Below are 56,318 nucleotides of genomic sequence, written 5' to 3'. Positions count from 1 at the left end.
TAAGTCATACGTACATAAAAATTAACGAAAAACATGCAACCTTAAGTAACATTCAGATACACTTTAAAAGTACCTATCTCTATCTAGCACTTCGGCTTACATGAAAGCAAGGTGGACACTCAGTTTAAAGATCTAAATGTGTTTGGGTAAGGTACTTGTAAGATTGAAGAGTTTATAAATTTGTCTTTCCTGAGAGGGATACAGTTCATTATATAAACATGCTTTCTTTACTCTGAGTTAGAGAATGTCTTTAAAAGGAACCAACACAGCAGGATGTTCTACAGCCCTGCGCTGCCCAGGGCAAGGTGTGTGTGCTGTTAGGGCACAGGCACTGACCAGCCTGAGTGCCAGAGGGGTGCAGTTTGTCATGCTGCAGCTGTGCAGGGAGAAATTCAAACTGCAAGTCACATGCTTGGTGTTCTGCAGAATAATCTTAAAATGAATTCTTCCCCTCTAAACAAATCTATTGCCTGCAGCACCATCCCCATAGGAGTTAGCAAAATAGAAATCTAAGTTGTAGCAATGCATATACTGCTTATTAAGTCTTCTGTGTAGTGTACTCTTGTGAAGTGCTTGTTAAGTTCTAAGTAATTAATTGCCAGCTGTTGTACATGTGATTTTTAAGGTTTATATAAAGTTCCATATAGAGACCACAGTTAAGCAATGTGTAGCCTTTGTTCTAGAAACTTTCTGTGGGAGCAAAGGCTGGCAAGTAACAGACATTTGAGAGTTACACACAGAGCAATCCCTTTGATAACTGCCAGTGCTGTAACAATGGTAGCAGCAAGGCCAAGAGATTTTGTTTTTCTATGTAAAAATTATGTGGTTCTTTGTTAAAAACAAACCCTACAGATGAATGGAGTCTTTTATTTAATCTAGGAACCCTGAAATAGATTTGTTTTTCATCTGGAGATAGAAAAACAACAAGCAACATTTTATTACCCATTCTTACAAACCTTATGAGATCTGTCTCCTTGAAAAGGTCACAAAAAGCCAGTGATTTTTTAGCACTTTCTAATCATGGCAGTTGATCTCATCATCACTTGAAGGGCTGAAGAGCTTTATGACCTGTGTGGCAAGCAAGGCTTTTTTTATTTGGGACATGGCTGTTAATGCTGGCTAGAAGCAACAACCACAAAGAGGTCGGTTCAACCGACTGAAGGAAAGCTGCAATGTACTGAGCTAAACCAAGAACCGTGTTCTTGTACACTGTCTGCCACAACAGTAACTGAAAAAGAAACATATTTGAAAATTAAATTCTTGCCTTTTGCAGCAAAACTTAACTTCTGCCACTTTCTGCAACATTCCTGAACTTGAGTCACAAAGATAAAAGACAAAAGTAATAAAGATCAGGAGAAAGTGAACAGCGAGTCTATTCCCTGAAAGGAGAGAAGCAGCTACTGGGGTCTAAATTAAAGGCAGGACTTACTCCAGGAGCAGCAGTAATTGAGCAGCCTCTGACCACCCCAAGTGAAGGAAGTAGCACAAGTGCTGCATTGGGAGAAGCTGTGCAAGGGAAAAGGCCCAGAGGAGAGGGTGCATGGAAGAGAAAAGTGAGTGGAACGAGAGTCATCAGTGCCGTCACTGGAGGTTTTCAAGATACGATTGGACAGGGTGCTAGATAATCTCACCTAGGCTCCCTGTCCCACAAAAGGTTGGACCAGATGATCTTTCGAGGTCCCTCCCAACCTGGGCTGCTCTGTAATTCTATGACACTGAAGAGAAACACGAGCAGGAGCACAGCCTGGCTCCCCGCCTCTCCATGTCCCTTCCAGGGCTTCAGAGGAAATGGCATTCTGCTTTGATGGGAAAGCAAAAACACACACACACTATTTGTGATGTTACTGCTCAGTGTATAGAGTAACTCCTACCTCCAATTCAGGAGTTCTGTCATTTCTGAAAGAAGCATGGATTTTAAAAAGAAAATGTTTTTTCAAAATCAATTACTTTTATAGCAAAGCCAGCATCACTTGCAACCACAGCAATATTATAAGACTCTTTAGAAGTGCTGTAATGCCATTTAAAATCCTGCATGTTCCCTGTAATATTGAAAATAATTTTAGAAAGGAATAAATGAAGTGCAGCCTAAACTAAAGTGTATTATATCTTGTGTTGTGGTGCTACAGGCAAAACCGAGCCATAGATTGTATGGCTTTCTCCAGCCCTGGTTTTCCGTGTCATCAGATCTCACCAGCTGGATGATCCCAATTGTTTTAGTGCTGTTAGTGACAGTTAGTTTTCTCCTGAAAAACCTCTGAAACAGTTTCAGGTATTCAGTGGCTGCAGGTACCCTCTCTTCAGATGAAGATCCAGTTTCTGAGTACTTGGGTCTCAAGAGCAGGGATGCTAAACAGTCTTCTACATATTTCAGCATATTCTGTCTTATAAAATAAATATATAACATAACTGTATCTTTAAATTGTTACCATATTTCATATTACTTCTCTAGGAGCTTGCCTGAAGACTCTTGGAATAGAAGCTACTAATTAAACAATCATGTTTTGACTACTCTGCCTTCTTTGGTGAGGATTAAATACAGATCAGACCTCTACTTCTCTTATGGTGATTGCCTGTATTTGGGTCAAAAGCGAGTAATCAGTTACAGGAACTTGTTTAAAAGCCAGCTGCTTAGAGATGCCTTACGGATACATTTTCATTTTTAATACACTCACAGTTCTATTAAATTAAGAAATAAAAAATAACTCAAGTTCCTTTTGAATTTTAAAATATTCAGGTGTATTTTTCATAAATATTCGTATTAAAATGGTCATCTGTCAAAACATACAAATATAAGTCCAAAATAGGTGCCCACTCAAGCAAAGATTTAGCTTTTACTAACAGTATATATACAGATGTAACGGCTGTTTGACTTGGTAGTTATATATACACATGCATGCATACCAAGCTGAAGGAAATTACTGAAGTCTGCCAACTGGAGGACAGTGGAGCATCCATTTGGCAGATGTTTATTTCCTGTGCTGCTCACCAAACCATAGTTGGCATGTACTGAATCTCCACTGAACTCTAGGGAATGTAATTTCAAACAATAGAATAAGAAATGTGGGCAGCATTCAACAGGAGGCTATTTATACGAGGGTATCCTTCTGTGGGAGCCAGCAATACTTCAGAGAAATGGATGCATTTTTGTGGGTGAAATGCAGTACTTGATTCCAGAATACTTGCAGCTAATAGAACTCCATTTTGATAGCAATTTATATAAAAGCTTAAAAAAACCAAACAAACAAAATGGAACACAAAAAAACACCCAAAAAATAACCCTTAGGAAAAAAAAAAAGCACATAGTACCCAAGTCCCAACAGACTTCCTGTTTGAAGAGAGACAGGTCTAACTGTTAGGTTTGGAACTAGCTTCTGTACTTTCTCCACTCATCTACAGTCTTCTTTTAAACCTCTAATAGCAGATCCAGCTCTTCCATAGGTACCCGCACTCTCAGTTCTTTTTCAGTCATTAGATCAAGTGTCTCTTGCAGATCATCAGGGAAGTACTCTACTGCATCCATATAGAGTACCTAGAAAGACAAGAAAACATTTTCCGTGCCACCTTTCTATCACAGCAAGAAACATAGTATAAAGTAGTACGTAGATACACAAACAACTCTGTAGCAAGAACATAAGATATCATGTACTTCTTCAAAATAATACAAGCAGAATTAGTACTTCTACAGTGACAGCAATGTAGATGTTTAATCAAGTCTTTTCCAACTCTTACTAAATAATTTTATTCAAAAAGATAAAATATAGGTCAAGATGGCACTGGAGCATTTGCAGTATATACAGATGTTACCTGAGGAGTTGCAGGTAATCCTGAATAATTTATTATACTATTAACTAAACACGTTTTTATTTGCCTATGTATTTCTGCTACTAGCAGGCTCATGACAGAACACAGTCTGAAGGGCATTATCACTTTTAGATCACACAGAGAGGAATTTATTATCTCCTTGCCTCATGCAATGCAACACCTTTCTGTTCTGAAACACAAACAGCACTGACCACTACGTTTGTTTCTACTTCAGATGCATCTCTTATCTGTAGAAAATCTTACAGTGCTTCTCCTTCAGAAATCTCTCCTTTTATTTGCATATAACTCATTACAACTACTAAAGTCTAACTTTTTTTTTTTTTTTCAAATACAGAACTTCAAAAATTAGAGTATGATGACAGGTTTGTATTTTTTCTGTGCTTACCTTTGCCCAAGGACAGTTTTGAAGGGCTTTATAAAACAATCCTTTACTTCTTTCTTTTTTTCCTAGTGAAGCCTGTGTGAGAAATAAATGTTCATAGTTAATTCAGTAATAGCTGAAATAATAAACCAATTATCTCTGAGACAAAGAAATTACTGCTGAAAAGCTCAGTGTTATTCTGCTGAGGAATCCTTATTGCTATATATTGTGGTAGCTGTGCAACTGGACAGGTTACACTGGTGACACTCTTCAACGTAATCGAAGAGATGTCTTTAAGGAGTTTCAGGGTTTTATTTGTAAGTAATAGAACAAAGACTAGCAGAAATAGCCTCCGCTGAGTATTTCAGTTAAACTCAGTGCCTTTGCTATATTTGACAATAATACTGCAATGGGCAAGAGTGCAAATCATGAACCAAAACTTACGCCTGATATGCAATACATGTACTACACAAGAGCATCTTTGGTACAGTGAAGGTGATAATACATTATTTTTGTGCACTGAAGACATCCCATGCATACATTTTCTTACTCAGCAGAAACTTGTTAAGGCTGAATCCCTTTACATACAAAAACGGCTATGTCAAAGTAGCATCTATCTGGAAGGAGTTAAAAATTCTTCCTCAAAGTACTCGTTCAACTATGTGATACAAGTACAGACCACACAACTATCATGAAGTTTAAAAAGAGAAGGGTAGCAGAGGTCAGAGTGCTGAACAGTCTCCTTAGCTTCAGTCATCCCAGTTACAGGTAGAAGTAAATACGATTTCTTGTGAAGAAATCTCTTTAATTGGGGTACTTTAAAAAACACTTAACAAACAGGGGATATTATGGCAAATCCAAAAAAAGCAGTAATTCCAAAATACTGAAAATACCTTAAATGTTTTAAGATGTCTGGAGAAGAAGAGAACTTCATTCATGAGTTTACATTTTCTCTTGTTCTGACTACACCGGTACTGCTGCTAAAAACCAGCAGGTTCCCTTGTCAATTCTTAAAATCTAGAAATTCTTTTTCATGTTATTGATACATTGGTTGTAGAAACCTGTGCTCTTCTGGTGTCATGATCTCCCTTTAGTGAACAGCAATGCATCTCACTTACTGGAAACCCTGCTGTCAGAGCTATGTACTAAGATGCAGACCCATCTTTTGCAGCTCTGCAAAGAGCATTCAGTAGCATTCTGCCTCTAAGTTTTTCACAGAATCACAGAGGTTGGGAGGGACCGCTGGATACCATCTGTTCCAACCCCTCTGCTCAAAGCAGGGTAAGCAAAAGCAGGCTGCTCAGAACCATGTCCAGTTGGGTTTTGACTATCTCCACAGATGGAGACTCCATAACAACTGGACAACCTGTTCTGGTGTTTCATCACCCTCACAGTAAAAAAAAAAAAGCTTTTTCTTATGTTTAAATGGAATTTTCTATATTTCACTTTGTGGCCATTGCCTCTTGTCCTGTCATTAGGCAGCACTGAGAAGAGTCTGGCTCTGTCTTCACACTCTCACATGAGGTATTTATATACATTGACAGTTTCTTCCAGGAGCCTTCACTTCTCCAGGCTGAACAATCAATCGCAAGTCTCCCAGCCTCTCCCTGTACAACACATGCTCCAATCCCTTATTCATCTTCATGGTTCTTGGCTATTCAAAGGGACCTGGACAGGCCAACAGCAGAATATGGTGCATCAGCCACTCCTCTTGATTTTGATTCATCTGCAAACTTGCTGACAGTACACTCTCTCATCATCCAGGTCATTAATGAAGACGCTGGTCCCAGTATCAATCCCTGGGGTACAGCACCAGTGGCTGGCCTACAGCAGGAGTTCACAATGATGATTACAACCCTTTGAGCCTGACAGTTCAGGCAGATTTCAGTCCACCTCACTGTCCACTGTCCATATTTCACCAGCTTGCCTATGAGGATGTTATGGGAGGCAGTGGAAAAAAAGAGGCTTGCTTAAGTTGAGATAAACAACATCCACTGCTGTCCCTTTATCCACTGAGCTAGTCATCTCATCATAGAAGGTTACCAGATTGGTCAAGCATGACTTCGTAAAAAGTAAATAGGAATTTAAGATAAATAGTCTGTTTTAAAATCTATATAAAAGTTTTGTTTTTAAACAGTGAGAAGCTTTTTCCCAAAATACCGAAGACTCAACATCTAGACAAGAGAAAACAGAGAGATTTACGGAACTTCGGGTAACACTGGACAATCACAACAACTTCTTCTTCTATGACTGTATCTGAAAATTTTAATGTTTCTAATTGATTTTGCTTCTCTGAACAATGTTATTCAAAGCTCTTACTGTAAAAGTATTATTCTCCTCCATCATATTAGCATCTAATAAATATTCCTTCTTGTTCTTGTGCAAAAGATATCTTACATGAATTAATCATTAGTGCTAAAATATATACTGGGTGATTTTACTTTAGCATTTGTGCATACTGGAGTCTCGTTAGTAGTTTGCAAAGAACAACGGTAATTCAATTGTACATTCCTATATACAAAGTTCTATAAAATATTTACAAGCATGTATTTGTGTAGAAATGGTCACAGTAATAGTCCCACACAAGAGATCTCATCAAACACAAGAGTCTCTCCTTCCCCTGCCTCCCCCGTATTTCACAGCCTGCTAACTGCTGTTCCCCTGACAACTTATTACATCAGAGGATGTGAACAGAGGAGTAATACCGTGGAATGAAACTGCCCTTACATGAGTTCCAAGCATTTCTTTTCTGTTTTCATCTTCCATATTGTACTTTGGAGAAGCATGAAAAGAACCAAAATGTCAAAACTGCCTATGAGAAGTTGATTTTATTTATGTACTTCCGTGGTGAACTACGGAAGAAACTAAGATTATTGCTTTCCGGTGTTATTCTGCAATGCCAGTTAGCATAACCTTTATAGGCAGCTTTTAAGATTTCAAAGAGACTGTGAAAATTCAAGGCAAGTTATAAAAGCTATAGCTATGTTTTCCGTACCATGCATTTATTTTGCATGTGGACTGCACCTTGCTGGCAGATGTCATTGCAAGGTCACTCTTGGCAATCTTTGATCACAGCAAGTGGGAGACGTGCCCAAAGACTGAAGAAAGTCAAATGTAACTCCTATCTTCGAGAAGGGCAAGGAGGAGGACCCAGGGAACTACAGGCCTGTCAGCCTCACTGTGATGCCTGGGAAGGCGATGAAGCAGCTAATCCTGGAAACCATTTCCAGGCACAAAAACAAAAAGAAAATCATCAGAATTAGCCAGCATGAATTCACTAAAAGTCATGCTTGACCAACTTGATGAACTGCTATGATGAAATGACTGGCCTGGTGGATGAGGGGAGAGCAGTGGACACTGTCTATCTGGACTTCAGTAAGGCCTTTGACACTGTCTCCCATAAGATCCTCCTAGACAAGCAGTTGATGGAAGAACTGGATGAGCAGACAGTGAGGTGGATTGAAAACCGGCTCAATGTCTGGGCCCAGACGGTGGTGATCAGTGGAACAAAGCCTAGTTGGAGGCCAGTAACTAGCAGTGTACCTCTGGGGTCAATATTGGGTCCAATCCCATTTAACATTTTTGTTAATGATCTGGCTGATGGGGCAGAGTATACCTTCAGCAAGCTTGCAGATGACACAAAACTGAGAGGAGTGGCTGATATACCTGACGGTCGTGCTGCCATCCAGAGGGACCACAACAGGCTGGAGAAATGAGCTGACAGGAACCTCAGCAACAAGGGGAAGTGCAAAGTCCTGCACCTGTGGAGGAACAACCCTATGCACCAATATATGCTGGAGGCCACCCAGCTGAAAAGCAGCTTGGCAGAAAAGGACCTGGGGGTTCCTGGTAGACACAGAGTTGAACAGGAGCCAGCAATGTGCTCTTGCAGCAAAGAAGCGCTAATGGTATTCTGGGCTGCCGTTAGGCAAAGCATTGCCAGCAGGTTGAGGGAAGTGATCCTTCCCCGCTACTCAGCACTGGTGAGGCCATACCTGGTGTCCTGTGCCCAGCTGTTGGCTTCCCAGTAAAAGACAGATGTGCACATACTGGAGAGAGTTCAATGAAGGGCCACTGAGATAACTAAGGGACTAGGGCATCTCTCCTATGAGGAGAGGCTGAGAGAGCAGGGACTGTTTAGCCTAGAGAAGAGAAGGCTTGGGGCAAATCTTATCAATGTGTATAAACACCTGAAGCAAGGATGTAAAGAAGAGGGAGCCAGGCTCTTTTTAGTGGTGCCCAGTGACAGGACCAGAAGCAACGCACACAAACTGAAACACAGGAGGCTCTGTTAGAACATCAGGAAACACTTTTTTTCACTGTGAGGGTTACTGAGCACTGGCATGGGTTGCCTGGAGAGTTCTAGAGTCTCCATCCTTGGATATATTCAAAAGGTATCTAGACATTGTCATGGACAACTGGCTCTAGGTGGCCCTGCTTAACACTGGAGTTGGACAAGATGACCTCCAGAGGTCCCTTCCAACCTCAACCATTTTGTGATTTTGTGAAGTTATACAAAATCAGGATCTAGATTTGACTGAAATTTCAAAGTCCTTATAACTTCCTCACAGAACCCTAAAGTAGGTCTAAAACATAAATACAAGTCATCTTTGCTGATTTTACTTACATAAAAATAATAAAATCCTAAGCTCCTACAATTTGCTTCCTCTTAAATTTTGCTCCCCTGCCCACATACCTTTATGTTGTGAGTAAGACTGGATGGAATCCATCTATTGACATCTTATGACATATTTTTTATCTATATAAGATGGCAGCCACAATAACTTGCCTGTATCTGTATTAACACTACACTGTCAGAAGCTATTACTCCTTCTAATCCATGTGAATTACATTTTCCTTAATATTCCCAGCAATAAGGAGCATTACAATTCAAATATATCACCTTGCAAATCATAGAGGTATAGCAGTATTTAGTATTCCTTTTTTTATACAGTCTTGTAGCTGTGTTCATGAGAAATTCCAAATATGGTAAAAAACCAAAACAAAGCAAAACAAAACAAAACAAAAACCACCAAGAAACCAGAACCGATACTCCTCTTCTTACCAGAAAGTTCAAATACATTCTCCACAGCAGTGGACAATGGGTACCATTTTCACTCTGAACTGCATGTTCGAATAGAGCTACAATCCGATTTGTTAACCCAGTTTCAGGAATAGTAGAATGTATTTCACCAACATCTGCCCTGAAACACAGAAGAAAAAAGAAACCACAGTCCCTTAAACCCAAGCTAAAGGACCATATCCAGGTAAGAGAGGGTAAAGATCAATGTACTGTCTCTGTTCACATAACACTGTATATAACCAGGTTTTTGCATTTCATGCTACAAACTCTGAATGTTATAAACCAGATTTTTAGCACTTGCTAATATAATTAACACATTTCTAAATAGGAAAATCAGTTCAAAAAAGACAAATGAGATATTTTTGTGAAAAATTATTTTAGCATGTTGAAAAATTAACCCTGCCCAACTGGAGGAGGTAATTTCTCTTTGAGTACAATACTCCACTATCATATGATCTTAAAACACTTATCTTAGTCTTCATTCAAGATCGTTTATCATTCCAAGCTTGGCACAGCAGCTCAAACCAAATTCAAGTCTAGGTCAGCAAGCCTTCTTCTGATGCCCAGGCAAGCCTGTTCAAATTTACCGATTGCCTTTGTAAGACCATACATTGGTCTTGGATCAAGGCCTAGATTACAGCTCTGGATCTCAACCATGATTACAATAATAATTTTCTTTTTCACCCAGAGATTCAAATCCCCTAAGTTCCAGGCATAACACAAAAGCAGGTACATATTTTTCACCAAAGCATTGATTTCTACCTACAGCTGATACAAACTGGCTTATTTTTGATGCTTGAGCTTGAAGAAACAGCTTGGAGCACTCATGGCAACATCACTTCTGTCTGCATGCACCCTCTTAGCCTGCCAACCTGTTCCACTCACCCTTAACACTTGCTCCTAACTTGCCTCTTTTTTCAAGGGTCTTTGAGGTCATGTTTCCTCTCATCTCAACCTTTGCCATGAGGGAAAATGATGTAATCTACTCTGCATGGAGTCAGACATTTGGAGCATTGTACCTCACACTGACTTACATATGCTACTGTTTTACCCTTCATGTTCATTTCTTTAAATGAATTCCATGCACTTAAACAAGCAGAAATACAAAACAGAATAGGAAATAGTCACACATAGTACAGACATTTTCTTAGTTTGTCACAACATCATAAAACATTAGTTTTTATGCATGACTGACAGGTCATTTATCTCTCTGTTGCAGTAGTTCAGCTCTGCTCTTGCAACATCCAACTTGTCCCTATACAAATATAAACTACGGGAAAGGCTATGCTAGCTGAGAACAATCCGGAAGGGAACTAAATGTCACAGAGAAAATCATCATTCTGGAATTTTAACATCAGTTTCCAGTAACTACAATGACAACCTATCATAGTGCCAGTCTGTAATTAACAGTAAATCAATTTACAATCCTCCTTTACATTTTGGGGCTGTAGAATTCTTCCTACAATTTAGGATGACATACACTGACAGCTCAGGAATGTCGCTATCATGTATGCATGCCTGTTGCCAGACTGTGGCAATCAAAGCAGTGGACACACCATCATTTTAAAGCATACTGATAATTCTTTAATTTCATCAAGTGTGAATATTGTAAGCTTACAGCTATGTAAAGCTTCCAGATAACGTTTCCCTGGAAATTTCTGTTGCTATGTGCAGACACAAAGAACCTAGCTGCCAATGTTATTAGAGATACGTAGGTAGCAGTGGATAGGTAGCTCCAAGCCATGGGTAGACAACAGTTAGAGACTAAGCTTTAAGAATGAACACATACCTCTATTCCCCAGATCTCCTACCCCTTCCTCCTTTCCCAGTAGCAAAAAGTATGAGTCCAGACCACACTGCAAATTCAGGAAGTTTCCAGCGTCTTCTACCTAGCAACAACCCCATATGAAAACTAAACTCTCAAGTACTCACTATGGAAACAGATCTGCCACAACTGTATTCTGTGATCCAGGAGTAAAGTAGGGCAGTGAGCTCAGTCAGAAACTGCAGTGTAGCTCCATATTACACTCCTTATTGCTGTAGTATTAAAATGCAGCAGTTTCTAAGCTCACAGGGTCTACCTTGGCCATCTAAGCAGGCTCATAGTTATTTAAAAATTACTTAAAGAAATGCATACCATTTTGATGTCAGTAGCAAGTAATCAAACACAAAGCAACACACAATCTGATCCAGCAGAAAGGACAGGAGACTATCACCTAGGTCTTCAATGCTATTCAAGATTCTGCCACTGACTCACTCTTCAGTCTTGAACAACCAACCTTCCCTAGCTACAGCTTCTTTATCTGCAAAATGAGAACTATGATAGCATTTTCTCTCCTCTGCTAAGTGATGAGACAGATCAAAAAAAGCATAATCATAAGGAGCTGCAAGGTATTACCTCTGGACATTCTCAGTGAGTTTTTTTCTCAGCTGCTCTGCTTGGATTGCAAACAGCCATGGCTCTAGTGAGTTAGCAGACCTTGTGACACCATCAAAAAACCTTCGTGCTTTGCTAGCACTGTGAGACTTCCTTTGGATGTGGATGTATGACCTCCAAAGAGACTGGTTGCTAGGATACCGTTTCAGAGCCTCCGTTAGTGCCTCTCGCAGAGGATTCAAAGGATAAACACTAATTTTCATGTGGAATCTGAGTAAATTCGTATGCAGCAGTGTGATAGCTTCAAGAGCAGTGGGAAAATTTTGAATGCCAAAATTCTCTCCAGTATTTTCACATTTCTGTGGACCAGGAGCTTCAAGTTTTTCTGAAGTCTGTGCATATATTAATACTGCAGCATCAATCCCAACAGTCAAATACTGGAACAGTGCATAACAACCAACCAAGTTAACCAGCTGATTAGCATCACTGACCTGATCCTGATCAGAAACTGGTGTTTTACTTAAATAATCTTGCAGTACATGCTCATATGTTTTACGAGCTTTCAAGACATTCACAGATAACACTTGTCCACTATAGGGCACATATGGTCCACTTTCAGCCAGTTTGGTCAATATATGAACAGCACGTGATATAACGGCTCCTTCTGTACTTTCCAGTAGTTCCGCTTCCAGCTGAGCATAAAGCAGACTGAGGCTGCAGAGCTGGGGACTCTTGCACCCTCCTGTCCCTGCCATGCAAAGAGCTGTGTCGAATACCTTCCTGGCATCATCAATGTTGCCAAGCAGCCATTCTAGGTAGGCATACAGTTTCCAGAGAGATAGGTGGTTTCGGTTGTCAGGTTCTTTAAGGAGATTCTTGGCCAACTTTTTACTCTTCCTCCCTTGTGCTTTCAGCTTCTTCTTATTTTTTGCTTGGAGACACTGAACTACCTGCAGGGGAGAATAAACAGAACAAATTTTGAGGGGTGGGAGAAGAAAGGAAAAAAACCACAACTCACAGCATTTTTTAATTTCATTACTGTGTTTGTTTTCATATTGTTGCATATTTCACCACCAGCCAGATCTGTTGCTACTGAGTACTGTAATTTGTCACAACTGCCTGTTGTCAGCTCCCTCCAACATAGCCAAATTACACAGGCTTATCATTCTTACTCCTGCCACTGCCATTAAGTAATATCAAATTTCACTCTTTTAAAAGGCCAACTGCTCAAATAAAGAGCTGCTAACCTGTAATAGTTGAGAAAAGGAAAATAAATGATCCTGTCTGGCCAGATACAGCTTATGACTAGCACAATTAAACCTCCAAGTAGCTTTTCACAGTGGGGAATGTGCTGACAGACAGATCTGGAGACTGGATAGGAAGATTACAGATCTTCTGGTCAGGTAGTATTTGGGTAAGAGACAGTGAACTTCTCCATAAGGAAACACAATACTAAACTTTCTGAAGCATTAGGAAGACAACCTGGACTCTCAACCTTCTGTGGGCATCTATTAGAGCATTTTTACTTAAATAAATCCATAGTCAAGTGAAAAGGTGTTATTTCCTTCAATAACACTACAAATGTAACTTGTATAGGAAGTAGTAAGTTTCTTGATAAGGTGCTCTTATCATGGTATTGGGGATTACCCACTTAGAATAGTTTGGTAAAAGCACTTGGCTGACTCACTTTGCCTTGTAAAAAAATTACTTGCATCCATTCCTAGCATACAATGTATCATATAATAACATTTATCCAAAATTGCAAAAAAGATTTTGTCACATGTATGCCACTGTGTAACATGTACTGAAGAAAAGGAATATTTATTTTAATTCCATATAAATATTAATCCACAAGAAAGCCACTCATCACAAATGTGATTATATGCAGATTCCTCATTACCTTAGATATTTCATACTGTAACCAACAAATGGACAGGTTAGATTTTTCCTTTCCTGAAAATAGCAGGAATAGAACATGAAAAACATTCTGTATGAACTCCTCTCCTTCTTTATAGTGGCCTATGTGATGTCTCCCTCGTAGCATCGTGTCCATATGACCAATACAGTTGAATCCAGAAAGTGGAAAACTAACAGAAGTCAGTGGCTTTTCATCAGAAAGCACACTCTCAAAGATGTTATTTTCATCCATGGCAATATAGAGGTTGGAAGGAAAGAGTTTACTTGTACATGGAACTCCCAGGAATTGCAAAAATGAGTACAGTAGTTGACGTTGAAGATCTGGATTAGAAAGCTGGATTAAAGATGGTCCAAGATCATCAAATAATACCTAAAAAAAATCCAAATTAAAACAAAATCCATTAATTTATGCAATCAAATAAAAATAGCAAACCTGTAATTCAAGTCAATAAAGATTTATAATTACTATTAAATGGTAACAGAATGTCATTCAAATTAAAAACAGACAAGTTAAACAAGCAATGTGTTCTTCCAGTCAGACTGTAAATCTGCTATCAAGAGATTTCTTTGCCCTTAAGTATCAAAGACCTCCACAGAAAACTTACACACTAAAGGTCTGAAAGATATTATTGCTTAGGCCATTTAACAGATTTTTATTTGAAAATCAATGTCTGGCTTGAACTATCTCCCAAAAAGGAAAAAAAAAAAGTTAAATAAATCCAACTATCTGACTTGAAGGCAACAAAACCTTTGTTTATTTAATGCATATATCTTCTTAAACACAGATTTCTGTGACATTTCCACATACGGATGAGAGAAATCACAGAACAGCAGACAGACTATTTGCCTACAGCACTTTCCAAAGTTTACCATGAGCTTCCCATGGATTTCAGAAGTCTCCACATGAAACCTCAGGGAAATTTTGAATTCCAAACGAAGAAAAGAATTTTTTCCAAACGAAGAAAAGAACTTTTTCCAAACGAAGAAAAGAACTTTTTCCAAACGAAGAAAAGAACTACTTCTCTAAAATATCCATTGGTAATAAATTCAAATGAAAGGATAATTCGCCTTATCATCTCCCCTTGTTTTATTATATCACAGTGACCTGTCTTTCTGGATCCTCACAATCTTCTTCAGTTTCCTTTTTGGTTTTGTCTGGCCTCCAAGGTAACCAATGCCTTGCTTCACGAGAATATTCAATATCCAACCAAATATGCCACTTGGGGAGACTTTTATCCTTTATTTCTTGATCCTCATCTATCTCTTCATCATCATCATCATCTAAAACCAAATCAAGACATACACACACACAAAATTATAAAAGAAAAACTAATCCACCAAATCTAAAGGCCAGACTTGATATATAATTTAACTACTTTAAAAATGTAAACAAACAGTGTTAATAAGACAAACACAAGACAGCTGAAAATTTCCACATCACAGTTCTGGGTTTTGACACCAACTCTGTAGGAGTAGGAGGTTTCCAAACTTTTTGAACCAGTGAATCGGTATCAGCACTCAAACTTCCTCACAGAGGAGAAAAGAAAACACTGACAGGCTGTGGACCACTTTTATCAACAGCAGTTTGCAAGCAACAGCCAAGAGTCAGTCATCTTTTTGTGCAACTTAGGTTCTTCACTTCATACCCAGACATACAATCTCATATGTGCTCTATGTATTACTCATGTGCATAAAACACTTTGAGAAAACCACTGTGAGTAAAATAATGTTAAACATCACAAACCAAGCTTGGCAATGTTGCTTTAAAATACCTGATATTTTCAACATTTTAATTAATGTGCAATTGAAACAACCAACATAGTTAAACACACACAAAAGGAAGCACTTAACCACATCCCACTTTTATGATGATCTTTCTGGACTATTAGATACAATTAGTGTATTTTTCCTGTGTCAGAAATATATTAATTCTGTGCTGAAACTATGAGCACCTGTAGACTAAGGGAAAGCTGGTATAGATTTTTCAAATACTTTTTTGTTTCTTGTTGAGGAAAAAAGTCCTCAAAATTTAAGGTTACCTGCACTATTTTTTTTATTAGTACAAAAATCAGGCCATTTCTATGCCACCTCCAAATTCTTGATCCTGACATTTGCCATTAACTAGGTGAAACACTCCCACTCCCAATTTTTAAATTTCAGGTAAAACAAACAGGCAGTGGCAAGATTTTTACTCTCTCTATATTTTTTGTGACCTGTAGCCTCTCCTTTAGTCAGCAACTCACAAAAAATGACAACATTTCCACGATCTAACCAAAGTTTGAAAAAAATTGACCATTTTAGAGATTACACTGAATCATAGATTGCACTTTCGGGCTTGACGCACATGGGGAAAAGCACTGATATATGCTGGACCTGCCCAAGACTGGCAGTGGTCCTCTCTCTATACTGAGTCTTCTCAATTTGTGGGCAAAATGTCTATAGCCATCAGCAGTGGAACTGCTGACATCAGTTAAGGGGCAAGGAAATTCCATCTTAATCCAGGGACAAGGGAAGTGCAGGATCATTTTTCTGTCTTTACTAAAAGCAGAACCAAACTTGCTTCATTAGAGTTGCTACAGCAGCAGGAACAGCAAAAGCAGAGACAGCTCATCTTTGGTCAGATACATTCCAACCCCCTGCTTCCCTTCAAGATATATCTGTTTGAGAAACAGTCCTTGATATTAACAGAAGCACTGTAGACCAGAAGCCAAGTGGACTAAGCAGCAGGGAGGCATTCTCTACATCCCTGCTCACCCAGAAGCACTCCAGCCAAGTGAAGATGCAATTCCTTCAATTTTCTACATCATGAAGAGAAAGGAAAGGTTTTCCTCCTATTTCTACTATATATTTGCTGTAAGAGAGTGAAGTTTGATTCTAGAAATACAATCATTAAGCGAGGAATCCTTGAGGCAACTGTCATCTAATACTATAATACCACCTGGTCTACCAATGTGATGAAAGGGTCTTAAGGGAAGTAGCTTCCTTCCACTTTAGATAGGCATGGGTCTCAACCAAGTACTCACACCTTTAGCCTTTTCAGCACAGGGTGGAGGATATGCCATCCTCTCCCTTAATTCTCATCCCTAGGAAGGACAACAAGATTCCATAAACAATATTGTACACTGAACACTCAACACATGCTTCTCCTGTGAAGTGTGAAATACTTTATCTTAATCTTGGTAAATATTTTCTAAAACTTGCATGCAAAAACATGAAGAGAAACAGTTTGTATCATTCTAATCAAAATGTTTAGAAGAACACATGGGCATACAACTACACACATTGACATAGGCGTACCAGGCTTAAGAGCAATCCAGCCACCCTTTTCTTGTTGATGCATCCATGCCTTCCAGCCTCTTGCTCCTTTTTCTCCAATTCGTGGTTCTCCGCTATCCCAAAAGGGTTCAAAGAATTCCACCTGTTGTTTTGGGCAGGGACAACCAAAACAAAACATAGAAAAATCATTTTTGCTGTTGTACAGACACTACCTGGCTCAACTTAGGTCTTCCAGACCCTACAATCACTTATCTGGGTGCAACTTCTGTATCTGAAGACTGACAGATGCTGCTTAAGGATCAGCAGGAACAACTGAGTACTTCAATTATGCCTGTGGCACAGCAGGACTGTCATCAGCTCTTCTCATGAATATAAAGACTGTTTTTAAAAGGCTTTAAAGAAAGCCCAAAACTTTTGTGCCTAATGTCCTATACAGATCCTTCAAGGATAAGGATCCAAAGTGCCCAAGACATGGCTTTCAGAAACCAAATCTCCCCTTCTCCCTGTCTTCCATGGGATGATGAAGAATTTGGCTAATGGAATGTAATTCCGACGATCACATACCTATGGTCAAATCAAAATGTTACAGTTGGACGTAAATACGACTGGACTGAGGACAAGAGGAAAAGATCAGTAAGGCCTTTCATCTCTCAGGTTTCAGGGTGGCCAACAACTTCAGGGCACTTTCCAGTGAATCAGAAGTCCAGGGTTCTAGTCCTGACTTTGTCACTGCTTGTATGCAATCTGTCATCTTTAGATTCATCAATTTCTCCCCTGCTTTGCGTATACTTAGCTCTAAGACCGTGTCTCTCCTATTATATGCTTCTGCTGCGTACCAAACCTTGGCTTGGGCATTGAGATGTGACTGTTAATACTAATATTAACAATAAAATTTACTCTAAGAAAAATCAAGCATCAACATATCAGAACATGCAGGGCTTACAGTAACTGCAAAATCTAATTCTGCTCCTCATGGATTTATTCTTTGCTCCAAGTGAGAAAGTGAACTGTGAGAACAGTACGGAAACAAGTAATTCAAGACTGAGTCATAACGCTTCTGTAAGAGGGCAGAATGTGTGATCAGCTGTAAATCTAGCATTTTCCTATTTTCAAGAACTGCACTTTCCAATCTAAACACTGTCCTTTTAAACTGAGGTTCCTCTCTATCCTGCTTTCTTAAGAGTTTTTAAACGCTACAGATAATCTTGCAGTTTTTCAAATGACTGGAAGTATAACTCGAGCTTTATCTGTCTAACTATACCAAATCTCCCATCCTGCATGATAATTATGATTGAACTCTAAACTTTTGGCTCTTTAAGAAGACAGCACTATTATTTAAACTACAAGATTGCTCCATTGGTGGGCAACAGCATTAATCTAGAGAGCAAAACTTGGAGTCTCAGTAGTGGTTGCTGGGGAAGGAGGTGAAGTAATAGAAGGAAATTCAATTTCTGTCCTCTATGGTACCAGCTGCCTAACTGGTGGCCCTCCCTACCACTCATTAAAAAGGAAGCAGCTCCTGACAATTCAGTGGGATGATGCTACAGCAGCAACAGCCCCCTCTAAATATTAACTTACTGATTATTATTGAGGTGCACACCCAACATTCTCCTGAGCAAATCAAGAGAAAAAGTGACTTAGTACTTTAACAGAATAAGCTGAATGGAATCTCACAGGTCAAAGAAAAGATACTTTAAAGCATGAAGGTGCTCCTAATGTAGCCATCAAAGAATTAGTGAAAACAACAGGTAACAGAGAACCAAAGAAACGTTTGCAAGAACTGTCTAGAACAGAAGTAGATTACAGGTCCTAGCAGCTTTCTCCATCAACAGTAACAAAACAACAGCAGTTTTGGGGAAAAGAACCAGGGGAAGTGCTAACTAAGCACAGACATTGGTCAGCCAGCTCATTTTTTTCCATCTTTAATTAGTAAAAAAGAAAACATGAAATGACCTATTATCATACTTCTATCATATACAGTAGAAGCAGCCATTTGGCATGCAGTTCCAGAGGACCCACAAGCATTTTTCCAAAGCAAGCATCACCTTGAAGAACTGCAAAGTAAGTTGCCATTCAAAATATTTCCCTATGTCCTTAAAAAATCATCAACATTTTTCTGTTACAGCATTCTCTGTAATACACAAGGACATGCACCCATTTAAATGGAAATTGCTACCTGTCCCCTTGTTGGCAGATCTTTTACACTGTCAGGTTTAAAGAAGGTGAAGTCAATCAGAGCCTGAAACAAAGACACTGCTTTCTCAGAATGGCCAGCCTGTCTCAGAAAGTGGCACTGCTGAATAAATATAGCTGTAAAGTAAAGAAGATAAAATTTTAATATTTCAAATAAATTTTGTTGCAAAGTATTTTATTAGAGCCCACAAATATACAGAAGACATACATGAAGTGCTGTAGAGCATAATTGTTTTGTAACAGTATCAAAGTCCAAAACACAGGAAGTAACTAGCATAAATGCATGTCAAAATTGTTGTAGTTTAATTAATTTTAAGACCTCCCACTTTAAACGTGCCAAAGAAATGACTTTTTATTCATGCCATACATGCACCATCCTTGTTGATGAATAAAAGTTCCAACTTCAGTTTATCCAACATTTGTCAGAGTGGGTCATAGTCCTCTTTGAAGATGCTGGGCATTATTACAATTCACACAGTAAGCATTTACAACAAAAATCCTTTTTGTCTCATTTTTGCATTACATAGTTACACTGGTAATATGTCGGGAATACACCATTTTCATTCCAACTGTCATTCCCATTTTATTTTCCTTTACATAAGAACTCAGCTAAGAGAAGTCCGGTCTTTTGGTCAAAGTATTACTACTTGAAAGTAGAGAAGAGTCCTGTCCCTTGCTCTTCAACAAATTATTTCTGTCATCACTGCCATATCCCTACCAAACACTGAGCCTCAAGTCTCAGCTTAAAAAGGGAAGCAAAGTCCCAGTTTTTCTATTCATATATTTGCAACAAAAATCTTAAATGAAAGAGCTGGAGAAATAACAGGTATTATAAACACATCTATTACTAGGCAGTTCAAGTACATTTCAGAGATATTCCATCACTCCAAATTACACTCAAGTCTTAACAAAACAGTGGCTGTTCAAAAACCAAGTTGCTTTAAATTATCATCTTAATTGGCTTGCAAAAAAACCCCAAACCCATAAATCAAGGCCTAAGTAGTTCATTGGTAGTTTTGAAAACAGTTCTTCAAAAACTATTGTTTCTTCACTAAATGCATTGGCTTTGGAGGGTTTTAAACAATCAAAATATTTAAGTGTCTAGATACACACACGTTACAACATAGGTTACCATCAATCTCTTCTAATGATCATCTTATTTTTTAATACTAAGAAGTGGCAAATTATTTACTCCTTATACCTGTATTCAGATTTACATTGGATGTGTGCACATAAAAATTTGAATTCAGCTAGAATATACAAACTAGGCATTTCATCTGATTTTCCTGCAAATCAATGATTGTTTCTGATAACAAAGACTCTGAGATTTCTGAAGACATTTAAACAACAAAAAGTATGTTTAAGTATATAATAGAATCTTCTGAAGTATTTTCACCAATTTAGGCACTGTGTCCAACTGACACTGAAAAAATGGTCCTTTCCTAGTTTCTCGGCTTCAGACAGATGAACTTTCATTAAAATAGTCTGAATGTAGAGAATATCTCATCAGGACTTGCTGCCAAACTGGAGCCAAAAATAAATTACAGCATAAGATTTTCTGCATGATAAAAAAGATATTTGAAGAAATGCAAAGATCAGCATTTTCTCTGTGCTAAAAGCTGAAAACAGCATCAATTCAGTCCATGATGCTAAGATACTTCTGCAGCTGAACTGACCTAAAGGATAAGGATGTTTCTCCCCAATCAGTAGGTACAATTTGAAAAATAGGACTCCCTTTCCACAGCAAAATTTGAGAATACTTACCTTTATCTGCTTTATATTAACAGTTCCTAGTAAATTTAAAATGTTACAAATTGTTATCTCAAAATTTAAGTAAAAACTTATCTATAATTTTAAATTCATTTTACCTGCTTTCTTAAATGTCATGTTTTAAAAAAACTCCCACCTATTTCCAAGCAGATAGTACAGCATACTGAATTGAACACTAGATGGCACAGTCCACCACTATTTAAAATTAGCTCTTACACTTTGTCATTAGCAAAGGTCAAAGGTTGAAGATACAAGCCTACCATACATCCACACTGCTACCCACCTCATAATTAATTTGTGAAACTCTTTGTATATTTATCTTAACGAACAATTTGGTAATCTTCCTAATAAGTACACTAACAGTTCAAATCCAGCCCAAGAATTAGGTAGTTGAATCACTAAAAAAAAAAAAAATCTCAGATCAAGAAATTTCTCCACTCCTATCACTTCAATTCCAAAGGGTGAAAAAACAAAACAAAAAACCCCAAACCAAACCCCAAAACCTTCAGCAGTGTTCATAAACAAATCACTATAGTCTTAATACAGAACAAGACATTAAGAGTGGAACAGAAACACAAAGTTGAGTTCATTTTCATTTTAACCTATCTACAGACATTGCCAGCAAACAAGTATTTTGAAAAACGTCAATCAATCTAATACAGTTAACTAGTTAAAGGAAGTCCATTAAAAAAACAAATTTCTCATAACAGTTGACAAACAGTATTTAATGAGTCAAATATGTTCTATGCAGGGAATCAAAATGAAAGAAAAACCTCCCTGCTTGAAAAAATAGATGCTGCATAAAACATTTGTCCTAAGAACCATTCATTGTGGTTACTGTACAAAGTGACTGAAGTGTTGGAAATCAGAGATGGCAGAAACAATTAGAAGCTATCAGGCAGTACAATATCCACCTGCCAGCACAGGATTTTTCCTTTACAGCACTTTTTCCAGTGCTTGATCCAAGGTGAATCAACCAAAGACCATAAGAGATCTGAACACCTGAAACTAATTTGTAATCCAGCATCTCAATCTGTAAGTCCAGACTGGATATTGCATAACAGATAGCACCACTGCTCAAACAGCAGTTAGAGGAAAAACAGAGGTTCCTTGGACTATGCCACACATGAAGAAATGCGGACTGCTTCATAATAGTCTCCTCTAAGATTTAAAACAAATTTTAAAAGAAAAAAAAAAACCCAAACACATTCATGGTGACACTAGTATTTCCCCCTCCTCAGTGTAATAATCACAATGACCCCCCCACCCCAAGGTAGAGAAGCAAAATTGAAATGGGATAGGTTAAGTCATTTAGCTCCAAATAAATTTAAAGCCCATGCCAGAACTGAGCATGAACTCGTTTCTTCCCTGGAGCCAGACCAGCATCCTAACCATCTCACTAATTTTCCTTCCAGGGATAACTATATAATAAATCATAAGTGGTAGATATATGCACACAATAAATACAAAGGGCATAACCACATGGTATTACAGTTTAGAATTCTCCATCTATGAACTGGGATTCTCAAGAAAATTTCACATCAGACTTCCCATGTCCCTTCTCTTTTCTGGATGAAAGTAATTAACTATAAAATTTTGGAACAAGAGATAATTGTTTCTTTCACAAGCCAATCTTTTTCCTTTTTTTAAATAAACATTTTTAAAGGTAAAAGCATCTCTCTCAGCTATTGGCTGCAATTCTCCAACCTTAACACTTGTACTGTAAACTGATAAGCACATTAGACTTTACTGGATGTTATATCACAAACTATCCTGGGGAAGGAAAGCATCTGCTATATCTGTATTTGGTTGGAATATCTACTTTAATTATCAGCTAAGAAATCAGGATGCCAGGCATTTCGAAGAGAATAAAAACTTCCTGTAATACAGAGGAAAGTCTATTCTTATAGAGAATGTAGTCAACTCCTATGAAGACCATTCTGACCATAACATGAAATAGAAAGAACCTTACCTAGCATAGCTTCTTCTGTGCCAGGCAGTAGAGGATGTGAAACCATGCTGCCATCCTGTACAGCTGCCAATGTAGTCAAACATTTTCCATAGAGACTATTGATTTTTGAAACAGAAAAGGTAGTGAACTGACTTTGACAGAACAGGAGATATTTCTTCCACAGCTCTGGATTATTGGGATGTAAGAAAATTAGCTTCTGCCATTCTTTGATTAAAGCTGGTGGTTCCCAGAATTCTGTGCAAAGCTTCAGCCTGGCAAGTTTCAGATCAACATTACTTGGATTGCTTTCAATTGCCCTCTCTAAAATAGCCAGTTTCTTTTCTAAGATTAACTTCAGTGATTTTCTTCTTACTTCCTGCTCTCCTTTACTGGCATAAGGGCTAGGTCCTCTCATTAATTCATCCTTAAAACAAAAAGAAAAATCATTACAACATTAGGAAGAATCATCACTAGAATCATGAGAATGCTGACATTTGTGAAGATAAATTAACAGCTCATTCTTCACCAATAGAAGATATACACTCCTAAACAAATTAAACTACAATATAACATTCATGTATTTATTATTTACAATAAGCAACTAGGTCTGTCAGACTACATACCTGAAAAGAAACAAATTCCATCCAAGCATTAATATCTCTTGGGTTTTCTCTGACTTTCTTGTTATGTTCTTCCACTTTTGACATTAGAATGGAGTTAATGTTTATCCCAGGCTCTTGAATTGTTTGCTGCATATTGACAGGCTCATGGTCTGTACTCTTGCACCCTTTTCCTTGTAGCCACACTGTAGTTGATGGATCATAAATCCCAAGAGGATTCACGTCTGTTGTGTCAGAAGGATCATCAGTTTCCATTTGGAAAACTGGTATAAAAGCAGTTGGGTCAGATGGAGAACTTTTATTGCAAACAGGAATCCCATCTGTGTTCAGCATCTTCACATTGTTCTTTGTGAAATAGCGCTCAGGTCGCCTCTGTAATTGCTTCCTTTTTGATGCAGAACTGTCCCAAGTTATACACTGTTTCTTTGCATCTATGCCAAGACAGGACTCTCCTCTCCTCTTATATCTTAGAAGGAAAATTACAATTAAACATGTTCTAAAATACATGTTAGAAAAGATACCTCCCTTTTGAAAGAAAGCATGGAAGAAGTACTTTAATTCAAATTGACCCAAATAATGTATGCACAGACCTTCAAAAGCATAAGAACTTGGTAACTTTCTCATTATTTAAGACTTCAATTTATGTATTTTTTCAGTGCCATCACAACTTTTATTAGCATACTAAGCTTCCTCTGAGTTCAACAGTATCTGTCATACTCAGCAGAAGAAAATTTTGTTTTCCTCCTATCATTTTAACCCCCGTAGACAAATCTGGAGAAAGAACAACAGACAGCATCATTTAAGGCTATTTAGATTAGGTTCTTTTAAACTGAAAAATCAGACACCAGTAGTTCAGTCTGGTAATATCTTTCTGTATCCCTAAGCCTCTATGCGTTTTGCATGCCAAGAAGTGGGGCGGAGGGGGAGTGGAGAGGAAAGAGAGACCAGGTTCATAAAGGCCACAATAATCCTGTGGATTAAGAAAGGAAAATACCATCTTAAAATATTACCAAGAATGTCATTTCAGTGACAGACATAGTGACATGCAATGCTAAAATAACACTTTACATCTCAAACGATAGCTGACAATCCAAAGATGGCAGAAAATTGGAATGGATTGTAACCAGGCAATTTTACTGCAAAGGTATCTACACCACAAAAATAAAACCCATAAATCCTCCCTCCTACACAAATAATTACTTTTTATATATAGTAAACAATTTTCCTGGAGAATATCAAGAGGTAAGTGTACATACATAATGCACAAGCCCAGTGTAGGCTCCTTTAGATGGGCTTCTCCGTTAATGCAGGGAAATGTTCTGAAGGGTCATCACAGTACCAGTAACCCACTAAGGATGTTGAATATACAATTTCCTCTAGACTCATTTGAAATGTAGTAATGCATGAGATAGATACCCTTTAGTATAATGTCTGGGTGATCTAACACAGAATCTGTTTGCTAAGAAAGTACCTGTATGGTTTGGTTTGGGTTTTTTTTGCAAGGATATCAAACTACTCAAGTAAGCAAACCTCTTGACAAATCTAGTATGAAATAACCAGTACCTTCATTTCCCTTTCAGGCACAGAAACAGAACAACAGAGATCAAAAGGGGCACTTACCCAACGACGATCTGTAACAGAACCTGGGATTTCTGACCTCAAAATTATGCTTTTGAATCTACCCCATGCTGCCACCTCCACATGACAGTTCTACAAGTTCAGATGCCTGCAGTCTACTACTACACAGAGAATGTTTTTAGCAAAAATGAAAATCATGCACTTTATTCCCATTATTTCATGGCATCTTTTGCCTTTTAAGATATTTATGCCCAATGCAAAGTCAAATTTTTAAATAAACTATTCAGTTACCTTATTTTCTCATCTTCTACATAAAAATTTCACAGCCAGACTCAAGTTAAAGAATCTTGAGATGGTGATTCTGTGATAGTTTGAATACCAATAGAAACCAACATACTGTACCTTGCTATGTCCCCTCGATACAGGGATTTGTAGGCCCAGTTTGCAGGGTCTGGTTTCTTGTCTATTCTGAAGGATTCTGCCGTGAAAGCCTGGATATCATCAAGCCAAACACAGCGATTGCTGGTAAGATTTGATGTTTTCTTATCTAGACTGCAGAAAAGGAGATGTAGTATATTCTAAGCATTTGTGCACATATTCTAAGCGTTTACAAAACCCAGGGGACATTGCGTTTTTATAGTTCATAATAATTTAATTTACTCAAAGTCATGGTACATGATCCATTATTGCAGTCAGTCACACGCTCAAAAAAACCAACTACAAATACACTAATAGGACCATCAAAACAAAACACAAACACTCCTTGCAGTTCCAAAAATTGGATTCGCAATTATGAAAGGTAATGACCAGATTTAACCAATCAATTGCTTGGCAAACTATAATCTAAAAGCCATATATTACTACTTCCAAAATTTACTTTTGTCTTAGTAAGATGCTACAATTAAGAAAAAGAGGTTAATCTACAAGAGAATTGTGTTGATTAGCTGTAATTATACCCATGCATTTGATAAAACAGTGTGCATCGAAGTGGTTTATGGATTACAGTTATGCAAATGAACTTCAGTGGAAGTTGCCACCTGCCTCTGAACTGTAGACAACTCTGAACTTCCAACCTGAATTCATGTTACAAATATGTAATTTAGTAAATGAGTTTTATAGTCTTGAGAAGCTTTCTAAAATTTGACAAGACCTATTGTATTTAGAGCAATTTTGTGGTTCAGGTTTCAAAAGCAGTCCCCTGAAAACTCAATATTCTCTCAGGATCAACAATTTATGGAAAGAAGTAAAAATAGATACCCTGGAAGAACTTCAACCCTTTCATTTGGGCAATGCACTGGCTGGTTGGCCCAGTGTAGCAAACAGCTGATGAACCAGGTTCAGCACATAAGTCCATTCCATCCAGCCCAGACACCGTTCCACCAAGGACAAGAGTGACTGGGCAGAGCAGAATGGTCTTAGCATCCCAATGATTTTTACTGTGCTTCCTCACAGCCAAGTAAGCCTTAGCCACCACAAGCCAACAACACAGTCTTCATAAGGGAGGAGGTGAGTATGGCTAGAGGCATTGGACAACACCTCCAGTACCACTGCCATTCTTCCACAGGGAAACAATGTTAAGATTCCCTTGGCATAGGCACATGCCCACAAGCCTGTGCTCTCAGCTCCTGGTTAGTCTGCCTTGGGAAAAGTTGTAAACTGGGGGAAGGTCAACGACTGTCTGGACTACACCCAGCTGTAACAACAATTCCTCAGTGTCACCAAATCCTCACTCTGTCCCCAGGAGCAGCTGCAATGCTGTGAATTAGAGCCAGAGCTGCTGATGCTGAAGAAAAAACAGGAACAAGCGAATCAGAGAGAGGCAAAATGGCTGCTCAAACATTATGAGAAACAGGGAAAGGCAACTTATACAGCCAGTTAGATTGGGCCACTTTGAATGAAATGATCAAAAGCCAACAGACTGAGAAAAGCACAGCTAGGTATGCCAAACTGGAATACACAGTGCATTCACAGAACCTCTTTTACTGCTCAAACATCACACTAGTCACTACATACCTATTTTTTCTTGTTCCATAAAAAAATGACACCTCCACTAATTAGACAGCACTTTAGAGCTCCTGGAGTTAACAAAAAAGATCTAGCAAAACAATTTCAATTTCAATTCTTCAAATACCCATCTAGGTGTACCATTAGCAAGAAGTATGAAGCACACAGCATAGAGCAATAAATGGGTGGACATAAAAGAAATGTTAAATCCTACAACAAACTTTGTCTTAATATGAAAAAAAGGAAATGTTAACTCTGTGAGGAGGAAGTTATATTACAAGGCAAACAGAACTGTACATTTAGTCTTTTGCACTAATGGAGAATAATGTTTAATGCAATCCCTCTCCAAACTCTCCCAAAAGAAGAACCATGAAAGGAAACAAGATGCTTACAAAAACTCAACATAAGCCTCTACATGTCTTTAAAAATATATTTCATTACCGCCATACCATGCTTTATTCTGCAGAACAGTACTTCAGAGAATATTTTAGTCACAGTTTTTCAGATATGATTAAACAAGTGGTTCTAATTCTATTTTCATTGCTTTGAATGCACGTTTAGTCATATACAGCTCAGAAAACAAGAACCCACCAGTGGTAAGAATTTAACTCATAAAGTTGAAGAGACAAGTACAAGAACACAATGAATTTATATCTTGCATAGCATTAATAAATACATACTTTGCTGCTCCTTCCTTTTCATGATTTCTGCCACTTCCTTCAGCTTTGTCCTTGATGTGCTTAGTGTCCCAGTCCAATTCACTGCTACTGGAGTCGCCTTTTGTTTTCTTTTTTGTCTTCTTATAGTTGTGATGCTTCTTCTTTTTCTTTTTCCTTTTCTTACTTGACTGTTTCAGACTCTCATCTGTATCACCTTCCCCTGACAACTCTGATTTTGAGGTAGTCCTGCTTGGAAACAAGTACATATATCTATACATACCTATGTATCTACGTAGTAAAACTGTAAAGAAATACCACCATAAGAAAGTTCAGAATCATTTTACCTTTTACCTTTATTCTCCCTGTATTTTTGGAGAACAGAATTAGCAGAAACTTATACAATGAAAGTGATATAAGTCTGCATTAAATAACAACTATCTTTATTTTTTCAGCTGCTGGAATTACTGACAACCAGTCTTAAAGTTTTAATTGTCAAAGGCATTTTGATGTGCGATCCGTATAAATATCCATCTGTTATCATCACCGAATTAAAGAAGATGACTGAGCTGATAACATTTCCTAACTTTGCTAAGACAACTTAGGTCAAGCTAAAAGGATAAGAAATCTTTCAGGGTGACCTGCAAAAGAAAAGATCTGCACTTTTATTCCTTGTTTCTTTATGATTTACATAAGAAATATCAAAAATATACTTTTAAAATCACTTCCAGATTAGAAATTCAAATCTCACCAATCAAGGAACAATTTTTGATGGCTACTGAATTAATGTTATCATGTAATATAATGTAGTAACAAACACTACATGCAACACACAACTGGCTTACTGAGAGATCACACAATGGACAAATAGTTTTGGCAGAACATGTGTATATCACTGTACATACTATATACACTCCCATACTTAATAATCAAGTGAAATAATGGAGGTCTTCTCTAACACTTAATTAAAGCACAAGTTCTTTTTAAACAGTTTTTCTGGAATCTTTCAATAAAAGAAAGAAGTGACAAGTCTCAGTGTTCCTAATATGTCAATAAAATAAAATGCAGCATTTCAGAAGCAAGGCACCTCAAAAAAAACCCTTACACAATTTATTTAAGGGCACTAAGAAAAAAAGAAGCCATGGGAGAACCATCAGCAGGCCTTTAAAACAAACATACACACACTCCCCCAAACCAAAAAACCAAACCAAAACCCCCCAAAAAACCACCAACTATGTTGGAGTAATTAGTTTTTATTGAACTGAGAATGTACGCTATTAATAGGTGAAAGATAAAACATTTCTCTGTACACATTTTTTGACAAATTCTTTTTCAAATATTAATTATGGTGGGTTTACTATGTCATTCTATCTGAATGGTAATTTGTAAATTCCTTAGTTTTATGACATTTAAGTCCTGAAAAGATTTGAAGACCTATAAACAGAATATGACTGATAAACAGAACAGTGATTGCATTTCAATCACACAATACGTGTAAATGTAAGAATAAGCATACAAAAAGATGTATTCAGCTGTGATTGTTATTATAAAGACATTCTCTATCATGACCACCAACAGTCATCGTAAACACAGAAGCTTGTATCAAATTAAAAGTGACTAAGTTTTTGAACTTGGCAACTGCAACTTGATTCCATTAATTATTATGTGCTAGTTATAGTGTAGATAAGCTAAGTAGAGCAACTATTCTAGTGAAGGTATTAAAAGTAGTTCTTCAGCAAACATGGCTGCTTAAAGCTCATTTTTATAAAAGAATATAATCACCCACTTCAGTGATCAGCATGTTCTACATAGCCGCACAACTTGATACATGTAATATTTCATTAATTCACATCTTCAACTAGTTTTTAAAAAGTAAAAAACTTGACTGTGAAATGGCTGATTGAACTGGTTTTCACAGAGAAATCACAAAGATGATGCTTAGTCATTACATTATTTCAAGGGTCACTTAGGACATTCAACAGCTAATGAAGAATCATGATCACTCGGTTCCCTTTCCATTCCGAAATAACAATGATTTAAGCACAGCTGTGAGAAAAAGAAAATGGGAATTTAATTGCATAAGTGTAATTTCTCATTATTTTAAGTTAAAGGACATGGAAGCATTATTCATACTTTTATATATGACTCAGTTCAGGCCTTTTTAAATACGTAACAGTGGAATGAAAAGCAGCCCTAAAAGCTCCTGATTTTGGTCTCACATAGCAAAAGACAAGCAGGACAAAAGAAAGAGGCTATTTTAAAAGATATCTAAGTATATTCTACCTTATTAGTGGTGATTTTTCAGGGATGAGATTTGCAACTTCTGTAGCACGCTGATGCAGTAATAGTGCATCTTCCGTAGAGAAGCTTGGGTTACTAAGCCAGTCCAATTCTGCAGGTAAAGAAAAGTGTGAAATCAATACAAATTAGCTTGCTGTGCTTTTTAAAGTTGGGGGTTAATCTAGTCAGCAGACGGCTAAATTCGTGGCAAATGTCACTAAGTCATGTGTAATAATTGAGCATATCAGAAAGCAGTCCATGAAATTTCCATTTAGTAGAACACTAGGTTGTAATGAGGTAAAATATTTAGGAGCTGGAATCTTCCCCTGACATCAATCTAAGCTTTAAAAGAACCCACTATATAATAATACTGAAAAGTTCATACTGAAAGCAGATAATGTTTCATACACCGCAATATACTTTAAAAAAACCCAAGTCTGTCCAATATTAATTTTTACCATGTAAAAATTCTAACTTCATATATTTATATATAGTATAAATGTTATATATGCATAATTATATAAGATCTTCTAATGTATCTTCATATATTTATATTAATTATAATTATTATATACAATATATAATATATATTTACGTATTTAAAGAGTAAAATTGAAAAAATTACAGAAGGGCATAATTAAATTAAAGGTGTAGTTAATGAATGCAATACAACTTATGCAAACTTACAAAAAATGTACTTTATTCACTGCATGGAAAATATTTTTAACACGATTTTATTGATAGGGACACCCATTACTGGTAAGAATCAGAGAATCATACAATGGTTTGGGTTGGAAGGGACCTTAAAGATCATCTAGTTCCAACCCCCAAGTGTTTTATACAAGGTCAAAACATGTCACTGGATTCTCTAACCACCAAAATACCATTAGACCTTCAAATATTGCAAAAAAAGGCTAATTGATGCTAATTCTGATAGTCAGCATTAAGCATTCTGCATCTAGACCTCAGCCATTTCAGTCATCAGATAAGATCAGATACTGACAGGTTGTGGAGGGTGATTTTTTTGCCATAATTTTACTGATATTAAAACTTTTATAGCAATTTTCATAGAGATTTCATTTCTAGAATTCTTTTGAGTATGTGAAATTTTCTAACATATTAAACAGCAAATGTTATTTCACATAAGCACAGAATTTAACAGCAGCCTCTCTGGTGCCAGACCACAGGAGATAACAGAAGGAACAAATTTGGTCTCCCTGCCTGTTCTCCATGCTCTTTACAACCATTTTTGCCTCGGTGTTCTTCCTGTCACACTCTTGTCTTTGTGGTTGTGACTCCACTGACCTCTAATCCTTAAACAGCATGAACTCATTGTCCACCAAGCCATGCATCTCTCCTCCTCCTAAAGCATTTCTTTCAGAAATAGCTCTTCATACCAAAATTCTTTCTTCTGTCTCATGTCTCTGAATTGTTGTCCACAAAAGGATTTAAAATGGAGCAGACCGCAAAACAGTTTGTTAAACTAAGTTAAACCCATCAAGAAGTACATCCAATCAAGCAAAACTCCACTTTGCATTTCCCAAGAGACTGCCCCTGCTACCAAAGACCAAAGGCTCCGTGGGGAGGGCCACCTTCCCTGGTTCATCTTGAACCTCCTGCAACTCTATGCAGAGGAGGACCCACAATTTGTGGCACTGTCAGGACCAAAACACACCTTCCCACGAGCGCCCCAACCAATACACTGCAGAACGCTGCCACGCACCATTTCCCAGCTCACCAAAACATAGGATGGAGACTGAAAAATAAAAATTCAGCTGTATAATACATATATATATGCATATTATTGTAACCTTCTGCCTGGCAATCGGAATCACCAAACCTAAGGCAAATACACTACCCCACTGTGTTGCAAATCAACGTGAGCTTTTTTTTTTTCCCCCCTTCCAGGAAAATACTTAAGATATATTCATGTAAAATTAGAATAAAAATTGAAACCTTAAAACCATGATCCTTACTTGCCTACTTAAAATATGATAAAAATCTACTACTTAATTTAAATTAATCTACCCTGGCACAAACGCCTTCATTTTAAGTATGTGTCTATGATTCTAAAACTGTAAATCTACCACAAAGCATTATTCCAAAACCTTTCATGAGCTTAAAGGAGAAAGATTTATGCTGGATAATATCCAAGCAACATTTCACTCACCTATCAAAATAATTATTCCCCCCCGCTGGGGAATAAAGTGTTATGCAACAGTAAATTAATTTCTTACTTCGATCCTGTAAAAGATGTATTAAGAACCAACCTAAAATCAGAATTACTTCTTAGAAGAATTGTATTTAGTATTTTCCATGAAATACCAAAATGTTTCTCATAAATAATTCCATAACCACTACATATTTAAAACGCACCGGAGTTAAATAAATTCATACACCTGATAACTGCATAATCAAATTGGAGTTAATAATTCAATATGTCACGCAGTATGCCGAGTGCCACTTTATACCTGAGATTTTTGAGGTATAATAAATGTGATATTGATTTTTAAAATTATTGTCTTCCTTATATACAATTATTTCTGCTAATTTTGGTAATGAAAACAGGGTGTAAAGGAACACAGGAGCAAACCGCAACCCTACAATGTTTTTTTCATTGGTCACGCTCTGGTCTTCCTTAAACAGAGACAAATTCAGAGAAAGTACAATGGCCCAGAGCACTCCAGATTCCAGTAAATGCAACTAATCTGTGCATAAAGCCTTTTATTTATTTACAGAAATAAAGGAGACATTTAATTCCCTTTAAAAAAAAAAATCCATCTTTGTTTTTGATTTGTGTTGTATGACCCAGATCCACCGAACAAAACAAAAATTTACTGGTTGGCAGACTCTCTGGTGTAAAGGTGTACCACGTAACAGCACAAAATTGTAACTTATTAGCCAGACAGATCTCCTCAAAATTATTATATCTGTTCCAAAGATACACAAAACTTACCTAATTTGTCTTTGGCCAGATCTCCAATGACATACTTCAGGCATGAAGATATTCTCTGTAGCCTTTAAGAGCTTCTCTTCTTTTTAATAAATTATTGTTTCCTTTTGTAATGTGTAACAAATCATTTACTAGTATTATTTTTTGGTAGAAATACATTTATTTTAAGGTAGTTCTGTATTGATTTCAATGAAGAATTATGGTTCAAAAATCACTTGAAATATATTAATACTAAAACTCATGATACTTAATAAAACACTGGGTTACGTTTTTTTAAAAAGTAAGCTCGAAGGCAGAATGAAGTTAAATAATTTGCCTTCAGTCATACAGAGCCGTTGATGACAATATTCAGAATTCAAGACTTATAATATTCAGACCATTAGGAAAAAAGTCTAAGATGTTTAACTTTTAAAATCTTGATCTAAGGTCTTTTTAAATGCTGTACCCATCAAAACAGGCTTTTTCATTGATTTCAGGAGCATATCAGGTCCTCCAAAGATTAATGCAGATAACGCATTTTTTAATATTATTCATCAGTGTAAACACTTTAGATACAGACCAGCCCAAACTAGGAAAAAAAATGTTTGCATACAACAAGTATGCTAAATTTTATAACCTTGAGCCTTATGGTACTACAGTGCCAAATAACTTCCAAATGGAGATACAGATCCTTAGCAGCACTAAGAGCTTCAGCCTTAAAAACTGAAAAATGGAAAGCAACTGATACATTTCTTTTTAAAATGGCATTATTGATCACATTGACAAAGTGAACAGAGAAGAAAAACAAAGAAAGAAGTAAAACTCCAGCTGTTTCAGAAGACACAATAAAACATGGGGCTAACCAACCATTTAAATCTCCCTGAGGCACAAAACACATTTTAAAGAAAAGAGGCTACACCTGAACTGACAGAAGATTGGTAAGCAGGTATCTTTGTATTTCCCTGTTTAAAAGGCTGTTCTAAGACCAGAACCACATTCTTAAATAAAAAAGAGCAAGTCAGCAAATTTTGCATTCCCTCCTCCTCCCACCAAATTAATACTGCAGCTCACAAAAAGATGAAGCCTGGATTTCCGAGTTGTGTCCTCCATCACTTACACTCCCCACCACTGCCACAGCTTCAGGAATTACCTGGGTTCTCTAGACCCTTCTACAGTACTTCGCCACATTCCTTAATTATTGGCTGGCCAAGAGGCAGCCTGTGCTGTGTCAGATTGTGATCTCCAAAGATGTTTATTAGTTGGCTAATGTACAAATGCTCATTGCCAAGCCCATCTATCCTGGTAACAGGTCAATTCACGTTACAGCCTCTCTCGCAGCAGTGGCACTTTATCTAGATTTATCTTTCCTAAAGCAAATGTAGATTTTCAGAGACCTCCTCTACTTTTGCCATTTCTCTCTCCCACCACAACAAATTTTACTGAAAGAGTTAAAACTCCTGAGGAGGAAGACAGAGAAGGAAGGCTGAGGAAGTAGGCTGGCAGACAGATGCACAGCAAGCATGCATAAGATCCATTTCCATAGAAAATTTGCCTTAAATATAGCAAAGTAACATCTATTATCACCATTAACTATTAGAAATTAACTTCCAAGATATCATTTTGCCTTAACTTTACCTGAAAGTATCTGTTATTCCCTTATAGATGTGAAGTCACTCACTAACTTGGTGCAATATGATTGCAACAGTGAGCACAAGCAGAATAAGGTTTATTTTTTGTATTTTAAGTTATTGTTTTAAGGCCTCCAAGCAAAACTCACCTTGAGAAATGGAGTCATAAACATTAATCCCCTGACTGTGACACTAGCTTGGTTCTACCTGAGCAGATTAGATCAAATTGCATTTTTTAAAACGCTGAAGAATCACACTGCAAGAACCAATCCCTGTAGCACAGTGAATATGCCTCTGTGGATATACCAGGGAAATGTTTAGAATTCTCCAACTACAGTATTTTCTGAACAATTTAATCAAACTGACCTAAAACTCTGGAAAGAACTGAACAATTTTTTCCATTACACAACATGCAAGTCCAAACTTCCTGGTAAATAATCTCCAGTGAATCAGTTAGCTGGACACAAGCATTTCAAATATCAAAAGGCATTCCAAACTTTAAAACTCTACCTTTTCAATTTTTTGTTATTTTTTCTTGTCAGATGTCTAAAAAGTTTATCAATTTCACAGACCAGATTTAGGTTCTTAAAGAACACAAAGAATAAAAGACATAAAAAGACTTCTTTTGTGATAATATGCATGTACTTGTTATTGTTCTACTCTACCATCCACAGTTATGAGCACAACAGTAGAAGCAATCCAATGGCATTCTTTTTATACCTTCCCAAGAAAAAAAAAATTAAAAATTTACAGTACATGTCTACAGAGACAATTTTTAAGAGTTACGCAAAGTCTTTTGTTGCATCTCAGAATCCTGAAAATCTGCTTTCAGCAAAAATCACTGCATCATCTTACCTGTAGAATAGTTCAAACTGTAAATAACGCTGTGCATAATGCTTACTACTGTCAGTAGGGTTAATTATTACCACTGCTCTGTTCACGGATACCGATAAATTTGTAATTTATCTTCTACCAAAAACTAATTAAGCTTGACAACATAATTGTAAGAAACCATATGCAAAATTACTTTGCATTCTGGAGGTTGCTGCAACTCAGCAATCTACCAGGATAGAAAGAGCTTACAGCAATACTTCTGTTTCAGGCAGCACTTATATTTATAAATGGTTTAGAAAGGTTTGTAAGAGTATGAGACAGAGGTAGTCAGAGGAACAAAACATGGCCAGCATATTTACATTATTACCTCAACTTTTACAATAAAACTACGAAGCAGTCCTAAATGACTGCAAAAGACACCTCAGTTTTGCATATCATGTTAAATACAACATACTCTGTGATCTCTGTATTACGATGGACTTCGGCTTCATATCAACTTTGAGGAAAGAGTCATCCATCAGAGAGATACCAAAGTTGCCCATCAAGTTCTCAAGTTCTCACAAGCTGAACATGTGAAATTTGATATATGCCACCATAAATGTGGTTCTGAGTTAATACTTAATTTTTATGACTTATACTGAAATGTGGTTGTTAAAAACAAGTACAATATTGGCTAAAACATAAACCAAACGATTTATGTTCCTTAAAGTTTTGTCAATAATTCTCACACAAAAAACTTCCAGTAGACCAAAATGTAACTCAAACAGTGCTAATAACTGAAATCTAGATCCAAAAGTCAGTCTGAACATCTTTTTCTGTGTAATTTGATCTTCCAGACAGGTGGTCTGCAGTGACACAGACTACGCATAACAAACCTAAAGGCTAAATTCCCAGAGTTTTAAAATATAAGCAAGGTGTTAGTACTAGAGAATTTTACTGTACCTCTGCCTGGCAGAGCAGCTCCTCTCTTCCTAGAAGCTGTAATCTGGGATCTTACTATGTCCACTACTCCCTGCACCGAGTGTCATTACCAGAAAAACTCCTAAATGTGGCTAGAACATCTCTGTACTGGCAAACTGAGTATCAACAGCTGCAATGCCATTGGGGGTAATGCAGAACTGGTTAGAACAAGAAGCTAACCCCAGCCTGTATTGCTAAAAGCTTCAGAAACTCATCATACTGACTGGACCAAATATGCAAGAAATTTAGCCTAGGTAAACGATTCTCTTAGTGTTTCCCCTTGCTGTGGTGTCTAGAGAATGGGCAGACTCAAGGGTGGTGGAAGCTGGCAAGCAAAAAGCATAGTTCAAAATATCTCCCAGTAGAATTAATAAACGTGCATACTTCAGAGACCCAGATAGGGTTCTTTACTCATTTAATAAAAGCATAACTTGCTAGACAGCAACCATGACAGTAAGAATGATAAACTGAATCATAATCTCACTCACGACATTCCAAAAAATATCCTTTCCAACTAAAATTTGGCTTAGTAAGCAAGGAAACGAGAAAACACTTTTTAAGTTATCCAAGGCTAGTGGTAAAAAAAAAACCTACCACCTCACTTTCAAACCTTCTCCACCACGCACAAAGACAACGTACACGTATTTTTCAAAGACGAGTATTTCTACAGCCATGCCTCCAGCACCTACCCGCAGACAGCTGCAAGCAATTCTGAACACACCTGAGAACCCGCCCATGAGAAGCCAGCACCATTTTTATGGGAATGTCCCTATTTCGGGTTCTCCCCGAAGCTACCTCACGGAAAGTAACTTCAATTCTAAGTATGACAACTTTATTCAAACCGGCGGCGACATGCCTTGCGCAGAGTACGCTCGTACTCTGCACGTGGGGGAGGAGCCCGGGCCGAGGAGCACACCACCCTCTGAAACGGCGCGTACAGAGCGCTCTCGGCGGCGGGGCTGGCCGGGCAGACGAGCCCCTCTGCCGCCCTCCCAAGCCTCCAGAGGCGTTGGACACAGACCGCCGCAGCCGGGCTCCCGCGCCCCAGCGCCAGCACCGCCCACGCCGCAACTCCATGGCAGGGGCGGAGCGCGCCCGCTCCGCAGCGCGGGCACGCACGGGCTACCGTGTCGGAGGGCGGGCGGCCGGAGCAGGCCCGACGGGGTGCGCGGAAGGGCCGGCACGGTGCAGAAGGCTCCGTGTGGAGGCGAGCGGCAGCAGAAGGGCCTCCCGGGGGCCAGGCCGCGGAGGGCTGTTAGGGGAAAGAGGGTTCTCCCAGGACTTTACCTTTCCTGGAGCCCTCGCTGCTGCCGGTTGGGGGCTCCCCGGGCTCGGCGGCACTGGCAAAAGCCGGGAACAGGGCCATGTCTCAGCTTACCGCCACTACTATCTGCCCGAACTGCCCCGCGGAGCGGCGGGGCAAGATGGCGCCGCGGCGCCGAGCATGCTGGGAGGTGTAGTTCGCCCGCTCGACTTCCCAAAATGGCGGCGGGGCCCGGTCGACGCTGAGGGAAGGACGGTTCAGTGTTGGGGCTGCTTCGGGCGTCCTGCCTTCTCCAGCCCTCTGCGTATCTTGCGCTTTCCGCCGTCGTCAGTGAAGGGACTGGAGGAGGGAACTGCTGTGGGAAGAGACGGGGATGCAGTTTCCAGAGCCAGCCTTTACTTCCCCACCACCCTGTCTTCCCTCATGGGGTTCACTGGGAGGGAACACCTGAGCAACAGCTCGAGACTGGAATGCTCAGCTCTGTAAAGGAGAATGTTGTAAGAAGCCATGCTTTCTTTTTGTTAGTATCCACTGTATGTCTGAAGGCTCATTGAGCCAGATGGCCTGTCTCAAACACCAGTAGTGAGGACTTAGGATAGAAATAACCTCCTGCAGTCAGTCAGTCCTTTATAATCTTCCTGACCAGGGAGTCACCCATCATGTTTAATAGCATTCATGAGCCTGCCCTCCATAAAGGAACTGGAAAAATAATTTTTCATGGTTTTACACTTTGCACCTTCTTGGGCGGGATGTTCCACTTTTTAATTGCATATTGTCTGAAACAGTATTTTCTTTTTGTCTCAAACCCAGTGCCTGATTCTTGCATTGTGAGGAAAAATAAGCGTCCCTATTCATTTTCTCTGCAAAATTTTATACGCTGTTAAGATACTTCAGTACTCTCCTTTCTGGACCGAAAAGTGTGCCTTTTTTCTTCGAATATTAAAACCACTCCATAATTTTCTCCTTGTTGAATTTCTTTAGTTTTTCTAACTCCTACACTAGTACTACTGCATGACCAGAATTTCATGTAGTGATTAAGCTATAGTTGTACAATGGGTTTAGGGATTATATGGAATTAGAAGGACTGGTTTCTGCTCCTTTCCCAATACCTTCTGATGATACTGTTTGGCTTTTGGCCTCTCCTGAGCTACAATGTCTCTTAAGAGCCGATTCCTGAGTGGCAAAGATAATAGGTAACTATTGTGTATAGATGTTAGGATTAGCTTCCCTATACTCACCGCTTCACATGTACCAAGCTGATTTTTTGGGTAATTTTACAATTTTTTTCTGAAATACTTCAGTGACCTTTCTCAGTCAGCTTTCCATTTGATTATCCTGAATACTTTTGCACCATCTGCAGACTTTGTCAACTCTACGTTCACTGCCAGTAGCAGCCTTTTTGTAGAAGTTGAACAGTTAGATTGTGAGGAATCCCACTGGTGATTTCTTCCTTTAGAAAACTATAAAACTATTTCTTAATCCTTGTTTCTAGCCTTTAATTTATTATTAATCTATAAAATGCTATTCATTTTTATCAACTGGAGAGAATAATATAAGTACGGAGAGAAGGGGATTCGGAACAAAATAGTGGTCATGGACACTGATAGCCTGGAAGTCATCAAATGAGTGGGGCCTGATTGCCAACTTGGAAAGAATAGGCTTTAAAATGTATGCTCAGATACTGATGTGGAGCAATGTTTTTGTTCAAGTCTCTCAACATCTATCAAGTTTTGGAGTAAAACATTAGAATGTGGAAAATGCAGTACATAATATATAGAAATATATATATGCCTAGAACTGATACAGAAGATAGGGGAAAAAAAAATCTAAAAGAAGCACATTACCAATTTGTGACCAAATTCTGAAGAGACAATTAAAAAAAAAAGTATCTTGTCACATGCACTTTTTAGCCTTTTTCCTAAGAAGAGAAAACCTATGTAATTATGCTACCTGAACAAGCATTTGTTTTTCTGTCTACTTGGCATAATTTCTCCAGGTGGTTTTAGAACTCGTGACCAATTTCAGCCAAATTTAACAGGAGATTAAAGGTTATTACATTACTGCAAATTACATGAAAGCAGGTGGCAACATAGAGCAGGATTTTCAGTGGGAGGGAAATTTCAGCGTGCATGCAGTTCATATTGGGAGTCTAACCTACTGGGAAAGTTGAGTCAGAACTCCTCTGCTCATGGAGGTATTTTTACAATCTTATTTGGATGGTTACTGAAATTTGTAAATGCGTTTATTCTGCATACCTCAACACTGGGAAAACTACCACCTATCTACAGAAAATTAATTATTTCCCTATTCTCTTAGGAACCAGACTCAAAGCCCTTTCAAGATACTGATGCTCTAGATGCATGATAAACGAAATGGATTTCATAACAAAAGCAGTTTATTTGCTGAATGTCATTATTCACATTGTCTCTCAGCTGCTCATAGTGATGGTAGCTAACAACTTCTCAACAAAGAGAATAGAGAAAATGTGCTTTTTGAGAGTAAAGCAAATGACCAAAGAGTTTATAAGAATCCTAAATACGGATCTATGCCATGCATCCCTGAAAATTAGCCCCAATTATGGATAAAGAGAGGGATAAATTAACAAAGGGTGTTATTATTGTTGCCATACATATATTACTGTGACATCAAAAAAACCACCCAACATATTTAGCACGACCACATAAATGCAGGCAATATTTCCCATTATTACAAGTGGAAGTTAAACTTGTGTGAATGTTGCTTTTAGATTATTGCATTTATTTGTACAAGTAGTTCCTATTTATCCAGAGTAGAAATTGCCTATGTAGTAAAATCTACGTTGACATTTCCTTGACTTACTGAGTGAGCAATGCCCATTCTGATGAAACATAGTTTTCTGCAATGTATTTAGCCCCAAGTCTAACAAGTTTTATTTTGCAGCTTTTGTCTTAAAACTCTGCAAAATGCATTTCAATAATGTTATATGAATACTTTATTAAGCCTTTACAGGCAAAAAGTACTATTATAAATAGATTGTTTGCCTCAACTCAGTTAAGCCAAGCCTTTTCTTAGGATTTAGTGAAGAACCTGACCAAAACACCTCTTGGTGTCTAGAATGAAGTTACCTGAAACACTCAGCATTGTTTCTTCAGTTCCATCCTAATAACAGCAAACCATCAAGCCTTTTACAATACGGACAAAAACACAGCAGCTGTATACAACAACAGTTCCTTGTTAATAAGAAGGAACTAACTAACTAACTAGAGGAGCTAACAAGTTCCTTCCTTAACACTCTGATTCTCTTTTTACATTGTATCTACCTATTTAACATACTAAAGTCTGGTATAGTTAATATTTTTTATTAATAATCCATTTTAAGGATTTTTCTTCTTTGGAAAGCCTTATGGTGAATAATGTACTGAACTGCCTAGGCAGATGTGAGACTGATAGTTTTCAGTAGATTTGGGACTTGAGTTCTTTTGCATATTTTGACAAAAATCATAACATTATACTTGGGGACAAAAAAAGCCCTCTCATCAGGTCCATAACATTTTCCTTATTACAATAAAATTTAGTAGATATTTGTGAATCTGACTTTTGTGAAATGGATGCCATATGAAGCAGTAATTTGGGGCCCCTCACCAGGGCCTGAAAGGCCACAGCAGGCCAGCTTGGTTCTTGGCCTCACACGTTCACATTTTGCTCTGTCATGGTCTCCATACCCTAACTTTACAGCCTGTGATATCATGCCTCTCGTATCTTTCATATTTTCTGTTGTTTCTCCACACTTTCTGCTTCCTCTGTAGTAAATACTGTAGTTAGTTCTTCCTTCCACTCTGATGATCAAGGAGCTCCTGCTAGGAATAGGTTTATCTCTCTGTAAGATACCAAGAGACCGTCCTCTTTACAAAGGAGGGTTTGTTCTCATATGCAAAAACTTACAGAACAAGCCTTATAGTACAGCACTATAAATGGTGTAATTTAAGGCATACAGTGGGTACCTTGAATAAAAGCATCAGAAATTAAGGCAGTAATTTTGAGTAAGGGCTACACTGCACTCACTTAAAGAAAGAAGCATCCCTAAAATATTGTAAAATTTTGTAAGACTGTAAGAGCAGAAGTCACGTTAGGGAGGACACAAAATGAGTTCTGACCACAGAGCTAGGGGGACAATTGGATGTATTTACGTGTACCTTCTTTGGCTCCCCTGAACAACCCTTATGGGATGGATGAGCAAGCTTCCACCTCTGTGCTCCACCAGCCTTTTCAAACCTCCTTGACCTAACAAGTGCTGCCAGCATCATGTGATGATGCATTTGTATCATGAGAAGAACGCTTATGCAGCTTAGCCTAAAAAGAAAATACATGGTTTTAATATGACACAGTTAGCGTGTTCCAACAGTAAGAGGAACTGGGTAAATGTAAAAGGAGGGTGCTATAGCTGTATTTCCCTGCAGTGAGACCTATGGAGCACAACAGGGTTTCCAGTAACACAGGTTCCTGTTCTGATGGTGTGCCAAGTTTCCAGCCTTCCTTTACATTTTCCCAGCCCCTTCTCAGGTTTCGTTCACTAAGAAACCCTTTTGTCTATGCCAACGCTACTCAGATGTATTGAGATCTACTGAGTAATTTTACCAAGGGCTAATTTTTTATTGAGACCTGCTCAGCAGGCAGAAATGCGAGAGCTCCGGTTTCAGCTCTGCCAGGTGCGATGCACTGCTGCCAGGCTGTAACCTCAGCACTCCATGTAACCTCCCATGGCCGGCCTCGCCAGGAGAACAATGCAGAAGAGATGATCTCCTGCAGGAGCATTGCGTGTTTGGGACTTTAATAATGGCTGATAAGGTCCCCGTAGCTATTTTATTTCCTTTTTCTACCCTGCTGTCAGGGTGCTGTGTGGGCTGGCAGCTCCTGGGGGGCCAGGAGCTGCGGGGGCCAGGCCAGGCGCTCCCCAGCCAGGAGCAGGGCACCAGGGGCAGCCCCAGCCCTGGAATCGGGCACCACCCTGGGGACAAGCACGGGCCAAGGCTGGGCTGGGACGTGGGCCCACAGACATGCCTGGCTTGGCAGGGCCCGTGGCCGGGCAGGGCAGGGCTGTGGGGAGCTGGAGACCAGCCCTGCTGTGGCATCGCTGGGGCAGAGGCTGACGTCCCCGGGGGGCTGACATGGGGTCCTGGGCCGCGGGCAGGGTGGGGGAGGCCCTGGGGAAAGCCGGGCAGGGGCAGTCGGGCCTGTCAGTCTCCTCAGGGACATGACACCTTCACGCCACTCCATTCCCCTTCGAAGCTGCTGTTACACTTCAGCCCTTCACCCTTCCCACCTCTGCCGTTCACTTGAAGAGGGAGAGGACTGGCCTCCCCTGAGTCTGGATGTGGCCTGGCAGCCCCTGCTGCCATGCCGCCGACTCTCTGCCCTGCCTGCTTTCTTTCCCAGGTAACCAGATTCATACCGTGAGCATGAGGCGTGACGTGGCTGGGACATTTCACAGACGAAATGATGTAGAGCTCTCTGTCATCTCACGCTTTGCCACTGTTTGAGAGAGGCAGCTCAAGAAGATGTCTTCTAAGAAAAAATTCTTCTTAAATGTCTAGAGATATTATTCTTCCAATCCTCAAAACTGACAGATCAAAACTGAACATAATTTGATACAAAGATATAATAATTTTAGATGGTCTTTCAAAAGCACTTCTGTTGTATTTTTAAAGGGAAATGAGCTGACTCATATTTAGCAACAAATTCCAATTACTAACTTGCTCTTCAGTTTTTAATTATATATTGTACATGTACATGTACAGTAAGTATTCTAGGTAAGGATATTGTATAAAACTGCTATTAAATTTGATATATCATATTTTACCTTCAAAGTACCTATTTTGCAGGTCAACATGTATATACTTCCTAGGGTCTTTTATACAGAGATTTTGAAAATTATGTCATTGCTCATTGAAAATACGCATTTCTACTGCCACCTTCTTCTTACAATGTAATAAATAATACCTGAATAAAATCTTAGCAGTTTAAGTTATTAATAAAACAGGGATATAAAATTACACATTAGTGGTGTGAACATTTTTCCTTCGACAAGTAAAATTAAACAGAAAATAAACCTATATAAGTTGTCTTATTCAGAGACGCATTACTGATAATATTTTTACAAAGGCTGTCAGGCCATCTTTCTAATGTTTTAATAAATCTGGTGATTTATTTACTGATCCAAGTTCTATCTGTAAAATCTTCAATTATGATAAGCTTGCTGGGTTATCAAATGCTTGCTGGGTAGATCAGCTATTACAGGTATGTTTGTGATTGACATATGTAATGAAGATAACTGGTTCAGTTCAGATATACATTCTGATTCTACACTTCAAAAACGTAAAGGAGATTTTTGCACTCGATTATTCAAGCTGCATGGCAGTGCTGGCCTTGAACTTTGAACTAAAGCCATGGTCAAACTGACCCTGTATGCATGTATGAAATATGTATACACTGTTCCATAATACAAAACAGAAACAGCAACCAAATTAATATGAAAAGCCTTTGTTTCAAAGCCATACTCTAGATTGGTCTGTAAGGTTTTGTTGTGGTTTAACCCCAGCCAGCAACTAAGCACCACGCAGCCGCTCACTTACTCCCCCCCCACCCAGTGGGATGGGGGAGAAAATCGGGAAAAAGAAGCAAAACCCACGGGTTGAGATAAGAACGGTTTAACAGAACAGAAAAGAAGAAACTAATAATGATAATGATAACACTAATAAAATGACAACAGCAATAATGAAAGGATTGGAATGTACAAATGATGCGCAGTGCAATTGCTCACCGCCCGCTGACCGGCACCCCGCTAGTCCCTCAGCGGCGATTCCCCGCCCCCACTCCCCAGTTCCTATACTAGATGGGACGTCCCATGGTCTGGAATACCCTGTTGGCCACTTTGGGTCAGCTGCCCTGGCTGTGTCCCCTTCCAAGTTCTTGTGCCCCTCCAGCTTTCTCGCTGGCTGGGCATGAGAAGCTGAAAAATCCTTGACTTTAGATTAAACATTACTTGGCAAGAACTGAAAACATCAGTGTGTTATCAACATTCTTCACATACTGAACTCAAAACATAGCACCGTACCAGCTACTAGGAAGACAGTTAACTCTATCCCAGCTGAAACCAGGACAGGTTTTTAGACATAAAAACTCAGACTTGTAAAGTATTTTAACTTCTGCTGTACATGCATGTATGCATATGTAAATATAAATCTGTATTTCTGTATAGATTACAAAAAATGAGGGTCTTGATATTGTTCCCAGTACATTTACTGAGAATTTTGCTGTCAACAAAACTACACCCAGAAGAGGAAAGAGGTGTTTTGCAGACATAAGCAGAGCATTCTGTTTGGTAGAAGTGCCCACCAGCATTTTATACAAGCTTTCTCAGGACGAAGACTAGAGAATTTTAAGAAATTCTGAATGATCAGAACTTCCTATATATCTAAAACCCATGCAATTTTATCCAATTTCTTTTTGTAGAGAAACAGGAGCAAGGCATTTGATTCCTGAAAAAAAAAAAACCAAACAAAACCAACCAATCAAAAAAACCACACCACCCCCACCCTTATTTTTAGCCTATTTTTATATCTTGTACCCTGGAGGCCCACCATCCTTCTTTTTAAAAAAACACAGGAACACATATTCCTGTAAGAAAAATGCATTTGACATACTTCTTTTATTTTCAGACCAAAACAAGTAAGTGTTACATGTCATTCCAACAGAAAACATTCAACTTACTGCAGCATTTTGAAGTGGCTTTGTGGCTTCATCATGCAGGCACAGGTGAAGCTTCCAGTTACTGTAATGGGGTGGTTTTTTGGTGTCTTGGGATCATAGGATGAGATGTTTTAATTTGGGGAGGAGTAATATCCCTGATGAACCTTTCAAAATGCAGTCTATGAAACACAATTAGCATGCTTAAATAGTCAGTATTTAAAAAATAAATAGGCTACACTGTCTAACAGACAGGATTTTCCATTTTCTATTGCAGTTAGCAATTCTTCTGCACTTTCCCTGGGTGTCATGATTTCTTATGTAAAATCCATGCTAATTTCTCATTAGACTTTTCCCCCAAATAAATTTATCTAGCCATTTATCCCTAATCTCTAACCTTTTGTGAACATAGGTCTGGAAAGGATGGTCTGAGTCACTGAGTTCAGCCTTCTCTGCACAAAACCTTACCACGTAAGTCTGTATATTCCATTTTGAAATTTGTTGGGCTTTTCTACCCGCAAGTCCTGTTGCGGGACAGGTCCAGAACCTCAATTTTCTGATGCTTAGAAACATCCTGACTTCCTCCTTAATTTCATTCAAGCTCTGTTTATATCCATCTCTTTCTGGGCCAGCGTTTTCCTATGGCTTAAAATAGCTCTTCGCTTCACCAGGGTGCTAACCTGGATGTAATACATGCACAGACACTAATCATATGCCACTCTGCCTTTCTTCCATTACACAATTTTAAATTTTTGTAAGATCGGTTGCTCAGTCCACTGAATTTTTTGCACTTTTCTCAGTTCATATTCTGAACTAGAATTGTACACGGTATTCCAGATGCAGTGGTACTCTACAGAATGACCTACTTCTCATTCTCCACTGAAAACATTCTACAGCTCTGCATTTATCATTTAGTTGGCTGAATCATACTAGTGGCTAATAATGACCATGATCAATAATTACACTTGGGCATTTCCAATCTATCACTTCCCCTGAATGAATCCCCCTATTATACCAGAAAATCTTGTTATTAATCCCTAAGGACATGGCCTTGTATTTTGCATTAAATTTAACTTTACTTCTATTACTCCAGGCTGCTAGGTCACCTGTTTTCTAGGAATTAAATTCTTGATATGGCTCATTGTGAGAAAGGCCTCTCAGCTTCTGCCATCAGCAAGTTTAATTAGCAAGCTCTTATTTTTGTGCCATTGCCTTTTTTAAATAAGATTGGGCCAAATGCTGGTATAAGGAGCCCCACTTGAAATCCCTCTCTGGTCTCATAGTGCCCTTTCCAGCACAGACCTATTGTCATCCCTCTTTTAGCCACTTCTTTATCTAACTTACATTTCTTGTGCTACTTCCCATTTCAACTAATAATCTCACAAGTACTACATTGTCAAGTGCTTTACTGAGATAAAAATCAATTAGATCAACCAGGTTTCCATCCATAAAAATTCTGCTGCCATTAAAGTACGCTCATGGTCTACTTTTAGTAAAGTTGGACTGCATTTTATCCCATCTTCCATTTATATCCATAGTGTTCATTATTTTGAAAATTTATTTTAAAGCTTTGTGTGTTATTGTAGACTAACAGAATAATTACAAATATATTAAATGTTTATAAAAAGAAAAGTGAAGCTTGCTATATAGCACCACCACAATACAACAGATGGATGAAAATCTCTACCACAAGCCATAAAACTTCATGCCCTAGTTCTTTCATTAGTCAGTAATGCATCCCCATTTGAGCAAGTTGATCTCTCCTAGTTCAGCTTCCATGCCATGGTTCTTTTCACTTTGTGTATATTCTTTTCTAACAGCAAACTTAGCTTTGACTTTCCTTTCTACATCTTTGTCTGTTCTGAAAGCTGCAAAAATTACTCATTAGACTGGGGAATGTAGCTGGATTATATATAACCTCACCGCTTTGAGGCTCAACCTTCTTTCTATGCTAGTTGCAATGTGCTACTTACATCGCTAAATCATCTTTTGCTTTTTGTTTTACTCTTTTGCAAGATCTAGCTCTGGGTTAGGTTTGGCAATTTCTTCCTGGAGTCCTGCACCTCCAAGTCTCCAAGTCATAGCTTTCTTCATTAATTCATTTCCCTTCTTCATTCCGTACAGACCTTTTCCTTGTTTTTACTCTGACTGCTGAGGTGGTTACTCATCCTGCTTCCATACTTGGAATGTAAATTCCAGATGGTTTTTGCATCTCTGAGTTAGATAAATTCCAGATCTCTGTCACGTTTAAGCTTCTGATTTATTCAGTCCATTTGAATACCTCAATTACTATGTCTAATCTACCAACATTTGTTCTTACAGTATTAAAAAAGCCCTCTGAAATTTTAATTGTTGATTCTTCCATTCCAGCTTTGTTTATTCTTCCATTTAATTTCGATTTTTCAACCAGGTGGGGATGGAGAGCAGACTGCTCTGTTTTTACTTTAAATGCAACCAGCTCTCTCTCCATCATTACTACCTACCTAAAATTAGTCTAAAATAGCATCAGTTTGTGCCCAGCAAAAAAAAATGCTTTGGCTGTATTAGTAGCTCATGTTTTCCACTGTACATCTGCATTTTTTAATCTCTCTCCAACCTCATCAGAAATCTCTCTTATCCCCAGGTTTCACCAACAACTGAGCTGTGATGCTTCCAGATTTTCCTTTTTCCAATCTCCATTTGTGCTGCAAAATTCCATTAATCCAGCTGCCATCAACATCGCAAACTTTCCTCCAGTTTTCTAGAAAATTTCAATTTGTAAATAATATCACATAGATATCCATTATTGGTATTGAAAAGATTTATTACCAGACAATTTGTATAATGCTTGAGTTGTATGCAATGTCACCTCTCTGACAGAATGCTGACTGCTGTCCCTAGACAACCGATATGACAGGCATTGAAACTAGTTGATAAATACATGGTAAAAAAAAAAAATCTACAATATAACGAACTGGAATCCTGCTGTCCTGAACTATTACACTGTTCTTTCAGCACATGGAGGATTATTACGCCTATAAAAACACGAACCTAACATACCTAAATTATGGATGGCATCACTAAGTCACAATAATATATTAACTGGGACTAATCAACTATATATTTATTAAAATGAAATCCTCTATCTTATTAGCAGTGAAAGTCCTTTTATACAAACTGCAATTATTCTGCTGAAGTGCTGTTACTTTCGACCTGAAGAGCAGCAATATGCTGCACAACCTTGAGAAAAGGAGAATGCATAGGCAAGTACCCTTGGTAAGCGCTATAATAGCATTAGGAAATTTAATTTTCATGTAGAGAAGAAAGGACATTAATTTTATTTTTATGGTCCTTCCTCAGAGGTATGACTGTGCTTCCATGCACTTCTTTTTCACCTTACCTGTCCCTCAGTGTTTTCCTACACCCATTAAATTGCATAAAAGTAGTTATTTTGGCTCAGAAGGCTGGAAAAAACCAGCTGTACATGCATTAAATGTATTGGGAGGAAAAGTAAGGGTGATGGTAATTCAAACCTAGTTCTCAGTGCAATAAAATAGCTTAAGCCAGAATAATTTGAATGTCCATGTAACTTCATCAAGGTATGAGTGAAAAAATATACATATGTCTATACAATTTTATATTTCATAGCTTATCTTACACACACATACAGGAGTGGACCAGTTTGAAATTTACAAAATTCCAAGAAAATTGAGTATTTCAAAAATCTGCTACTGAGTGTGTACCACAAACATGAATATGCACAACTTCATCAAAGTTTGCAACAATCTTCTTTCCCATGTGAGCAGGAGGCTGGACTAGAAGACCTTCTGAAAGCCCTTCCAAGCTGACCTGTGCTATGATCCTGTATGAATTCTCCCTCCCCCTAGAATTCTCTCTCTCACAACCACAATTCCACATCCAGACATGCACAAAACCAGATGACAACCCTTTATCAAATAGCTCGCAGCATAAATCTGTCTCCCGTATATACATATTTCCTTTTTGGTACCCAAACTCAGGATGATCATCACCACACATGACCATTTGCGCACAAATGGCCAGTCATATATTGTTCCTTTTCTTTTTCCAATCACTCAGTATTGTACAACAACCATTTTTCTCACTGTCCATCCCAAATACTCTTTTCTCCCTTAATGTTACTTTCTTTTTTAATTCCCCTCAGATTCTTCATCACTTTCTCTCAGATCATCAATTTTGTTCAAAGCCATTGGGCTTTTGTGAACCCTGAGCTCATTTTCACAGCTGCAGCCATTATCTGAAATGCTTTCTGCCCATCTGGCTATAAGTAAGTCCTTTTTGGTCAGAGGACTTCTTATCTATTTTCATTACTTCACTTTTGGCAGCGCATGAAATCCACCCTCAGAAATACAAGCTTGGACATATGACTGGGATGGAACCAAGGCATTATGAAGACAAGGGAACAACAACCACCACATCAGTGCAGGCTGGAACTCAAAAGCTTGCAAAAGAAGCATTATGTGTGGTTTGGATGGGTGAGGGAATGTGATAAATATATGGAGTGTGAAGGATTATTTTCTCCTTTTTCACTCAAATCTATCAATCTGGCTGTGATTATACTCTGCTTCCCAAATAACTGTGCACATCTCTGCGGAACAGCAAAGTGGGAGGTAGCCATAGTGGCCGTGATGGATAAGATCTCTCTCATTATGTAATCATGCTTGAGAGGTCAAGCAGTGGAAACCAAAGCCCACAGCCAACAAAAAAAAAAGTGTTCCTGAGCTTGAGTGACTCCATGAATGAAGAAGCCAGAAGACTGATTTCTATAACCAGTGTTGTTTGCTTAAAAAATGTTCCATGTTATGATTGAAATCATCTGGAATACTCTTCCTCAAATTCTTCTAAGTCGATGTGTCAATACATAAGTCAATAGATCAAGCATTCTGATGACCCCTCTCTAATAACAGTCTCAGTTACCTTTTTGAGGTAACTGGAGTGGTTCTAGCATTTTTTCCCCCACTGTAGATTAAAAGACTATAGATCTTTCCTCTTCAATTTATTCTTCTGGTCTCATTTGTTAATAAATTTAGGATACAAAGTGGTATTGCCAACCTAAAGCATTTCTTATTCACTTAGGTGGAAAAGGAATGCAAACAAAAAGCCCTATTTCTCATTTACAGGTCATATTAACAAACAAAATACAGAAACAATCTTTTTTCTGTGTCCTGGGTTCAGCTGGGATAGAGTTAATTTTCACAGGAACCTGGGAAGGGGCACAGCCGGGACAGCTGACCTGAACTAGCCAAGGAGCTATTCCATACCATGTGACATCATGCTCAGTATATAAATGGGGAGCGGGCTGGGGGGTTCTCTTGCCTTTCGGTGGGGGAATTGGCAGAGCGTTGGGTTCTGGGTGGTGAGCAGTTGCATTGTGCATCACTTGTTTTGTATATTCTTTTATTAGTACCGTTGTTGTTGTTGTAACTTCTCTTTTTGTGTTGTCCCAGTAAATTGTCCTTATCTCAGCCCTCGAGGTTCCAGTGTTTTGGTTTTTTTTTTTTTCTCCTTTCCGATTCTCCTCCCCATCCCACTGGAGGGGGGTGGGAGGAGTGAGCGAGCGGCTGTGTGGTCCTTTGTTACCGGCTGGGCTGAAACCACGACATTCTGTAAGACATAATCCCACATATAGTGTGATCTGCTGTAATTTTTCCTCGGCACATAGCTCACAGGCAGCACATTCCCTGCAAGACTCTCTGACATCGCTCAAGGCCTTAGAAAACTACTGCTGTAACTATCGGCCAGGTTGATACAGAACATAACAGTTGTTTCCCCTAGAATATTAATTGCTCATGGAAAACAATACTTAGGTAACAAAGCTTAGGCACACAGTCCTTATTATGTTGTCCATCAATCTTGCATTGTTGATTTTCCCATTTCCCAAAGAAGCACTTCCAACTTTCAACCACTGCCAGATTGGGGACTGGATTCTTTTCCACTGTCCATTGTTAGAGGAATTAGGAATTTGCAGAGGGAAAAAAATAACCTTATCTACTGCTCCAAACCACACTACCAATTAGCCAGAAGCTGGAGAGTTTTTTGGGGGTTAAATATCAGACAAGGTAAGCCAATGTGTCTAGCTCACAGCAAAAATTAGGCATGTCTGATCTGCAGCACAAGTCCAGGGACAGATCTGTATAGGACCACCGTAGATACCTCTCAACATGTTTTGTTGCTGAACTTCTGAATACAGAGAGTCCTTCCATTAGACTAAAAGGAGAGCAATGGCATTTATTACTCATCTAAACATAACTTAACATCTGCTTAGCCATCTGGTAGATGAGCTATAGGTGAGGTATAGGTTCTGGCTGTATTTCTAACAAACGAAGCCACAGTTCTGTTTCCATTGAAATGAATGTGAGCTTCTCTGCACCTCCATTCAGACACAGGAAATCCTCACATGCACCTGATGGATGTTGGTTTTATAGGTTATCTTTCTTCTGACTATAGATTTGAAGAAAAATAGTTCATTTTGCTATTTGAGATCTTGTGAGGGGACAGGTTAAAATACAAAAGAAAGGAGACATTAACCTTTATCCTACTAAAGGTTAAACCCCTCTGGAATCTTATGAGGCTTGATCCCTGAACGTTACAGGACCAAGGTTGCTCATGATTTAAAATACTAGACTGGAAAAATAATTAAAAGTTCCATTTAGTATTGTCTCCTTTCCTCTTCAGACAAGTGAAAAGCTTTGCTTTATTGAGGGAAAAGTATTGGGAAAATTACCCAATAAAATCTCAGTACCCCAAGTGTATTATTCCTCATGATCAAAAGATACCAGAGAAAGAATTGTAAGGAGCATGTAGAAATAGGAATAAAGTCTTTCTCTAGAGCAACTTGAGATCATGTGAAAAATAATTACATGACAGAAAAGGGTAAAAGAGTCAGAAAAATGTAAAACTCTACTGAATTTGTATAATTTAGTATTATTTGTCAAAAATTTCTTGTACAAGTAGAAGAGTATAATTTAAATATGGAAAACCTCTAAAATGCTTCAGTGACAGTTTATTATTCCATACATTTTACTTTGATAAACAGCCTTAGTCCACTAATTTCTATCTACTCTTTTCATTGTTATCTGCATTAGATATGAGCTGTTCTCTGTATAATTTAGCCTAGCAATTACATTAGGTTATTATTCCAAACTAGAAATCATATATAAAAAAAATACAGAAAATCCATATAGAAGTAAACAGAAATGCAGCTAACACACAAATACATACCTGACCATATTTATGCAATTTATTAATGACTAAGAAATTATTATTAGTGTTCATCAGTATATCCAGAACAACTTCATTAATATTTAAAGTATAGCCAACCATGGTAGACAATCTTGTACTAGAAGTTATAAAGCACTCCAGCTGTACTTCCCAGGAATCGTAACCATGGATTCCTGATATTTAGGACTGTTCAAAGTCCTAAAATCCAAGTAACACTGAAATGGTATTCTACCACCTTTGCTACCAAAAGGGTGCCAGTGAGTTTTAGAATGAAGTACTTCTTTTGAGCTAAGCATATTGCTGTTTTAATGAAGAAAGCACACCATATGCTTAAATCACAAACTTCTGGCACAAATAAAAAACTTCTGGCACCTACCCACCGAAAGGGGAAGCTGCACTCCACCCCAAACTATGTTTCGGCCTTTGGCAGAAGCTTACAGTAGCCTCATATGAACTGTGGAGCCTCTAAACACTGTCAAAGCAGCCTTCATTTAGGTAGAGCGGCATAAAGCAGGCTCTGCTAGGTTCATCCAAGTTCATTTATAGAACACTGTACCTTGGGTCTGTGAGTTGGTATCCCAAATTTGATAGCAAACAAATCAGTAACAATATACTGGAAAGGAAAAAACCTAAAATGTTGACATTATAGAAGTGCTTGAACAGCCATAATCATTAATGGAGGCCCTGTACTAGAGTACCACTACTGAAATATGAACCCTGAAGACTTTAAGACCTAGTCTAGAAAGCATCCTATTTTAAAATGCTAAGGTCAGGGTTTTTCATTGGCTGCCAGTAAATTGCTACTCAGTAAATTACTATCTGAGAAAGGTAAATTAATAGGACTAGCAGTTGCAGACAAGCCCAGAGATAAGCACATTCAGATAATCAGTGCAATATGTTCAGTGAGTTGTCAGGAACATAGATAAGTTGGGCAGGGGTGCAAGGAGAGACTAAAGAGGAGAGGGAGGGAGGAAAGCAGTAAGAAAAGCTAGAGTTAGAAAATGAGAGCTGCTGAATGCCAATAATGTAAATTAATAGCTGTAGCCGAACAGAGAGTTTCCTTATAATAGAATTTGTTCTTCTCAAGTCAGGAGAAATACAGTACTTTCAGGTGATCTCTGTTGTTCAGGGATCTCTTTCCCTGGGGTTGCCAGCTGTGTTTTGATAGCCAGATTGGGTGGGAGATTTCTCCAGTGGCAGTTTCTGACATCTTTCTTCCCTGTCGAGGAAACAGCTCGACAGCCATCAGTTCCTTTGCTTGTCAAGGGAATTTTTTTGCTCCTTGGCAAAGTGCCTGCTCTGTATTTATTCCCTTTGTTTGGATTTCTTTTCCTTTTCAATGGTGTTTTCTGCACACAAGGATTCTCACCCTCTCAAGGAACACCATGGTTAGACCTATCATATGCCACTCCTAGAAGTGACTTCTGAAGCCGGATGATCATCTGTCTCCCCCCACCCTGTACATTTTCCTTCCCCACAAGTGGGGTGGAGCAAGAGGAGGCAGCAGCAAGGACAAGCACGGATTTATTTCTCTGCCATTTCTGGCCGTGTGACACCATGCCTGTGGGGCAGAGAGCCCCCTGCGGCCACTTTATTTGTAGCCTTTTCTTCGTTGAAGTCGCTGACAAAGATGACTGGGAAACCCGAAGCTCTATTGTTTTTCATTCCCAACCAGCCATGAAGTGCACAGTGGTACACAGCTCGGTGAAGCCATCCAGTTTTTCACAGAGTACTGTGTGTGGTTTGTAATTTTGCAACCCTGCAGTTTTCTAAGTGGTGGTTCAGTACTAAAGCAAAGAGAATAGCATTTTCACATGCTAAAATGAAATAATTCTATTTATTAATTCCATGCCGAAATTATTTTATTTGCAGGAGAGAAAAAGCCTTCCCTTGAACCTCCAGCTACCTGCCACCATTTTTCATTTTTTAATATTTCACTTTCTCAGAGCAGACATGTTTGGTGATCTTGGAAGCATTGTTTTATTTGAGATTACTCCTAATTTACAATGGTACAGCTATTAAAATTAGTGGAATTACAGGAGTATAGCTGCCCCGTGGCTACCGTTTCATGATAAAAAATGGCAATAGTAGCTTAATGCCTTCCTAATACCTCCTCTGCCCCTGAGCTGTGCCAACACAATTGCTTGTAGGGCTTCTTAGATAAGGCTCATTAAAAAGTGTCAGCACTAAGTCAGGGAACTGATTGGATTTCAAAAAAAAATTATTGATCTTGAAAAGCTGTGCTAGCACAACTGAATGGGTGGCATGCCACGGGCAGGAGAGGGAACAAAAAAAGGGAAGCAGTAATACCTCAAGCTGATATTGCTGCTTGGACAGCAGTAAAATAACAGCCTATGCAAGATCAAAAGTGAGAGCGGGCTTGTAACACCCAGTGAGCCAATTCTCAATTATCTATGATTAGATTATCTATGTTGCAGATTATCTGTGCCACAAATGTAAAACCAACTACCCTGCATCCAGCATAGGTATTAGCTGAGGCGCGCCACCATACAAATCTCGCTTGCAAGACTGTGCCTGGCCTGGCAACGACACACACACCTTCATGCAGAGCCAGAGATCATAAATTCTGTCAAACCAAAGTTGATTCTGTGAAGAAACAGCTGAGGCTTCTCCTCACCGTGTTCCCAGACCAGGAGTGACATGACAGACAGCGTGCTGCAGTCACACCTCACCGCTTCCCCTCAGAAACAGCTCAAACCCAGCCGGGCTTCAGGCCAGCTGCAGCCGACTTCACGTGGAGACAGCTGAAACGATCCCCAGCATGCAGGATTATGGGAGGCCTTTTAGGTCAGGTGAATACGATACACATGCACGGATCCAGTTTGGATATCTGACCCAACAAACTCTCCTACAGGGAACTAAGGAGACAGCATTGAAACAGCAGCAGCAAGAAGCCTGGCCAGTTTCTGGAGCAAAGTATGGGAGCAGAATGAAAAGGCCAAAATGTCACAGGTGACATCACCAGTGAGGCATTTACACTATAAAGTATTACTTGCAAAAGAAAACAGGAAACATTACAATTAGGAGTAGGATGTTGAGAAGCATTCCGTCTTTGGCTCAGCTCCAGCCCGACTGAGCTGGATGACACAGAGGATCCAGCTGAAGTTATAAGGTGACTATTTCTTGGTTGTCTGTTATAGTACTAAAACAAAGCTTACAAGTTCCCTACAAACTACAATAAAACAATCACCTCTCAGTGTGGAAGTACATTTTAGCACTACATAGTAGCTTTGCAGCTGATTTTTCTGTATTATTTATATTGCACCATAAATGTGTTTACCATTTTGGATTATTGTAAAAGAATATAGTTTGCCACAGAAAAGCAATCCAACTTCCATGTGAACACAAGTGGTTTTACTCTAATGTAATAGCTATCACTTTGCCTTTAACGGATCATCAAAAATTCAGAACTAATTATTTTACTTCTTTGCCAATATTCAGATAAGGTGCACAACTTCATTAAATCAGTTAGCTTCGGGAGTTTCATTTTTGTGTGTTTTGTCTGCCTCATATAAGCAATACCAATGAAGCCAAACAGGCTGTTGGCCTGTTCCTATGTTGCAATCTTGTGTGATATTATATTCTCTAGAAATGCCAATTCTTTTTGGCCGAAAGAGTCGGCCACCTTTCCACATCTTTAAGGTTGTTTCCATTAGGAAAAGAAATTGGTGAAATTTGATATGATCCCCTTTACTTAGGAAGAATGGGCATAACATCCTGATTTATGGAGCACAAAGAAGTTCAGATGAGTAGGAGCAATTTATTTACCTGTAGTTCCCAGATTCTCTGTAGGCTGCTGTATTCTAAACAAACATTGAACAAAATGGTTG

General features: G+C 38.6%; 1 protein-coding gene across 6 annotated transcripts; it reads right to left on the bottom strand.

Moving 5' to 3' along the window:
• Positions 1 to 2,712: 2,712 nt before the first annotated feature.
• On the bottom strand, positions 2,713 to 37,710 carry NRDE2 (NRDE-2, necessary for RNA interference, domain containing). Of its 6 annotated transcripts, none has more exons than XM_041119474.1 (15): positions 37,530 to 37,710; positions 29,892 to 30,000; positions 27,633 to 27,860; positions 25,351 to 25,500; positions 23,374 to 23,836; positions 22,772 to 23,174; positions 19,013 to 19,146; positions 16,858 to 16,978; positions 16,475 to 16,480; positions 14,666 to 14,841; positions 13,544 to 13,930; positions 11,665 to 12,593; positions 9,249 to 9,387; positions 4,208 to 4,279; positions 2,713 to 3,529 (listed from the first exon to the last, which is right to left on the bottom strand). In XM_041119474.1, the coding sequence occupies exons 1-15, from the start codon at positions 37,606 to 37,608 to the stop codon at positions 3,404 to 3,406; spliced, it is 3,522 nt and encodes a 1,173-aa protein (XP_040975408.1). In that variant the 5' UTR covers positions 37,609 to 37,710; the 3' UTR covers positions 2,713 to 3,403. The 6 variants fall into 6 exon arrangements, 5 of the variants coding, with proteins under 5 accessions (XP_040975408.1, XP_040975410.1, XP_029894615.1 ...); XM_041119476.1 differs by having other exon boundaries at positions 27,633 to 27,857; XM_030038755.1 differs by lacking the exon at positions 16,475 to 16,480.
• Positions 37,711 to 56,318: the final 18,608 nt, after the last annotated feature.

This window comes from Aquila chrysaetos, chromosome 2 (assembly GCF_900496995.4).
Source record: "Aquila chrysaetos chrysaetos chromosome 2, bAquChr1.4, whole genome shotgun sequence".
In the NCBI taxonomy this organism is placed as follows: domain Eukaryota; kingdom Metazoa; phylum Chordata; class Aves; order Accipitriformes; family Accipitridae; genus Aquila; species Aquila chrysaetos.
Note: the sequence above shows the minus strand (reverse complement) of the source record. Positions and strands in the feature narration are given on the sequence as shown.

Coding starts and splice junctions, on each gene's coding strand:
- NRDE2 (XM_041119474.1), bottom strand. CDS start 37,608: ATGGCCCTGTTCCCGGCTTTTGCCAGTGCCGCCGAGCCCGGGGAGCCC. Junction 23,175..23,373: donor TGGAATTTGTTTCTTTTCAG/GTATGTAGTCTG, acceptor TTTTGTTTTAAG/GATGAATTAATGAGAGGACC. Junction 3,530..4,207: donor AAAACTGTCCTTGGGCAAAG/GTAAGCACAGAA, acceptor TTGTCTTTCTAG/GTACTCTATATGGATGCAGT.